Genomic DNA, 72,089 nt, shown 5'->3' on the forward strand with positions numbered 1-72,089 from the left:
TTTGCTTCTTTGTCTCTGTTGGTGACTGCTCTCAGCCTCATGGCTTTGCAAACCATGTATGGCGCTTACAATGCTTACATTTATTTCTTCAATCTAGTCTTCTGTGCTGCACTACAGACATACATATCAGTTAGCTCATCAGTATCGCCACATGGATATCTAATGGGAGTCTCAAATTTATCATGTTCAAGACTGAGCTCCTCATCCTTTCCTGAAAACTGTTTCTCCTCTCAGCTCCCCATCTCATTCAGTGGCAGCCTCATCCTTCCAAGTGCACACACCCAAAATTTTGGAGTCATCTTTGACTTCTCTCTTTATCCTACATCTGCTTGTCAGAAAATACTGATGACTTTCCTTTAAGAACATATCAAGAATCCAGCCACTTCTCACCTCCTCCACTGCTACCACCATGATCCAAGCTGCCATCATCTTTCACTTTGTTTATTAGATTAACCTCTACACTGGTCTTCCTGCTTTCACTGTTGCCACCCCTACCAACTCTCACAATTTATTCTTAACACAGAAGCTAGAGTGATCCTCTTAAAACATAAGTCAGATGTCTTTCCTTTGCTCAAAAACCTTCGTGCTCTTTGACCCACTTCTTCCCAGGGCCAGTCCTTGCCATACCTGCCTTCTTGTGAATTAGAAAAAAGGGTCTCCTTTTGCCAGAAGGATACAACTTGGACCAGGTGTATGGCTTGGCAAGCAGACATGGGCTTGATTTTAGCACCTGCTTACCTTCTTGGCTTGGTACATTTGTACAGTGAACAACTTGTACAGCCATATCTAGTGGTCATGCTAGAATGATACAGGCAGAGCTATAGCTTAAATGGAGGTATAAGTGGTTAGAGAAGACAGATTCATTGGATAAGCTTAGAGACCTGGGCAAAGATACCAAGACTGACATTCCTGGATCTAAACAAGGGTGGATCCTGGAGCTATTGTATGCACTTGTTTTCTCTTATGTATATTTCATTTCTGGGGTTGTAAGTTTCTGAGCCAGACTTAATGTAGCTTTGGATCATGAATGGTAGTGAGAGTGTGGGTTATCCCAGCCATTCTGATTTATGCTCCATGTCCTAGATAGGGCAACAGGAAGTCTCCCAGATCCCAGGTGACATTGAACATCATGTGGCAAGTGCCCTTGCTGAGGTGGTTTCAGTTTGGAAGAATGCACTAAATCAACCTCTTTCTTTCTCTATTTATTTATATGTAGTATATATATATATAATTATAAATTATATGATATATAATTATAAATATATGTGTATATATAATATAAGTGGTAAGATTTATATTTTTATAAGATCACATGAAAAGCTGTAGGATGGGACTGTGCAGTGAAAGTTGTGCCTCCACCTGAAATAAACAGCATGTTAGGTCTTCACACCTGTTCACTGTCTCTACAGATGTTCTGGGTGGCAGAGCCATGAACCAGCCCCCAGAGGGTAGTTCTGAGCATGTAGATCCTGGTAAGCTGGCCGCACAGGACATGGGGAGTTGGAAAAACTGGCAAAAGCCTTCGTATGTGTAAATTTTTTTATCTTTTATCAGAGAATGTAGGTTTTTCTAATTCTTTCTGAACACTAATATTATTATAAATTTCTAACATCAAGAACGAGGATTTTTAACTTGAAAGACAAGAAAGGGATCTGGGGTGGCGTTAAAGTGATGAGGGTGGCGTTTTCTCTGAGGGCAGCTGTGGGGCTCTCTCTCAGTCACCTGGGGAGTTGTTAGTCCTATGGGAGGGAAAGAAGGGACTTTAGAACAAGGACAAAGTCAGCAGACTTGCAGCTCTGAGACTTACTAGCTCTGGGGCCTGGGCTTTGAGGTCCAGCTTCACCACTGACAAACTGGGTGACCTTGCGCAAGTTACTGACCTTCTTTACGTTTCAGTTTTTCTTGCCCATGGAATGTTAGTATTAATATTTACCTCCTAGAGTGCTGAAAGGATTAATAAAGTAACACATGAGAAATGCGTAGCATGGTGCTGGACTTTAGAATGAACACTCAGGAAGCATCATCATTATCATTGTTGGAGCCTGTATTGTCTTCGGCTTCCTCTTATGGGCTCCCATTCTCAGAGGTGTAACACTAAGAAGAATGAGTTGCTAAAGTGGCTTATGTGTGTAAAAATTATTTTCCAGTTATGTTTCTACACCTATAATGAAGATAAAATATTAACAGTAAAGGTAAAATTGATAAAAACAAGCAAGTTGGGTTGGGTTGATCACTGAGTTTCCGGGAATATTGTCCCTTCTGAGTGATTCAGGTGGTCAGACACTAGCGAGGTTGCCTAAACTGGGTTATCAGGCCATTCTCGTGAGGCCTGCTGTGCAGCTGACTTGCTTTCTCTTCAGGAGAAAATGAGTTCATTATAAACAGAACAGTTTGTATATTTCCTTCCAGGAATCTCAAGCGTTTGGCTTAGAATTTTTTTAAAAAATAAATTAACGCAAGTATTTGGAAGTCAGGCTCTGGGAGGCTTCTCTTGAAAATAATTACAAGGCTACATGAATTAAGATTCTTTGGTTCATAAGTAACAGAAATAGACTCTGGCTAGCTTAAGTAAAAAAGAAGTGTATTGGATGGGCACAGGATTATCTTATTCATTCAAGAAATCACTGACCAGCCAAATCTTGGAAAGCACAGGAACTGAGGGTTCAGAGCAGGAAGTTTGTAAAACTCTGCTATCAGTGTCTCTACTCCAGCAAACCCTAGTCTTAGTTTAATTTCCAGAGAATTGGATAGGACTGGCTTGAGCCCTTGTTTGAATTTATCCTTGGACCAATCAGCTATGGCCAGTGGTAGGGTCTTCTAGTTCAAACAATGCAGCTGAACACCCAACACAACGACCCTGGCAGCTCCTAGAGAGGTGAGGCAGGGGGTATCTGCCATAGAGTATTTTACCTTTCAGCTACTTTCTTTTTTCTCCTGCCCTTAAAGACCTTGGTGAGTTTTTATTCTACTTTTTGTTCAGGGAAGTTAAATGAATTCCTGCGCCTGTCCCTGGACACTTGATCAATGATTTTTGAGAAGTTCTGTGAGTGCCAGCAATTCTATTTAGTCAATCCAACAAGAGCAGTCTTTGGGTAATTCCTCTGGTGATAACTGTTCTTCACCATTTCTTTGCTTACATTTCATTTTTCCTTTCTTGTTTTTTTTTGAAAAAAACGTATTTATGTATACGTTCTACATTGATTGCCATCTGATTACTACACATCTTTGAAGGGGCTGGCCATCAGGTGAAGGGAGTGGGTGGGGTACTGAACTGTGGCAATCTGAATCCTGACTTGGGTTTATTGTCTCAAACATCTTCTCATCAGATCTGTTATTGCCTTTGTCATGGGAGAACATTTCCTTTCAGTTGTCTTCTCTCCCCTTGATCTTTTTTTTTTGAGAAGGACTGTTCAATAAGAAGGTGTTATTTCCTCTTAAAAATTATGAACTGTATAATTCATACCGAAGAATAAATATGTCTTATTAGACTTTAAAGGCTAAGCATAACAAGAACGTTCATATGTAAATAGAACATTCCAGTGTCTTAGAAATCCTCTGTGTGCCCTGCCCTGATTACACCATTCCTCCCCTGGTGGTAACCATTTGCTGACTTTTGTGTTCATAATTTCCTCACTTAAAATCAATTTTTAAAATCACCTGTGTATATATGTATGCCTAAGCATACATAAAAACATGATTAGTCAGTACAAACCTGGCTAAGCAGGGAAAGAGCTATACTGACTGTGTTAGAAGGAATCTCCCAGGAGAAAATAAGCCGAACAGTCTCTTGGAAGTGATTTACAAGAGACTCCTCTGCAGAAGTCCTTGGGCAAAGGCTTGAATGAGTCCTGGGAAAATCAAAACATTTGGCAGGCCAGGAATGTGGGCCAACGATATCCAGAGGAAAGATGGGTGAAAGGAGTAGGATTCTCTGTTTGTTACTTCCCAGCTCACCGTGACCAGTGGTTCTCAAGGTTTGGTTCCTAGGCCAGCAGCATCAGTATCATCTGGGAACTTGTTAGAAATTCCTAGTTCCCAGTCCAGACCTACTAAATAGGCTTCTCTGGGGTTGGGGCCCAATAATCTGTGTTTTAAGAGGTTTACCAGTGATTTTGATGCATGCTAAAGACTGAGATACACTGGATAAGGCATATATTCTATATACCCTCTTGATCCCAGTTGTAGCATGGAGGGGAAAGCATGCATTCAATTAACTAGCATTTGGTCAAGATGGGCTGAATATAGGTGGTAATATGAATCAGGCTCACTAGGTGTTCATTCCTCCGCTAAAAAGGCAGTACAAGGGAGCAAGTATCTGAGGGATGACAGCTCTCAACATGGCTGTCTTTTGGTGACACTGCACCAACCTGGTTTGTTGTCCTCTGAACCTGGTGCACAGTCATTAACCCAGGACCTTCCTTTATCATCCCACCTTGAGATTACCTTCAGTTCTCTCCTCTTTCCTCTACTCCATGTCTTTCTTTTCTTGGTTTACTCTCTTGCTTTGGTAAAGAAATATTCAATAGTTTCTTCCAAAAGGGTGAATGGGATGTAAATTTTTGGAGTCCTGGAGTTTCTAAAACTATCTTCATTTTTTTCATGCTTGATTAATTATTTGGCTGAATTTAGAGGAATGCTGGAGACATTGTTCCATTGCTTCTTATTCTTTAGTCATCTTCTAGTATTGCTGCTGAGGAGTCTAAAGCCATCTGACTCTTGTTTCTTTACTTTTTTTTTTTTTTTTGTATGTGACTTGGTTTTTCCTCTATAAAGCATGCAGAATCTTCTATTTGTCCCCAGAGCTCTGAAATTTCCCAAACATATGCCTTAGTGTGTGTTTTTTTGTTGTTGATGTGGGGCATTTTTAAAATTAATTGTGCTATAACCCTTTCACAGATTGAAAATGTAGATCTTTTCATCCTGGGAAATGTTCTTGAATTATCTTGTTGATTTCCATCTCTTCATCTTCTCTGTCCTCTCTTTCTGTAATTCCTGTTTATTGTTTGTTTTGGATGTTGTAACTCTTAGGCTTGTTGCCATTTTAAATTTTTCATGTTTTAGCTCCTTAGTTTTCTTGGACTGTCCCCTGTTTGAGAGCCTCCAATTCTTTTTTTTTTTTTTTAATTTTATTTATTTTTGGCTGCGTTGGGTCTTCGTTGCTGTGTGCAGGCTTTCTCTAGCTGCGGCGAGCGGGGGCTACTCTTCGTTGTGGTGCATGGGCTTCTCCTTGTGGTGGCTTCTCTTGTTGCAAAGCACGGGCTCTAGATGCGTAGGCCTCAGTAGTTGTGGCACGTGGGCTTCAGTAGTTGTGGCTCGTGGGCTCTAGAGCGCAGTCTCAGTAGTTGTGGTGCACGTACTTAGTTGCTCCGCGGCATGTGGTATCTTCCCAAACCAGGGATCGAACCGTTGTCTCCTGCATTGGCAGGTGGTTCTTAACCACTCTGCTACCAGGGAAGTCCGATAGCCTCCAATTCTTGTTTCATGAATGAAATGTCCTCTCTTGTCTCTCTGAGGATATTGATGATATTTTCAAAGTTTTCTTCACTATAAAGTATGTTTCGTGGAAATCGCTTTTTTCGTGGGGACGGGGGTCTCTGTCTTTTATATTAGAGATTAAAAAAATTAACAGAAACCTCAATCAAATAGAGTCAGGAGACCAGAAGAGGGAGCTCTTATGCCCTGCAATGATAGTGGAGCCCAAAAGGAAGAAGAAAGTCTCCTCTTCTTTCCTGAAAAGGACTCAGCCAATGAAAAGCCATAGACTCTTTGTTTACTAAAGTCCTCTCAACTACCTTTCCCCCCTCTATGAAAGTGTTCTCTTTCCCTTCCCTTGCGGGGACCTGCATGTGGCTCACGTTAGTTGCAGACCCCAAGTTGCAATTCTCGGCTGATTCCGAAGAAACCCATCTTTGTTGGAGGAATATCTGGCTGTCTATCTAAGGTCAACAGAAGTTTCCTTAGATATCTGACTTAGCTGTTTGCTCATATTAAAGAGTTAAGAACGAAAAAGCTAACTGGAAGCTCTAAGCATGTGCCTGTAGGGCTTTTCATTCTTGAGTTTCACAAAATAATGGCGGTGGGGTGGGGGGGACTTCCCTGGTGGCGCAGTGGTTAAGAATCCGCCTGCCAACTCAGGGGACACAGGTTTGAGACCTGGTCCAGGAAGATCCCACATGCCGCAGAGCAACGAAGCCCATGCACCACAACTACTGAGCCTGGGCTCTAGAGCCTGCGAGCCACAATTACCGAAGCCCACCCACCTAGAGCCTGTTCTCCGCAACAAGAGAAGCCACTGCAAGGAGAAGCCCGCTCACTGCAACGAAGAGTAGCCCCGCTCATCGCAACTAGAGAAAGCCCGCGTGCAGCAACGAAGACCCAACACAGCCAAAAAGAAACAAAACAAAATAATGGGGGGACCATTTGTTGGAGAGCTCCTGATATTAGTATTTTCACATTTTACTCTTTTATCAAATTCTGCAGAGAAGATTCTTCCAATATCCTGCCTGGCTCCCAGTCTTCTGTAACATGAGTGGGGGATGAGGGACTTAACACTTCAGCTTCTCAGACCTTGTTCATCCACTCTGCCTTATTTGGAGATTCCCCACCCCCACTTCCCTTGTCTGCGATGCATAGGGTTAACAATGCACATGATTTCTCCTTTAGCCCTTTCTTATCTGCCATTCAGTGGATTTGAATTGGGACTCTCCATAGGCCTAAAGGAGGTATTCCTTAGGTATTTCTGCTATAACACTGTTTATACATTACTGAAAAACCTTGTGTTCTGTAAAAGTCATGCTCTGAAAATAAGGCCTCTGGGAAAATAGGGTTAGGAGAACACTACTCAAAATTTTGTACTTTTTGTAATCAGTACAATGCCAAACCAATAATAATTCTAGTAAGAAAGACAGTAACACAATTAAATCTCCATGTGCATTTGTTCCAGAATAATTCAGTAGCTCCTTTGCAGCCTTAAACTGAGGTATAAGTCCTGGAGAGCATTTGCTTCTAACAGAGATTTGTACCAAAATAAAAAATGCCTTTGCAGTTCCAACACCTGAACTCTCAGTTCCCTCAAATGGTTAACATAGTAGAAAATGCAGAGGTTCTTGAAGTCACTTCTGGCCTTTTTTTTTTTTTAAGGATTTCATGTCCTGTTAAGGCTTTATCTTTAATTGTGAGAAATCTTGCCCCTGGTAGCTTCAAAATGACTGAGAAAGGTCATTTATGAACCTATACAATTTCTGAATTGTACCGTATCATCCCCCTAATTACAATTGTGTTTGAATCAGTCCTCATTTAAAAAGTGTGTTATACCTGAAAGACTGTATACCTCATTTCTGTGGGCATTTCTGCCTCCAGGACTTGTTTCTCTAACGTAAAGTTCCTTGCATAGGCCTCCCCACACACTGACAATTCCTCTAGGGGAAGTATGTATGTACTTGTGCATTCCTCCCACATTTCCATCCAGACTCCCCAGAGTTGGGGCGGTGTACCTGTGGACTGGAGTTATGTCTGTTTCCTTGTTTCACTGATGGTATTACTGCTTTTCTTTTTCCCCTCAGATTTTCATGTTCAGGAAAATATTTTCAGGAAACTTTGAGAGAGGGTAGTAGAGTTGAATATATTACTCCACCTTCTTTACCCAGAAGTCTCCCAGGCACAGAGGTCTTTGAGGAAGGTGAACTCAAAGTTAGCTGGAATTTTACAGGTTGAGAAGTCTGCTTTGGCCCCAGAGGCTTCTGTGGAAAGAAAGGCTTTGAGGCTGGGGTGAGTTAGAGAGAGGGAGAGGTGAAGGAAGCATTCTGGAAACTGGGTCTGTCTCTATTGATCTAATTCAACTGAGCCTGATTCAGGGTCTGTTTAGAGTACTCTCTTGTTTTCTATGTTCTGAATCTCAGAATTGCCTAGGAACTTAAGAAAAAGCAGATTCCTGGGCACCTTTCATGAGGACCCACTCTGGGATATGCTGGCTGGTGAAAGAAGGGGAAGGAAAGCCAGTGTGTGGCTGTGATGTGGCATTTCACATATAAAGGTGCATATAGTTCCATTTCTAGTTCTGCTGAATTTCAAAGAGATGTAACCCTGTGACCTGTAACCCTGTGATCACTTTATCTGCAGTGGCCCAGTCTAATTAAATTGAATCAATGACTTTAAGCACAAAAATGAATTGTGTCTTGGGCCCTTAACAATTATTACTGCTTTCTGAACAGAATATTTGACTCTTACAGGAAACTCTCAATTTTCATTTTCCGTCGTGGCTCTTTTTCAAAGGGTGGAGATTTCTAAAATCTGAATTGTCTGCCACCTACAGAACTACCTATTATAGCTCTTAGTCTTTATGGCATTCCATAGTTAATTATTATTGTACTAGAATAGAACTTCATTTAAACATTTAAAAGTTTGTGGCTATGTTAAGCAAAAGTTTAATTAACTTATTTGTCAAAGTGTACTTAGTCTACCAACTCTACTGGAAAACCAAGCTCTCTTATTTGAATATCTCTGGTCATTTGCCAACATTTCTTTATTATTTCATTATTTCTGTAGTGGCATGAAACTTAGGCTTTCAACAGAGGTATGTAAAACATGTCTATTTATTTTTAAAAATTGAACATAAGTTCTTTGTCAAGCCCTCATTTTATAGATGTTTAACCTCAGCCAAATCAGGGATCATTTCAGGCTCTTGTCTTCCCCTACCGTCCACACACCTTCAGGATTGAGAGTCAGTCCCAGGAGACTTCCTAAGTGTGGACTTGGGTGGGTGGGTGGGGGATCAGCTGACTGCCCTCAAGTGGTTGTCATCTGTTTGCAAAGTATGGAATGTAAATCAGGTCTCCATTCATCAGATACAATGTTGCTCTTGTGTCTGCCCTGTCCTGTCCTAAGGCCTCTCCAGGCTATTCTTACTTGTAACTTTCAGACACTCATACAACATTTGGATGCTTTTCTCAGAGCTATTTGATAACAAGTAATTCTTACCAGTTTTTCCAATTTATGACGACCTATCTTCCACAGCTAAGGGAATCTGTATTTCCTCTAGGATAGGAAAAACTAGATTCTATATAATCATGCATTCTTTCCAGTCTATTTGGTAATATATACTTTTTGCTAAATTATTTACAGTTAAATCCCCTACATACGAACAAGTTCCGTTCCAAGAGCATGTTAATAAGTCAAATTTGTTTGTAAGTCCAACAAAGTTAGCCTGGGTACCCAACTAACACAATTGGCTATACAGTACTGTACTGTAATGGGTTTATAATACTCTTCTCACAAATAATACATAAAAAACAAACAAACAAAAAATAAAACATTTTAAATCTTACAGCACGGTACCTTGAAAAGTCCAGTAGTACCAGCTATATCACCGCTGCTTTTATGCTTGTTTCTGGACATCCTGGGTTTGAAATAAAGATATGGTAGTGCTATACTCTATACAGTATTTACAGTAAATTACACAAAAGCACAACCACTTGTAGAGGACGCACACATGTGACAATGTATGACAGACATGTAAATAACTTAGTTGATTGGACATGCGAATGCACATTCGCATATTTGAAAGTTTGCAACTTCGTATGTAGGGGACTTACTGTACTCCAAAGATCAGGCTATTACAACTGAAAAAATGGTCTGCTTTTTGACAGAAGCATCCCTGTTTGGAGGTAGCAGATGCCTTAATGTTCCATTTGAGTGGGGGAAGGGTTATGGGGCAAAAAGTAATTACTAGAAATGAAAAGAACACCAGTTTAATATATGAAAATATTACCCACAAAATTACATTGGAACTCGGAATATATGATTAATATCCATTGTGCATTCTAGAGTCTTAATTTTAGTTTGGTATTCTATTTTTCATTTATGAACATTATTTCTTCATGTCTCTGTGGGGAAATGGAAAGCTGGTGGCAGTGAGAGATGGCTCACTGGCATGGACTCTGCATGATGAAGATGTGGCCTTGCAAATTGAATTTGGGGTCAAGAACTGGGAGTACGTGATATTAGTATACATATTCTGCTTCCAGGAAGATGGAATAGACATACTTTCCCCATCCCTTCTACTAAATACAGTTAAGACCCTGCATGTTATGTATAAAACAAACATAAGAAGACTCTGTAAAGTAGAGAGAAGAGGCAGACCAACCATGGACCTGAGGATGTGAGGAATGACACAGTGGTGAGTTCCCTGGGTTTTCTTTTTGCCTCATATATTTCAGACTCAATACTGGGGAAGACAGCAGCCCAGAAAATGCCAATGGGTGCAAATAAGAAAAGTCCCAAGAAAAGCTTGAGTTTTCTAACCAAAGGACTAGGGAAGAGACTGTCTTGTAAGGCAGAAAACTTTTAGATAATAACCACTAGACTCCAGTCAAATGTCACAGAGAAAAAAAAATCCTACTACCCCTCCTCCACCTGCGACCAAGTGAGGGAACTAGACTTCCACCCTCATGAGGCTTGAGCGAGCCCCCCAACAACCCTAGTGGAGTGGTATCAAACAAGCTAAGTGGGGATCTGGGACTTCCATCTCTGCCAGGCAGTAATGAACCGCCTGCCCCCCTCCCATCACCCCAGCCCTTGGGGTGTCACTGGACCACATGGGGAGCCTGGACTGCAACTCCCACCTGATGTAAGGAAATGGCTCTTCCTCTACCCGCTAGGATGATGTCAGAGGGGGCCTAATGGAGAGTCAGAACTTTCACCAACACTCAGTGATAATCAGCTCACCTCCATTCCTCACCATGTCAGTGTTGTCCAGATGGGGAGCAGTAACGAGGCACCCCTCTCTAGCCAGCATGGTACCGCTGGAGGCCTACTGGGGAGCCTGAAGTCCCACTCCTGCCTAGTAGTAATGAGGCGTCTCCCACCCTGGGTGTCAACCAAGGACAAATGGAAGACCTAGACTTCTTTCCCCACTTGAAAACTAAAAGACAAAGAAAAACTCTTAAAAACAGCTAGAGAGAAATGACATATTACCTATGGGAAAAAACCCAATTTGAATGACAAGCAGATTTCTCTTCAGAAACCATAGACAATAGAAGGGAGTGACACAACATGTTTCAAGTGCTGAAAGAAAAGAACTGCCAACCCAGAATGTACATCCAGTGAAAATATCCTTCAGGAATGAAGAGGGAATCAAGACATTCCCAGATGATGAAAAACTAAGAAAATTTGTTGCCAATATACCTATCCTAAAAGAATGGCTAAAGGGAGTTCTTTAAACAAAACCAAAATGATAAAAGAAGGAATCTTGGAACATCAGGAAGGAAGAAAGAACATGGCAAGAGCAAAAAAAAAGATGAATACAAATAAATTTTCCTTTTTCTCTTGAGTTTTCTAAATTATATTTGACTGTTGAAGCAAAAATTATAACTCTTTAATGTGGTTCTGAATGTATGGAGAGGAAATTATTAAGATAATTATATTATGAATGGGGGAGAGTAAAGGGATGTAAAGAGAGATAAAGTTTCTGTACTTCACTTGAACTGGTAAAATGCTGACACCAGTGGACTCTGATAAGTTATGTATATGTAACATGATGAATGCCTGGAGGAAACACTAAAAGAACTGTCAAAGTGTTTCAAAGAGAAACACTCGGGCTTCCCTGGTGGTGCAGTGATTGAGAGTCCGCCTGCCGATGCAGGGGACACGGGTTCATGCCCCGGTCCGGGGGGATCCCACATGCCACGGAGTGGCTGGGCCCGTGAGCCATGGCCGCTGAGCCTGTGCGTCCGGAGCCTGTGCTCTGCAACGGGAGAGGCCACAACAGTGAGTGCGAGGCCTGCGTACAGCAAAAAAAAAAAAAAAAAAAAAAGAGAAACACTCAAAAATTCTATAGGTAAATCAAAATGGAGTTTGAGGAAATGTTCACATAACCTACCAGAAGGCAGGAAAAGGAAAACAGAGAAACAAAACTACAGAGAGAGTAAACATAAAGTAAAATAATAAAATGGCAGATTTAAGGCTTGACATATCAACAATCATATTAAACGTAAATGATTTAAACATACCAATTAAAAGATGGACATTTGCACAGTGGATTTTAAAAAGTTATATATGTTGTATAAGAAACTCAATTTAAATTGTTCAAATGATATATGTAGGTTAAAAATAAAAGGATGGAAAAAGATAAGCCTTCAAACCTTAAACAAAAGAAAACAAACTGGCTGTATTAATATCAGATAAAGTAGACTTAAAACAAAAAAAAATGTACCAAGGACAGAGAGGGACATTATATAATGTTAAAAGGGTCAATCCACCAAGAAAACATAGTTATCCCAAGTGTGTGTTCATTGTGTAACAGAACTGCAAAGTACATGAAGCAAAAACTGATGGAACTGAAAAGAGAAATAGATAAATTTATAATTCTACTGGGCAACTTCAACATCCCTCTCTCAACAACCAATAGAACAACGAGAGAAAAAAATCATCAAGGATATAGAAAAGCCCAGTCACACCTGCTGATTGGATCTAATTCGCATATAAAACATTTTACCTGACAACAACAGAAAACACATTCTTTTCAAGAACTCATGGAACATATACCAAAATAGACTGTATTCTGGGTCATAAAACAAATCTCAACAAATTTCGAAGAATTGAATCATATGTTCTCTGGCCACAATAGTATCAAACTAGAAATGGATATCAGAAAGATAACAGATACACCTCTAAACACTAGGAAACCAAACAAGATACTTCTCAATAATCCATGGGTCAAAGAAGTCTCAAGAGAAATTAAAAAATACATTGCGCTGAATGAAAATGAAAATGCAGCATATGAAACTTTGTGGGACAAAGCTAAAGCAGTACTGAGAGGGAAATTTATAGCATTAATGGTTACATTAAAAAGAAGTATATAGATTGTTTGTGGAAGTTCTTCATGAATGGTGATACAAAAGGGCAATGGTAGAGTGAGAACTGAGCTTTTAAGATCCTGGGAGACCCTACACCATATGGACAATGTCACCAACTGACATGAACTCTGATTAAAGACCTGGGCATCACGGGTTCGTGCCCTGGTCTGGGAAGATCCCACATGCCCCGGAGCGGCTGGGCCCGTGAGCCATGGCCGCTGGGCCTGTGTGTCCGGAGCCTGTGCTCCGCAACGGGAGAGGCCACAACAGTGAGAGGCCCACATACTGCAAAAAAAAAAAAAAAAAAAAAAAAAGACCTGGACATCAAGAGTAACTGTGCTCCTTATATATTCTGAATCTGCTCCTATCCTGCATGATTACATTGCTTTCTGCATTTTTTTTACTTTTAAATTTAATTTTATTTTTTATACAGCAGGTTCTTATTAGTTATCTATTTTATACATATTAGTGTATATATGTCAATCCCAGTCTCCCAATTCATCACACCACCACCACCACCACGCCCCCACTGACCACTTTCCCCCCCTTGGTGTCCATACGTTTGTTCTCTACATCTGTGTCTCTATTTCTGCCCTGCAAACTGGTTCATCTGTACCATTTTTCTAGGTTCCACATATATGCGTTAATATACGATATTTGATTTTCTCTTTCTGACTTACTTCACTTTGTATGACAGCCTCTAGGTCCATCCACATCTCTACAAATGACCCAATTTCGTTCCTTTTTACGGCTGAGTAATATTCCATTGTATATATGTACCACATCTTCTTTATCCATTTGTCTGTCAATGGACATTTAGGTTGCTTCCATGACCTGGCTATTGTAAATAGTGCTGCAGTGAACACTGGGGTGCATGTGTCTTTTTGAATTATGGTTTTTTTCTGGGTATATGCCCAGTAGTGGGATTGCTGGGTCATATGGTAATTCTATTTTTAGTTTTTTAAGGAACCTCCGTACTGTTCTCCATAGTGGCTGTATCAATTTACATTCCCACCAACAGTGCAAGAGGGTTCCCTTTTCTCCACACCCTCTCCATCTGCATGTTTTTTTTAATCCTTGGTTAAGAATAAATTGGGAGTCATGTTATTTAGAGTATAGGGTAAGCTGCTGTAACAAAGATATCCTCAAATATGGTTGAATAAGGTAGAATTATATTTCTTTATCATCTAATGATACATTGATTATTGATGGTCCAGGATGGTGAGTCTATTCATCTCCATGAGGTCATTTAGTAATCAAGGTTCCATTCATCTCTGCTCCACTAACCTCTGGGGCTGGCTGTTCAGCAGAAATTTCTGCAATGGCTGCATAGCACAGGGAGATCAGCCCAGTGCTTTATGACCACCTAGAGGGGTGGGATAGGGAGGGAGGGAGGGAGATGCAAGAGGGAGGAGATATGGGGATATATGTATATGTATAGCTGATTCACTTTGTTATATAGCAGAAACTAACACACCATTGTAAAGCAGTTATACTGCAATAAAGATATTAAATTAAAAAAAAAGAAATTTCTGCAATGCTGCAAATACATTGTATCTGCACCGCCCAATATGATAGCCACTAGCATGAATGAAATTGGGGGCCTTCCATTTTAGTGTTATATAATTCTAACGAAATTAAATTTAAAATTAAATGCACACAAGTAACTACTGTGTACCATATTGGACATTGCAGCTATGGATATTGCTATGTTCTGCATGATCAAAGCTGATTCACCACAGTATTTTTTTTCTAATCCACAGAAAGGTGGAAGACAATGGAAGGCAAGTAATATCTTTTTAGGTAAGTGAAAGTAAAATTACAACATCAATTTTACTCACGTTTCATTGGCAAAAACTCAGCCATTGTGTCAGGGGTTCCCAACACCATCCTGAGGTTCAGTGATTTCCTAGGAGGGCTTCCAGGACTCAGTATATATGAGTCACAGGACTCATACTCATGGCTATGATTTATTACAGCAAGAGGATAGAAAACAAACTCAGCAAAGGTCAAAGACACATGGGGTGGATTTTGAAGAAATTAAGCACGAGCTTCCAGTAGTCCTCTCCCAGCAGAGTCACACAGAATGTGCTCAGTTCTTCCAGCAGTGAGTTGTGACAGTATGTGTCTACCAGGGAAATTCATTAGCAACTCAGTGCACGAAGTTTTTAGTGGGGTCCCCTCTGCTTAGCACGTGTTGAAATGTCAGATTCTCAAAAGGAAAGCAGGTGGTTTGTATAAACCATATGGTTTGTACAGGTTAGGCACTCTAATCATTTGGGGAAAGTTTTATATCAGTGTAGGGAACTTTTACCAGTTAAGTTCCCAGATGCCAGCCAAGGGCCATGCCTGTAAGCAGGCTTTTTAAAAGCCTTTTCTAAAGTCTTGGGCCTGCCATCTTCTTTTTTTAGCACAGCCATACCTACCTGCAAAGGAGAATGGGAAATATAGCCTCTAGATAGGTAGCCGCATGGCTAATTCAAACGCTTTTACTGTGGACGAAGTGGAAAATGGATTTGAAAGGATAACTAGAAGTCTCGGATGGAATTTACACACTTTATGACTTTGCACAAGTTGTTTAGACTCTCTGCTCCTTTGGTTAATACATGTGCCTCTGAAATAATACATACATTGAACTGTGCTTGGTGCACAGTAAGTGCTCAATAACAGATTATTATTATCATCGTTATTATTAGTCTAGTCTTAGTCTTTTTTTTTTTTTTTGGCTGTGCTGCGTGGCTTGCGGGAGCCTGTTTCCCAGACCAGGGATCGAACCCAGGCCCCCGCAGTGAAAGTGCTGAGTCCTAACCACTGGACCGCCAGGGAATTCCCAGTCTATACTTAGTCTTATTATTAGTCTATTTATATGGGTTCATTTATCTCTTCCTCTCTATTCTTAACCCAAATAGAAACTCAGAATTTCATCAGGAGTGGAATCTGGACTGCTGCCTTCCTACCAGCTTTCTCTCTTGCAGATTTGGGGTTATTTTCATAGTATAACCTACGTGTCTCAAGCCCCTAGCCTTTGGAGATCATCCTTTCCTTTAGCATCCAAATATTATAACCAGTATCCCCATCCCAAGCCAACTACAGGGAATTCAAACTTCTCCCAAATCTTCCTAAGTGTTCTTGATTTTCTTTTTAAAAATTATTATTTTTTATTCTTGATTTTCTTGGTGGGGTCTTACATGTCCTGATTGCTGCCTGTCACTTCTTGCTTTGAACTCTTTGGTTTCTCCTTGATCACTTCTCTGAATCTCCCTGTGTTTTCAACCTGCCATTGTCCATTTTACTCCCTAAGGTGGACAGGAGCCTCCCTTCATTCTTCAGAGCTGGGCTAGCACAAGGCTGCCATATATTTGCTTTATGTTGGTGAATAAAGCTCATGGAAAGTTTATGAGTAAAGGAGAAGATAAATGAAAATTTGATATTAGATATCACAGTGTCTGAAGTTCTTAAGTCATACCTTGGGGTGCTCCTTCTCACCTTCTCTCTTTCTTGCCTCTCACCTCTCTAGTACTGTTTGCCGTGTTGCTGGAACCCACTACAGAAAACTAGATCTCTTTTGGATATCCTCTATACTACCTCTGGATCAAAGCCTCCTTACCCCATGCCACCAGAAGATGATGAAAAGTCCCTCAACATTTAAAAAACAAAAGCAGGGACTTCCCTGGAGGTCCAGTGGTTAAGACTCCTTGCTCCCAATGCAGGGGGCCTGGGTTCGATCCCTGGTCAGGGAACTAGATCCTGCATGCTACAACTGAAAAGATCCCACATGCCGAAATGAAGATCCTGCACAGCCAAATAAATAAATAAATAAATATTAAAAATCAATAAATAAAAACCCAAAGCAAACAAACCAAAAAAAACCCAAATCAAAAACTCTTTCTAAGAAAATTGCTCTTTATCTTTCTGTTATGTTAACATTTTAATTTAATCCATCCTTCATGCTCTTTCATAATTTAGACCCTATTGCTTCTGCTTCATTTCTACTACTTCTCTACTGCTTCAGCTATTTACAAGTCCTTCAGTTCTTCTAACATGTTCTCTCCAACCTCTGAGCCTTTGCACATGCTGTGCTCACTGCTTGAAACACCTTTCCTTCCTGTCCAAGTGGCTGAATCCTATACATTCTTTTAGTATAAGCTTAATTGTCTTTTATTCTGGGAAGCTTTTCCTGAACCCTCTATTTTAGATTAGACTCTCCTGTTGTGTGCTGTCTAGGAGCTGTTATTAGTTTCCTAGTGCTTCTATAACAAATTACCACAAACTGTGTGGCTTAAAACAATAGGAATTTATTCCCCCACAGTTTTGGAGGATAGATGTCTGCAGTCAAGGTGTAAGCAGGACCATGCTTTCTGAAGGCTCTAGGAGAGGATCATTTCTTGCCTCTTCTGGTGGTTGTCAATAGTCCTCGGTGATCCTTGGTTTATAGATGCACCTCTCCAATGTCTGCCTCCCTCTTCAAATAGACTTCTCCTCTGTGTGTCTCTCTGTGTCTCTTTCATTCTTATAAGGCCCACCCAAATGACTTCATCTTATCTTGATTACATCTGCAAAGATCTTATCTATAAATCTTTTGAGGCGGGGGGCTACGTACTTAGGATGGTAGCACACATACTTAGCATACAGTATAGGAGTTATTTCTTTAAATTGTTTTCCCTAGACTGTAAGTTCCCTGAGAGCAGAGACCTAGTCTGTTTTATTAACCATTATATCCCCAGGGCCTGGCAGAGAATTCTGGCCCATTGCAGAATCTCAGAGAATATTTGAATAAATGAATAAATGAAAACTCTCAAATCCAAAATTCTCTGGATTCTCCATTTAACTCCTACCTCTTCCCTCTCTCAAAGCTTCAGCATCCTCTAGAATTCCTGAATCTTAGTGAACAATCACCAGATCCTACTGAACTAGCTCCTAGCTACCTTTTGCCAATGACTGCCATTGCCTTCTCTCCTCTAGGCATTATCACCATCCTGATTCATCTCCTCCCTGGACTACAATGAAGGCCTCTGGTATGTTCCTCCAACATTTTCTTCCAGCCTCTTTCCCATCCATTCCCCACACTGCAACTTGAGTGATCATGTCAAAATGTAAATCCCAGATGTCAATCTACTCCTTAAAATCTGTCAATGCCTTCTCACCACAAATGGGATAAATTCCAAATTTATATGGCTTTTATAAATTATATTTTGATATTAATATGGCTTTATATTAATATGGCTTCTGATGCTGTCAATATTCTGGTCCCAGGCTCCCTCTCCATCCACTCTCAACTACCCTGCTTCTCATTCTTTATGCCCTGGACATAATGTACTTTTCATGGTCTCAACCATGGTGTGCTCTTTGTTGGTTCAAACCATTGCACATGCTGTTCCCTCGGACTGGAATTCTCTTCCCACCCATCTTGGCCTGGCTAACCCCACATATCTTTCACATCTCAGCCCAAACTTCTCCTCCTCAATTAACCCTCCATGACTGCCCTCCCCAGGCTTAGTTAGGTCCCTCTGCTATTGGGGCCCCTAGTATAGGTTCTCTGTGTGCCTCACATTTCTCTTTTGTAAACTTCATCACGTTTACATCCTTTATTCAACATCTGTCTTCCTGCCATGGCGTAAACAACACGAACAAACATGTTTACTTGTTCACCCACGCATCCCCAGCATCACCTGACTTATATATGGTGCTCCAAACATTCTCGTTTGAGAATGGATGTGTTGGCTGACTGCTATTTCTCTTTGTTCTTTGATTTGGCTCTAATTTTGGGATGCCCGCTTGTGATGAATGGTTTCTAGAAAACAGAGTATGTGGTTCTTCTCTTGCTTGACGCCTCTCAGTTTTTGACCCCTGTGGACTTTCCCTTGCTCAGCAGAACTCCTCCCCTGGAGGAAGACATCCGTGGTGGTTAGGGTGGGGAAAGCTTTATTAGAAGACAGAACTTTTATATGGCTGGGGCTTAAAAGGGGAAATCTTTGCCAAATTCCCAACATAGCGTTGACGTGGGACGGAGGGCCATGTGCACTTACCCAGATTGTCTCTCTCACCACCACTCTCAGCGGGCGTGAGAGGAGAAGGCAGACAGGGAATGTTGCTGGTGGGAAAGAAAATGGAGGGAAGTACACAGGCACCGACTAGTCACTGCCTCCTCTGGAAGGTCTTAGAATATTTCTTCCCAAGTCTTGCTAGTTTTTCCTTAAGATAAAGATTCATAAGTGCACAGTACTTGTAATTTCCCCACTCATTGACCAACAGCATGTATCCTTAAGAACGGACGTGTCTTAGATTTGATTATTTATGTGTGGTTTCTTCATTCAGCAAGGGTTTATTGGGGCCTCCTATGTTCGGGTTCTGGGCCGTGGGCTCCGGATGCAAAGATGAATACAATAGAGTCTGCCTTCTTGAGGAACCCCATGCTGGCTGGAAAGAAAAATCAACCCATTTTAAGATGTGATACAATGTGGTCAGTGCTGTGATGGACAGGTCTGTGCAGTGTTTGAGGAACCCAGAGGAGAGAGGCAGAAATTCTAGTTATTATTTGGAAACTTGCACATTGCTGTGTCTTCTGCAAGTGGTTGCACCATGTTAAAGGCTTTTGATTGCATCTTTAAATGTATTCCGCGTATCCTCTTGGGATTTTCTACATCATCTGTCAGTTCCCTGGGGGGTAGTGTGACCTAAAGGTTAAGAGTAGGGAGCCTGGAGGCAGGTAGACCTGGATTTCAAATCTGTGGTTTACCTTACAGCTGGTGACTGAGGGAATCACTCTCCCACATCCAGAAAAAAAAGTATGCAAATGCAAGGATTAAATATGATGCATGCAACACATTTAGCTTGGTACCTGACATTCAGTAGGTGTTCAGTCATATCTTTCTCCAGGTGACTGCACCTTTTTTTTTTAGTGGTGGTGGAAGCGATGGAAACTAGTTTATACTAAGCTTCACAGGACACACAAAGGTTTAGTTGCTAATTTTTTTTAAAAAGGCCTTTATTGGTATAAAAACAATTTAAACATTATATAAATACAATATAAATATTTCTTTTAAAAATATGTATAAGTTAGCATTTTTTTGAGGTAAGCCTACACATTCCAATAAATGATCTGGCTCTGAAACAACAAGGATATTCAAGCCGCATAGCCATTTTTACGATACTTTTTCAAAACAAGTATATAAAATATTTCAAGAGGCATTTCATAAAAATATAAATATCTATCACTTACATAAATTAACTCGATATCACATATTTAAATATCAATAAATTAAAAATAATTAAAATAGTGTCCTAACGCTCATACTTTTAGTTCTTCATAGAGAACAACGTAAGTTATGTGCCCAGTGGACAGGTTTCTGACAAGAGGAGGGAATGCCCATGAACTACAGCAATCTTAGGTGCCCCAGCTACTTTATCCGAATAGCCCTCAGGCTGAACTGCAGGAAATTCTCAAGGCTTCGCAGGATGAGGATAATCTTTGTGTTCTTCATCCAGTCATCGTTCTGTGACTGCAGATTATTCATCAGGCTGGCATTTGTAGTTGGGTCAGGGGTGGTTACTTCATCTGGATTCTTTACCTGAAGAGAACAGGAAACAAAAGGAATTGTTTAAATACTGAACAAATCTTTTGCAGTGGAGAGATACTGTGGCCTGTGGGAAGATGTTCAAATTGGGGTGAAGGAGCGGATTGGGGCCACCTGCCTTGACTTGCCCAGATAGGGGGAGGTGCCTCTCCTCTGAGCCCACAGAGCTTAGGACCCGCTCACAGCAGCTGAGCTCTAATCTTTTTGCTGCTCTGTCTCCGTTAGACCCTAAGCATTCCATGGGTAGCCATAGTATCTTACTTGTCTTCTGTTATCCTAAACAGTGCCTGGCGCATAGTCGGAATTCAATAGATAAATGAAGAACTTTTAGTTAAAGGCATTTTAATAGGTTCTTCAGGGAACTCTAATACTTTTCTCTGGTTTTGCTCTCACCCATTCATCCCGCATCTGTTAAGAGTCCACTGCTCTGAGGGCTTGAAGAGGACTGGGCAACACCTTTCAATGGACCCACTCACATGGAGCTAAGTAATTGTGGAAGGCCTTGCACCTCCAAGTGTGATCCTGGGGCACTGCAGCCTCAGCATCACCAGAAGCTTGTTAGAAATGTGAGTCTCAGGTCTCAACCCAGACCTGCTGAATCAGACTCCGCATTGTAACAGGATCCTCCAGGAAACTCGTGTGCACCTTAAAGTGGGAGAAGCCCTGGTTTAGGGCAACCTGGTTTAGCCCTGGTTTAGAAAAGGCAGAGGCAGGATTAGCACCCATGTGCCTGCTTCTCAGTCCAGGGCCCTTCTCTTCATGCTTTGGCTCATCCACAAATTGTGCCATCAGGCCTCCACCATGTGGCATTTGAATGGCTAGCTGGTAGTGACCAAAGCTCTTGGTACCTGCTCTTTCAGCCTCTCGCCATTTCTCTGCATTAACTCTTTGGCAAAAGAGTAAGGGAAAGGAGTTGAAACTACCATAATAACACGAATGTCAATTGGCAATATTAAAATAATTTTTAATTGCTCTTTGCTCTGTTTTGTGGATCACTATGTGAAGTTGAATGTGCTTTCTTCTGCCTCTACAGGTATTTTTTTCTTATTTCTTAAGCTCTTAGAAGTTGATGTTAAAACCCTCCCCATTTAACAGAGTTTTAAATACAGTTATTGATGTCTTTTGCAGAAGAGAGCAAAAAGAAAAAGTTTTAACTATCAGGAAATATTTCTCAGATCCTTTCCTTCACACATGGCCATCTCTTTTGAATTGGCTCTGCACTGCCGAGTTGTCTAGGCTGCTTTCTTTGAGCCAAGTGAGGGGATGAGAAGACACCCACCTTTTGCCTCAGGATCTGGACCAGTGCTTTGATACTAATCTGCACAGCCTCGATGCTTCCCTTATCACCCTCATACTCGTTCTGGAGGTAGTCCAGGTATATCTGATACTCCAGAAGACCAGTGGTGATTCTCATCAAGCAAGTCTCCTAAGAGGAAAGATGGTGGGAAAACTGGTTATTGCTAGGAAGACATAATCGATTTTAAAAGTTAAAATTGCTCTAATTCAATAACTTCTCCATCTGCCCCTCCAGGGAACTTCAAGTACTTCTTAAGCATCATGTTTTGAGACATGATGCTGAAGCTGCAGTGCTCCAGGATCACACTTGGATGCTCAAAGAATCATGTCTCATGTTTTGAGACCTGTTGTTTAAGGACAGCATCAGCTGCCCCATTTAAAATGTCTGGACAGTGAGAGGCACCGCTTCATTTCCCCAAAGCCCAGTAGATGCTAGATTGTGGCAAGGGGCCTTCCTCTGATTCTCTCCATAATGCTCTTCCCTCTGGCTGCACTCCTGCCCTTGTCAACATCGGGTGGAAAGCTTCTTTTATGAAATAAAAGGGCTGAAACCTCCTTTTATGAAATAATCAGAAGTCAGTGGAGGTTATGTCACTGTCTAGCAGGAGAAGGGTATAGAGAATGACCTCAGCAGGGAGGGCAGGCCTGGATCCTGCCAAGGGCAGCCAAAGAGGAGAAAGGTCCCTGGACCAACTTACCCAGGATGAACTAGCTAAACCTCTGGGGTTTCCTAACATTTGACTGTTGTGAAAATTCCAGCACAGAGGGGCTATCTCTGACCAAGTCGTTCAAAACTAAGTTGGCTTTAATAGCGTTTAAGTTGGCCTCCTCATGGAATTTACATGATGCTCTTCACATTTATCCCCTTCTTGATTGCCTGCCTGGCCTATATGTATACAGACACTGCATGCAAGAGGGAGAACTTTTTACTAAGGAGTAGCTAAAAGTGAACGTATTGCATTCGTACCTGATTGAACCCAGATTGGAAGCATCCATCTTTTTCTGCCATTTTTGGAAGGTTCAGGTTGTTTTCTGCCAGTGCCTCCTTGCTGTTTTCACACTTGTCATACTTCTCACACATCTGAGAAAGAATATCAGAACCGTTATCGTATAAGTGCCCCTAAAGCAAACACCACTAGAGGGCTGATGCCCTCTGGCCCTCATGGCCAGAAAGTTCTCTAAGAAAAGTGAAATCACAATCCATTAGCCTTCAGGCAAGCAAGGTCTACAGGAGATGAGCACACTTGGGTTCAATTCTAGCCTCACCTGTGACTTCACGTTTATGACCTATTCCAAGTATCAGTGTCCCTATCTCTCCAAGTTGGGGATAATGAAATACCTCCCCTGTAAGTTTATTGTGAGGATAAGACACAATATTTATATAAAGTGCCTGGCACATAGTAGGTACTTAATAAATAACAGTAATTTTGATGATAATTGGGTGAATATAATTTGAGCCATAGAATGTCCCAGCTGGAAGGACCCTTCAGATCATCTAGTCCAATTCCATAATTTTACAGATGGGGCCCAGAGGTGGTAGAGAATTTGCCCAAGATCACAAAGCTTGTTCAGCAGAACCAGAACTAGATTTGGGGCTCCCAATCCCCTCTCCAGTATTCTTTCCTTTCTACCAAAGCAGAGCCAAAGTACCTTACATTTAAAGCTTGGGAGCTGCTTTAACCTACCTACGATTTTGCCGCTTCAGTGGGCTATTAGGTATGCATCTTATATGCCAGAATAACTTTGGGGAATCCCTAACCACTGAGCTGGTGTCACCTAAAAGAACTGTGACTGTCCTGAGAAGCTGTACAGTCATTTCAGGTGGTGATTTTTAATCCTCCCAAAGTCCGAAACACGAAAAAGATTGACAGACCTTATTTTTTGGTAATGAAAAAGGAAGTCCTGAGAGGCAGTGTGACCTTCCGCTCACACCAAGTGTGGAGCTGAGAATGGGCCAGGGAGCATGGATCCCAGCCCCACTGTAGATTCTCCAAGAGGAAAAGGAACTACCTGGGACCAGCAGCAGAGGAGAAATTACAGGACACAGTCTGCCCCTTAGGCTTCAAATCTAAATTGCCTCCCAACCCAGCAAAGACCTCCCAGTGCAGGATCCCCCATCCACATCCAAGGGCAAGGAAATAGGTGCCCACACAGGCCCTGCATCACCCTCAGGCGAGCCTACCTACCTCCTTTCTCATTGCAGAGATTTTGCCGAGGATGTACTTAATGAGAGCTTCAGTTTTGTCTGGAGAGGTGAGGAGAATTCTGTCTGAAGTGGTATCATCTTTGAAATCTTCTCCCATGGGTCCCGGGGTAGGGAAAGCAGTAGCCGTCACCAGGAGCAGCCCCAGGGAGAAGGCGACTGTGCCGGAGGGAAGGGAGAGCAGCCAGTGAGCAGACCGCACCGCTGGGGGAGCTGTGCTTCTGGCTGCTGGCCGCCCGCCAGCCCTCAGGGCAGCGGATACACACCGCCTCCCTGGCCCAGCACGGCTGCCAGCCAGTTCCAGGGCGAGGGATTTCCTTCACTTACTTGTGGAGAGGGAGTTCATAGCTGGGTTCCTGGAGGGCAAATGGAGCTCTCTTTCTCGTTGCTGGTGGGCTCGAGGGCAGACTGAACCTCAGATATCCCCGGTCTCATATTTATTGGGGGTTGAAACTCTAATATTGAGACTCATGGGAAAATCCCACATTTGATAAATCTTTGTTGGAGGATGGGGGTGGGACCAGAGCGGGTGGGGCTGATTGGAAACCTTATTAAGATTGTGCAATGTGACGTCCTTTAGCATCACAGGAATCACAACTAGGGGAAAAAAGTCATTACCAAGGCTAGTCCTCAGAAGCTGGATCACTCTTCCTTTACTTTCTGTTTTTTTTTTTTCTTTTAGTGACTCAGCACATTGGCATGTCTTGAGAAGGAAAGTAAAGCTGAAATCATGCACGAAGTTTTACGGCGGGGTGGCGGGGGGCGGGGAAGCTAAGGCTGACTATGGTTAAAAAATACTTTAATTACCAGATTAACTGGCTGGGATTTAGTATTCCAGTTTATTGGTATTTGTGAAAAACCTGAGATGAGTTTCCTCAGACCACCCCACAGCCCACCGGCCTGGGTTACAAATAAGATACTGCGAGCCCTCTGCAGTACTTTTTTTCCGGGCTCTCGCCGTGACCAGCTGTTGCAGAACCGCCTGACTGCCCCCGAATCTCGTGCACTAGTCGCTAGGAGTCTCCAGGTGCAGTGTGGGTGCATACGTAAATGACTCCTTTTTGCCACCACGTGGCATCTGCCGTCTTCCTCCTCACCTGCTCCAGCTCACTTTGGCCAGGTCAGTGGTAGCCCTGCTCACTCCCCAGTGGCCTTTTGGGGATCCTCCCCATGAAGACTTTGATCTCTGTGCCATGGGGGTTGTCTTGTAGTGCTGGTGCTGTCCCCTCCACTGGCCACAGGGTGACCCTGCTCCCATGGGGAGCCCCGAGGACCCTGGGCGGGTTCTGGGTCTGTTGGAGTCCTCAATTTACTGACACACACACTGGGTTCAGGGCAGAAGTGGGGAGAATACTACTCACCTCTTTGATGGGATGTCAAAGGAGGACCTTGTGGCATTTTCTGGATCTTGTGTTCATAGCACCCCCCTGCTGTATGACTTGATTTGAATCCAGAAGCGGCTGAGGAGAATCTACTTGTAGAACAGGGTTCTAGGTTCGGAATCAGGCTTCCCCTCCAATGCCTCAGCCTTCCAATTTGGGTTGAACTTGTACGGGCTTCCTCAGTCCTCACAAGAGGGTCCTTGGTTTCATGCAAATGGAGTCTATACCAGGGTGCCCCACCAGTCTCCAGAACACCCAGACAGCTCAGAAGATTGGTTCCAGGCTGAGACTAGGACCCTTGTATGGCACCAAAAAAAAGAAAAAAAAAATTTTTTTTTGTTTACAAAACACAGTGTTAACATCACAATCAGCTTCTTTGCTTTGCAAAGAGGATCTTGTCAGGATTGCTAAAACAAGGACCTCAGCCAGGGTATTTAAAATATGAATCGATTTACTCAAGTTTTGTTTTGCGCACAACATGTTGGGACCTGCCTGTTGGGGAAAGTGAGGTCATTCATTCTTTCACTGATTTTCTAAACAGAGGCAGGTCCTGCGGTGGTGGTAGCAGGGTTTTGAGTTTGAAAATGAAAATGGGAGAGGTTGGCCGAATGGTTTCGCTTTTAGTGCTCTTGGGTCTTGAGCAACTCAGACACCCGCAGCCAAGCCTCCTGCACTGAACGAAGCCACCTCTCTGGCTCCCCTGCGATGCATGTGCTAGGCCTCTGTAGTGTGGGACTGCTTCTTCTCACTTTTCTATTTTTTAGAAAATACGACTCAGTAAATTTCAAAGACTTAGAGACTCAACAACATACAGAGTTTTCTTTTCAATTAAAAGTTTTAAAAATAGGAAGTACATGTGCTTGATAAAATGTTTGAACAGAACATACAGGGAAAAGTAAGTCTCCTTCCTTTCCAGCTCCTCTCCCCAGAGGTAGCACCTGACCCACGGTGTTTTCAGCTAAATCCTCTGTTACCCTAATCTGGGTAAGGTTTTCTTGGCTACCTAGGTACTCACCTCTGTATTTACATTATTGGTTTATATATTGTGTAGACATACACACACTTGTGCACAAAGATATACGCACTGTAATTTCCCATTGTCTAGTTGCCACCTAGGCGATTCCCTACGGGCAGGCACATGGCAGAGCATGGGCTCTTGAGTTCACACAGCTTGGGTTTAAAGCCCAGCTCTGCCACTTGCTGTTTGACACTGGCTAAGAAACCCCAAGGATCTGTGCCCTTGGTTGCTCATCTATAAAACTGGGATAATAACAGTTCTTCCCACATTGCTGTGGTGAAGACTGAGAGAGATGAAGTGTGAAAAATCCCTGGAGCATAGTAATCCTGCAATTAACACTTGCTCTTTGTAACATTCCTAGGCTTGGGGTCTCTGCCGTGGAGAAAACTCTTCCAGCTCAGCTCTGTCAGGCAGTCCACGTGGAGTCTTGCTTATGAATGAGCCAGACTACTATGGCAGTGGTCAGCTGGTCTCCCAGTCTTTTTTCCTCTGAAGAAAGGAGACTCCGTGTTTTGTTGAAAGTTAAGTGGAAGATGAAGAAAAAAGAAGTGATTTCCTCTCTCTCTCTCTATTTTTTTTAAGAACATTAAGATCCCCAAACCTGGTCTCTCAGTTTAGATAATGAGCCCAGCTTGTGTCTTGCTGCTACACTGTTTTCAAGGCTTTCTGCTAAGTGTTTTTATGACAGAAGCTCCCAGCCTTCCCTGTCCATGGTCATCATCATTATTCAAAATTTTCAACGTGGCCCTCGAGTGTGAGGGGGCCTGACTTAATCCCAGATCTTGTGCTCTGGCAATCAGGAAAGGGCAAATAGTGTGAGGGTAGGAATGCATGTGTGTGGGGAGATTGGAGGATACTGCCACCACCTTGCACATTGCTAGCATCTAGGGTCTTTATTAGTATCCTGGCCTTGGGCTGGCATTTGCTTATGGGAGAAAAGGGCTCTCCTTTGCTCCAGAGCATAAATGCAGCATCTGTAGCTCCACCATGATAGCTTCCTTCCTTTGGATCTCAGTGGATTTTCCTCTTGAGCTCATCCCTCATATTTTAATATGTACATATGGCCAGGAAAGGCCATGCTGTCAGTTTGATTAACTAATAACCTCAGCTACTGGATTGCACCATCAGTAATTTGAAGTGACTACCAGCTGAGACCAAGAGAGGTCTGACAAATGGGAGTATCTGGGGAGGAAGAAGGAAAACCAAGGTAGCTTTGCTTCCTCTACCCTTATCTAAGGCTGGCTGGTCCTGTCTGTGCCCCTTAGAATTACTGCCCATGACTGCCCTCTTACATGTTGTGGAGTCCAGTTCAGAGAGTCCATCACTGCATTCGAGGTGAAGGGGAAAAAGTAACTTCCAATTAGTGTTAAGCTCTCAGAAGAAGAGGTGATGTCCACATCTCATAGGTTAAAATGTAGGGTTGCACTCCTCTATCTTTATTCCGGTGGGTAGGGGGTGGGTTGGTTCTGCGATTTAGCAGGAGGGAGTATCCCAAGAAAAAAGAGAAGTCACCGGGTGCTAGGGAACTTGCAGTTGCTGTCAGAGTGTTGTTTCACTTGTCACTAAGTCATAAGAAGTCTATAAACTGAAACAGTGGGTTATTTAACAGCTCCTTCCGGGACTGAGTCCTACTCAGCAGATATCAGCCAGGCCTGTAAGGCTGTGGGAAATGTCTTTGCTTTGAGAAAAGTGGTTGTATTACTTGGAGAGAGAATATTAGGGACATGTGGTATGTCTACTTGGAAAGGGCTGGCTGCTCTGGGAGGGCAGCCAGGCCTGGAGACCAAAGCTCTGGGCAGTTCCCAGGCTGGCCCAGTCTCAGTCCTGGCCCTCACAACCTCAGCTCTGATGTCCTTTTGTAGTTCCCAGAGACTTCTTGGTCTGGCCTCAGCTTTTTGGAGGGCAAAGGTGTGCTGTGGTTGGGTGTAGCTCTTCCTCTGTTAGGAAGGGGCACGACTGCTGTGCTGGGATTCTGATCCACAACTGTGCAGGGAGGTCATCTGTCCTGTGCCCTCGTTGTTTTGCTATGTGCTGAGTTACCGTCCCCTGCTGAAGTGGAAAATCCCATGCATTTTAGGAGGGAAGTGGCTTCTCCTGGGACAACTTCCCTTCCTTGGGGAAGACTCCCCTTCCTTGGGGACCAGCCCTCTCCCCACGTCCCCTTTCCAGTGGTCTCCAGGCCTGGAAGAGAGTGCCCGAGAAGCCGGGTTGGTGATGCCATCTTACTTGGCTGATCCCGAAGGAGCCCCACCACCCTGTGTGGCAGGGCTGGGGAGGTTCCCACTGGCAGAGTTTCAGTGCTTTATCTCTTTTCTATCTGTGGGTTAGGTCTTCCATGTTGGTGGCTGCTGGTTCTGCTTTACAGTTAGGAAACTTCAACTTATCAGCAAGGAGCACTGAGTTAATTTATTCTGAGTCATTTGAACCATCTTTGGTTTCTCCAAAGGTCTCACTTCTCTTGAGTTCAGTGTCATAGACAGAAACTAAGCATGCAAAACCACTGGCTGGTTCCTTCCACTCTTTTTTCCTCAAAATTAAGGTACTAATAACCCATTTGAAAGCATCACAAGTAATGGTAAGACCAGGGGATTCTGCGGGCCTGGCTCTGACGTATTTTACCTCTCTTCCCTGCCCTTTTGGCTACTTATTTGCAAAAAAAGAGAACGTCTTTGTCTCTCTGAACTACACCTCATGTGTGTTCTCCTCAGCAAACTGAATCCATGAAGGCAGGGAAAGTTTCTTTAGTCTTCATGGTGGAATAATTTCCATGATATGCTTTGGACATGTTGAACACTCTGTAACTGAGCCATTGGGGTTTATTATTCCTGAAGGAAGGTCCACCTGGATTGATTAAAAATATTACAGAAGAAGTCAGATCCAGGTAAGCAGGTCAAAGGATCACAGGTAATTTCTTCAAGCTATTGAGTTCTATGTACCTACGTATAGGTGTGAGTAAATGTAGTGCAGAGTCCTTGACCTGCAGACCATAGCCACAGCTTCAGGGGGTGCTGTCCTCACTGTGGCCTTAGAGAGGCCTTGGGACTCAGGAAGCTGGGCTTGCGGTCTGCTATCACTTTGATCTGCCAGGCCTGTAGCTCCCCCTGTGGTGTGGGGTCTCCACAGTGGTCTGTGTCTGAGCACAAGTATTGTGTCTCTCAAGGGCTCCTTGGGATTATGGCCCACTCTGGAGGTCATGTTTCTTATGTGCTACTTTCCTGGGGGTGAGAGGTGGTGACAGGAGGAAAGGCATGATCTCCTATACTTGTTTGCTTGGCAAGTGATTAGGATGCATGGAAATGGTGTTCTCCACTCTGGCATTTGAAACTGTATTTTGGTGATACTTTTCTTGGGAGGTGATGAACTTTTAGAAAGGAAGACTGCGACCCTAGAGGTTTGTTTGGAGTCTTGGTACTTAAGCAATTGCTGCTAACTGCCTCAGATTCTCTTGTCCAGGGACAATCAGCAAAGAGGCTGTAATATATATTCCTTTCTCTGTGTTAAATTTGTTCACTGTGGCCCCAGTTAGGTGTCAGAAGAGATTTAGGTTCTGGGCTTTTTCCATCTGATACTGCATGGCCACTCTGTTGGCCAGGTGTGTAAAGATCTCTCTGGCCTTCCTGGCTTGTCTTAGACTGCAAGTTTCAAAAGGAACTTGGGGCTTTTTGCTACCAGCAAAATCCTTTGGCCAACTGGAGGATCTGGGGCAAAGTACTCTCCCATCTCAGGGCTCCATTAGAGAGATTTCTGTAAATTCCCTCCTCGCTCCAGCATTCTGTGATTCCGTGGATGTACATTAGCTATACTTAATAATCCAGAGCCTACTCTTAATGGAACTATAGGAGTGGGAGACTCTAAATAAGAAATAGTTCTTGAAAGTCCAAAAGTCTGATTCTGTCTTCTAGTTCACACCCAAAGACCTGCTGTGGCTGGTTGGGGTGCCACCCATTTTGACATGCCCTGGATCTTTGTGGCCTCAGGCAGACTGAACTGATTTGGAAGACGCCAAAGCCCAGACATATCAATGCAAGGAGGTAGCAGATTTCTTAGTTATCATATAAGCAGGAACAGATCAATATTTTAAAATTCAACTTAACTTAAAAATTTTTTATTTATTTCGTTGTGCCAGGTCTTAGTTGCAACAGGCAGGCTCCTTAGTTGTGGCTCCAGGGCTTCTTAGTTGTGGCATGCAAACTCTTAGTTGTGGCATGCATGTGGGATCCAGTTCCCTGACCAGGGGTCGAACCCTGGCCCCCTGCATTGGGAGCGTGGAGTCTTATCCACTACGCCACCATGGAAATCCCAATTTTTTTTTTTTTTACATCTTTATTGGAGTATAATTGCATTACAATGGTGTGTTAGTTTCTGCTTTATAACAAAGTGAATCAGTTATACATATACATATGTTCCCATATCTCTTCCCTCTTGCATTTCCCTCCCTCCCACCCTCCCTATCCCACCCCTCTAGGTGGTCTCAAAGCACCGAGCTGATCTCCCTGTGCTATGCGGTTGCTTCCCACTAACTATCTATTTTACGTTTGGTAGTGTATATATGTCCATGCCACTCTCTCGCTTTGTCACAGCTTACCCTTCCCCCACCCCATATCCTCAAGTCCATTCTCTAGTAGGTCTGTGTCTTTATTCCTGTCTTACCTCTAGGTTCTTCATGACATTTTTTTTTCTTAAATTCCATATATATATGTTAGCACACGGTATTTGTCTTTCTCTTTCTGACTTACTTCACTCTGTATGACAGACTCTAGGTCCATCCACCTCATTACAAATAGCTCAATTTCGTTTCTTTTTATGGCTGAGTAATATTCCATTGTATATATGTGCCACATCTTCTTTATCCATTCATCCGATGATGGACACTTAGGTTGTTTCCATCTCCGGGCTATTGTGAATAGAGCTGCAATGAACATTTTGGTGCATGACTCTTTTTGAATTATGGTTTTCTCAGGGTATAGGCCCAGTAGTGGGATTGCTGGGTAATATGGTAGTTCTATGTGTAGTTTTTTAAGGAACCTCCATACTGTTTTCCATAGTGGCTGTACCAATTCACATTCCCACCAGCTGTGCAACCCAATTTGTTTTTAACTTAAAAAAATTACCCTAGATAATACATGTTCAATGTAGAAAATTGAGAAAATAGAGATAGGCCAAAAAAAATTGCACAATAATCCTATCACCGAGGGGTAATCATTGATTATGCTGTAATCACTCTTGTCATTTACACATTGATAGTTATACATCTATCAGTGTATGGGAAATAGAAAAATACCATACATAGTGTTTTATAACCTGCTTTTTTTTTTTTTTTTTTGGCGTTACGCGGGCCTCTCACTGTTGTGGCCTCTCCCATTGTGGAGCACAGGCTCCAGACGTGCAGGCTCAGCGGCCATGGCTCACGGGCCCAGCCGCTCCGCGGCATGTGGGATCTTTCTGGACAGGGGCACGAACCCATGTCCCCTGCATCGGCAGGTGGACTCTCAACTACTGTGCCACCAGGGAAGCCCCGCTGCTTTTCTTTTTTTTTAATACTGCTTTGAATGCATAACATTCTGGGTTATTCTCTGAGTAGAGATGATGTAAACCATGGCTACAGCTAAACCAGTCAGAACTGTGAAGGGAAACATCAAGTGAGGTTTATTGATGACTGCTGCAGATGCACACTGTTCCCTGGAAAAAGAGTTCATATCTTAATGGGGATAAGATGTATTTAAAACATTCACTGAGTTTCCCAGGGGGTTAACTTATCAATTGTTTGTGGAGTAGCATAATCTGTAAATCAGTAAGTCGTGCTGATTATTTGGCATCATGAAAGTGAAATTTGCAGTTTGACTGATGCTTGCTTTTCATCTGGTTCTGGTAATTTAACATAGCCAAGCTGTGGTTGGCCCTTGTGCAAGGCATTGATCAGTAGCTCATTGCTCTTGGTTTTAGGATACCTGGGGAGTCGTCAAAGGTGATGGTGTCATCATCTCTTGTCATCTTGTGTGGCTCATTTCCCCTAGTACCTTGAGATTCCTTACAAGGGTCTGTTCTACAGAGAAAGAAAAATGTACATCTTGATAAGGAGTTTATAGTCTTGCAACATTTCTCCCCTTTCCAACTCCAGTTCTAGTTGTGTTTCCACCTATTGGGATTGTGTTGCTTGTGCAAGGAAACTGCATTTCCTGTGGGAGCTGAAAGTTAGACCTACCGCAAAGAAGATGCCCTCCCTTGATGATGGTTGGGGGATGTGTTTGGATAAGAGGTAGACAACCCTGGTCTCTCCTGCGGACTCTGAGATGCTGGAATTGGCTGCTACTGGGTATTTCAGCATGCCCTTACCCCAACCTCTGCTGCTGATTTCTTTAAAAATACAATCAGAAGCACCTATTTGGGAGAGTTTGGACATACAGGGCGATGTCCTAGGAGGACTCCTGGCCCTTGGATTCCATAACCACAGTATAGTTTTCCTTCTAAGGTATTTCAAGTAATTGAGGATTGACATGGTGTGGGGGGGATCAATCAGATATTTGTTGAATGCTAAGTACTGGCCTAGATGCTTTACACACATTAGTTCATTTAAATTCCACTCCAAAGAATTGGCAACTATTAGCTTCATTTTATGGATGAGGAAACTGAAACTCAGAGACATTAAATGACATACCTGAGATCATGCAGGTTCCTGGAACTGTGAAGAAGCTTCCTGGTGTTTGGGAGGAGAAGTAAGATGTGGTGGTTAGGTTAGGTGTAGTGTTGCCAGGTAAAATACAGGATGCCCAGATAAATTTCAGATATACGACAGATTATTTTTAAGTATGAATATATTCCACATATTGCATGGAGCATACTTATGCTATAAATGTATTCCTTGTTCATTTGAAATTCAGATTTAATTGGGCATCTTGTATTTTTATTGGTTAAACCTAACAATCCTTGTTTGTAGACAAGATTATGGAAGGTGGTTCTGAAAGCTAGGGGGAAGTGAAGGGAATAGGGAGCCAGGAAGATAGTTTGAGGAGGGCAGTGACATGATGAAAGTGTTTAATCTTAATGAACAGGAAGAAGTCCCCAGGGGATTGGAGAGGGGAGGTAGGTTTGAAGGCTGCTGAGGAACCTTCTCAGCACAAGAACAGCATGGAGCCCAGGCAGAGGTGTGATGGTTCAGCCTCAAAGGAGCCAACTGTGTTCCTCTCCTCCTCACTCTGCCTTCAGTGATTCCTGTTGGGAGCTTTATATTAGACAGGGCAGTAGTGGTTACACTATGGAAATTGGAAAATGCTAGAAACCAGGGCCCCCAGAAAACTAGTTATTAAATATCTTCCAGTCTGTCTGTGGGCCTAAGAGGATAGAATGATATTTTAAAGGCCAAAATCAATGCAATCTAGAGACTGGTTATTATATGGATACTATGTAGGGAGTATAGGGAAAGCATACATCAAAGGTTATTTAAGCTTACATTTCAAAGGCAATTGGCCATAAAGCTTTTTTTTTTTTTCTTGCGGTACGCGGGCCTCTCACTGCTGTGGCCTCTCCCGTTGCGGAGCACAGGCTCTGGACGCGCAGGCTCAGCGGCCATGGCTCACGGGCCTAGCCGCTCCGCGGCATGTGGGATCCTCCCGGACTAGGGCACCAACCCGCGTCCCCTGCGGCGGCAGGCGGACTCTCAACCACTGCACCACCAGGGAAGCCCCATAAAGCTTTTTAAGGAAAGAAATTGTTCTGGTCAAAGCATGCTGCTCCTATGTCCCCAAATGAAGGCTGCTGTATCTATAAACAAGTTGACACAGACTACAAGCTGAGTTTGGGAGAGTAAAGATGTGCACAGGGCAGAATGTTTGTTCTACAATGTTAGATACCCTTGTGTTTCCCCAGCCAGGTACTGGCTCATGCCTTAATGGATCAAGGCAGACCCTGAGCCAGGCTCTTGAGCCATGGCCAAGTTAGGGACTGAAGACTGGTCACTTTGAGAGAATTAAATACAGCAAGGCAGCAGCCATGGGCTTAGGGGTCTCTGCTTTGTCACTGTTCCATCTCAACCAAAGCAGATGAATCAAGATTCTTGCTCTGGGGCATTTAGTGGACAGGATGAAGAAAGCCCTGAAGCATTCTTAGGGTCCCCAAAGATTGCTGCTTATGTCATAGGTTTTGCTCTTAACTACCAGAATCACAAGGAATCACTTCTACTGTTATTCTTGGCATTGCATCTTATTGTACTGCATCCTTCTTTTGATTCATCTCCGCTACAGTTCTGTTGCATATTTCTAGGACATTGGGTTAGGAAAACAAACAGTGCCATTAAATCCAACCCCTACTGCCTTCTAACAGAACCCGCCTGATGACTGGAACGTGTTGCTACTTGACTGTGTCATAGCCAAACTTCAGAATATTGAGTAAAACATAAAATTCCCTGACAGAAACTTGGTTTCACTACATGGCACAGCTCCCAGGCAGGTCACATTAGGCTCTAGGCTACAATTTTCCCCTTCTCTCCAAAGGATGTAGTCTTTTCATAACAGTTTCAGTGTAGGGTAGAATGACATCTTGCGGATGCCATGACGTCTCTCTGTTCTGAACTTCCACTAAGACTCAGACCATGGCTTGATCCTCCGGGAAGCCTTTGCTGACCCATTTCCAGGAATAGTGAGGGTTCTTCTCTGGGTTCTCCTGCAATGTCATTTACTGTACTGATCAGTTTCCAGGCAGTGTCGTGATGGCACAGGCTCTGGAGCCAAACTGCCTGGGTTCAAATTACTGTTCTGTACTCTGCAAACTGTGGTCAGCTGGGAAGTTATTGACCATCCAGGCTTCATTTTTCTTATTTACAAAATGGGGGGTAGAAATTGTACCTTCTGTTATACAGTTGTTGGAACCTATGTAAAGTGCTTAGCATGCTGCCTGGCGCATTAGAGGGGCCAGATAAACATTACTATTGCTTTCTCTGCAATTGACTGAGAATTTCTTCCTTCCTTCCTTTCTTCCTTTCTTTCTTTTCATCTGCACCACGCGGTTTGCAGGATCTTAGTTCCCCGACCAGGAATGACTGAGAATTTCTTGAGGGCTTCATCTTTCAATGCCAATCAATAGCACAGTTTTAAGCACTAGGTGCTCAGGGCTGATAAGTGAGTGAGAGGTGAGTTTTCCTTTCAAATGACTTGTCAAAAATAATCATCAAGTGTTTAGAAATAAAAAACAGTTTAATTTGTGAAATTTTCTTTGTAGTTGTGCTTTTTAAAAGTCATATAAAATATTATGCTCACTTGATTTTTTAAAAAATATTTATTTATTTTATTTATGTTTGGCTGCGTCGGGTCTTAGTTGCGGCACGCGGGATCTTTGTTGAGACACTGCAGCATGCAGGCTCTTCGTTATGGCGTGTGGGCTTCTCTTTAGTTATGGTGTGTGGGTTTTCTCTTCTCTAGTTGTGGTGCGCAGACCCCAGGGTGCGTGGGCTCTGTGAATGTGTCGTGTGGGTTCCAGAGTGCGTAGGCTCTGTAGTCTGTAGGATGCAGGCTCTCTAGTTGAGGTGCGCGAGCTCAGTAGTTGTGGCGTGCCAGGTTAGTTGCTCCACATCATGTGGGATCTTAGTTTTCTGACCAGGGATCGAACCTGCATCCCCTGCATTGTAAGACAGATTCTTTACCACTGGACCACCAGGGAAGTCCCTCACTTGATTTTTAAATCAAAGACTATAATACTTTATCCAACAATTTAAAAATATATATGGATAGATATTTATTCCATATTGCAGGCAGTACTGTTTACTAAAAGAAGCATAGATTTCACAGACAGACTTGGTTTAAATCCCAGCCCCATCAATTTACTGCTCACATGGCTTTGGGCAAAGCACTTCAGTTCCCTGTCCCTGAGTTTCCTCATTTGTAAACTGCGGCAAAGACAACTTTCCTTCTCACGGTGGTTGTGGGAATTAAATGAAGTCACACCCGTAAAGCAGGGTTGTTGGTATATACTAAATTGTCAGCAGATGTTAATTTTTTTTTTTTTTTAGTTGTTGTATTTAACAGAGGTGTGGCAAGGGAAAGAAGGGAAGAGAAGGGAAACAGAGAAAAAGATCAAGGTAGACAAAGCACAGAGAAGGAAGACAGTGGAAAAAATAGAAATGGCCACCAGAAAATAAAGACAAATAAAGTGGCTTATAGATTTCATTTTGTTTTAAAATATTATATTTTTACTTTTTTCTTTTTGCATGGGTAACACATAGCCATGGCATGAAATTCAAAAGGTTCTAAAGGATACTCAGTGAAAAAGAAGTCACTTCCACATCACTTGATCCAACTAGTTTACCTCTTTAGGGGTAACTATTTCTACTAGTTTTTTTTTTTTTTTTTTTGGTGATTCCTTCCAGAAATACTCCAAACATACACTGATAAACAAAATGTTCTTATTTCCCATGATCTTTTTTTTGGCCCTGCCGTGTGGTATGTGGGATCTTGGTTCCCCGACTAGGGATCAAACCCACGCCCCATGTAGTGGAAGCGTGGAGTCTTAACCACTGGACTGCCAGGGAAGTCCCAATACTTCCCATGATTTAATTTTATTCTTCTATGTAAATGGCGGTGCACGGACGACAATGTTCTGCTCTTTGCTTTCTTTCTTTTTTTGCGGTACGCGGGCCTCTCACTGTTGTGGCCTCTTCCGTTGCAGAGCACAGGCTCCGGACACGCAGGCTCAGCAGCCATGGCTCACAGACCCAGCCGCTCCGCGGCATGTGGGATCTTCCTGGACCAGGGCACGAACCCGTGTCCCCTGCGTCGGCAGGCGGACTCTCAACCACTGCGCCACCAGGGAAGCCCTGCTTTCTTTATCGAAAGTGTTTTAGCAATCATTCCTTTGTGGGAGATACAGGGCTGCCTCCTTCCTCTTAGCCCTCGTATTCTATTTATTAACCAGTTCTCCACTGATGGAATTTTGTTTCCAATCTTTGGTTATTACAGATAAAACTACAGTGAATAATTTTTTCATGTGTGATTTCACACACGTGAGTGTATAATGGGATAGTTTCCTAGAAATAGAGTTGGTTACTCAAAGGATATGGGCAGTTTTGCTAGAGACAGATAGAGGCTGTACCCATTTAGCACTCCCTCCAGCAAGGTGTGAGAACACCTGTTTCTCATACTCTTGTCAGCACGTGGTGCTATGTCTTGATCTTTGCCAGACTGATGAGGGAAAAACATGTCTCAGTGTAGTTTTAATTTGCATCTCTCTTATTATAAGTAAGATGGACCATCTGGAAAGCTATTTGAGAACCATGTTTATGCCATTTTCCACGAACTCTACGTTTATATCCTTTGTTTGATTTTCTGTTGGTTTTTGATCCTTTTCATATTGCTTTGAAGGAGCTCTTACTCCAAAAGGTAAACTTTTGTTCTTCATGTGTATCTTTATTTTATAATTATCTTTATATTAGTTTATAGTGTGTTTTTCTTTTGCCATGCAGAAAATTTAGATTTTTATAGAGCAAAGTTTATATCCTTTCTTTCTGTATTTTGTGACATATATAAAAAGTTTAGTATACTCCAATTTCATAAGAGTATCCTTCTAAATTTTTCTCAAGTATCTTTAAGTAATAGGTTTTCAAAGTATTGAGCCAATACAGACTATGTTTGTCACATGACAAGATGAGCTATTCTTGTCTACACCCTGATGTAAATACAAATACACAGGAAAAATGTAGGTCTCTCTGGAAGGTGGAATAAGTGGTACTTTTTTCCCTCTTTGTACTTTGTCTTCCAGGTTATCTGCATTGGTCATGTACTACTTTGATATTCAGAAAGATATTAGTTAAATGAAATTTACTTTTACCTCCTTTAAACTTCACTTAAGATACCCCTTGGTTCCTGGATCTTTCAGAATGCTAGTAATGCTGCCTACTTTGCTTTGGAGATAGTCTGTCGGCTTCCACCCTGAACAGCTTTAGCCCCTAGTGACTTCCTTCTTGCCAAATCCAGTGAAAGCATTTTAGTCCTAATCTGACTTGCCCACTGGCATATCTGAAGCTCCTGCCATGCCTTCCTGCTTGGCCTTCCTCTCTACGCTCTTGGTTTTTTAAGGCCAACAACTCTTTTGGAAGGTTGGTTGCCTTTTCCCCACAGCCCAAAGTAATTTGCTTATCCTGATGGGAAGCCTCATTCATTTCCTTAAAGTGAACAGGGCTTCCTCTCATGGAGTAATTAGCGTTGAAGGTCTGGATCTGTTTAAATCCCCTGAGAGTCTGGGTCCAATCCATTTGAATTAGTAATCACAGAGAGCTCAAGGTGTGGCATTTAATTTAAAAACAATTACATTCCAGTGGGAAGAGGAAACTTCAACCAGAAGAGGTTGGCTTGGTTTTCTGACTCGAAAATTGGTTTTTCTGCCTTTGCAATTGCTGGCAATCACTAGAGGAAGAGTCCTACCAGTTCCAGTTCTCCAGGATAGTGTCTTTCTTTTCATTTCTCTATTAATTAAAAAATAAATTATGAAACTAACAAACATTAATTGTAACTACAGCAAGACTGCCAGCATACTGAGATGACCACTGTTAATAGCGGTGTTGCCTGCCACGGGCTCACATGAATGGATACAAACAGGCACCCAAATTACACATACAGGGTTGAGTTACCTATTCATTTATTTTTTAAAGTGATGAAATCATACAATGCACATTACCCTGCAACTTGTTTTTCTCACTTAACTCTATGTCATGAATACCCCATCCAGGTCAGTTAACGTAGCTTTTTTTCTTTTTAATAATAGGTACTATAGCATGTTTCATGATTTATTCAACCAATTTCTTTTTCTTTTTTTTTTAATTTTATTGAAGTATAGGTGATTACAATGTGTTAATTTCTTCTTTACAGCAAAGTGACTGTTATACATATATATATTCTTTTTCATACTCTTTTCCATTATGGTTTGTCACAGGATATTGAGTATAGTTCCCTGTGCTGTACAGTAGGACCTTATTGTTTATTCACCCTATACATACATAATAGTTTGCCTCTGCTAATCCCAAACTTCCGTTCCTTCCATCCCCTCCCCTCTCCATGGCAACCATAAGTCTGTTCTCTATATCTGTGAGTCTCTTTTTGTTTTGTAGGTATGTTGATTTGTATCATATTTTAGATTCCACATATAAGTGGTATCATATGGTATTTACCTTTCTCTTTCTAACTTACTTCGCTTAGTATTGATAATCTCTAAGTTCAACCAATTTCTTCTGGATGAACATCTTGATGAACACTCTAATTCTATGGGCAAGATTGCAGGAGACATCCTTATACATACATTCTTACAGAATGAAGCATTTATTTCTTTTTTTTAAAAAAATTATTTATTTATTTATTTATTTATTTTTGGCTGAGTTGGATCTCTGTTGCCGCTCGCGGGCTCCCTCTAGGAGCGGCGAGTGTGGGCCACTCTTCGTCGCGGTACATGGGCCTCTCATTGCGGTGGCTTCTCCCGTTGCGGAGCACAGGCTCTAGGCGCGTGGGCTTCAGTAGTTGTGGCTCCCGGCCTCTAGAGAGCAGGCTCAGTAGTTGTGGCGCCTGGGCTCAGCTGCTCCGCGGCATGCAGGATCCTCCTGGACCAGGGCTCAAACCCGCGTCCCCTGCATCAGGCCGATTCCCAACCACTGTGCCACCAGGGAAGCCCCACATTTATTTCTAAAATGTCCTAAAAGTAAGATTGCTAAGCTACAGGGTTGGCTAGTTTCTAAAACTACATTAATATATGAGCAGGGGAAGGGAAAAGGGAAGTGCCGTACTTCTGTCTGGCAGGTACTACAGTAGGTACTTTCCATAAGTTGTTTGGTTTCATCTTGGTCTCCTGCCTCTAGTCCTGCCCTGATCCCTCCTCTACATAACCACAGACGAGTATGTCACTCCTTTGCTTAGAAGCCCTGCATGGCTCTCACCTCCTCCAGGTTAAGGCCAAGCTATTAACATGGCCCACGAGGCCCTCCACAGTTTGGTCTTGCCTACTTCCTCTGTCTCTCTTATGCCCTCTCCTTCTCACTTTGCATTCTAGCACCGCCGGACTATTTGCTGTTACCCACCTTCCCAGGCCACTGCAACCCTCCAAGCATTTGCTCTGCCTTCCTCTCTGTTGTGCTGATTCTTTCTCAACTCTTCCCCTGGCTCTTCTCTCACTCATCACTTAGCACTCTGTTAGTCTCTGGCTCTTTCAGAATGCCTTTTGCAGGTTGGCTTATCAATGAGTGTGGCTAGATCATGCCATAGTAACTTATAACCCACAGTCTCAGTGGCTTAACACAAGTTTATTGTTTGGTCAGTTAAAGTCTGCTTTAGGTCTGGGTCATTCTCTTGGGAGTTCCCCTCAGTGACTTGTTGATGGAGACTCACCATCCTGTAATTGTATCATCAAGAACACTTGGCTTCTCTAGTTGATGTGGCAGGAGAATACTGAGAGTGTCATGCTGGAAGTTAAATGTATTGACCCAGAGGTAACCATGTTACTCCCTTTCTCAGCCCACTGGCAAGCCCTGTTACATAGCCCTGCCTAGCTGCAAGGGGGCAGAAGTGTAATCCTCTCACGGGGCTGCAAGGAAGGAAAATGGAACATAGGTGAGCACTAGATGCCTCTACTACACGTGAGATGCCACCATTCTCTATACGTCTATGTGAATTATTATATGGTATTAGAATGAGAGTTTATGTGTGTCTCCCCAGTAGAGTGGGCACTTCTGTAGAGTGAAGGACTTTATCTTGTTCATCTTCATGTCTCTGGCACCTGGCACATAGGAGATGGCTAAGAAACATTTGTTGAACAAATCCATTCATACAACTCAATAATCTACATTATATAGATTGGACAGTAAAGTTCAGAGAGGTCAGTTAACTCACCTATGATCACACAACTAGGAGGTAGCAAAGCTAGATTCAAATCTAAGTCTGTCGGACTCCAAAACTCATGCTTTTAGGAAAGGTTCTAAATTCCAATCTGAGGGCAGGAGAAGACCGGTGTTCCAGCTCAAGCATTCAGGCAGGAAGGGAGAGTGAACTCTGCCTTACTCAGCCTTTTTGTTGTATTCCAGCCTTCCATACATTGGATGAGGCCTACCACTTTGGGGAGGACAATCTGCTTCATTAAGTCTACCAATTCAAATGTTAGTCTCATTCAGAAACACTTTCACAGACACACCCAGAATAATGTTTAACCAAATATCTGGGCACCCTGTGGCCCAGTCAAGTTGACACAAAATTAACTATCACACCTAACTTTCCTTGCCCTCCCATAATTTTTACTATTCGTTAATCTTCTACAGGACTCCTTTGCTCACGTTCCTTCTATATTTGGTGTTGTTAAAAAACATTAAAAGGCAAAGTACTTTAATTTTGTGGAAGTAACTTTATCTTCTGAAAACACTTTAAAATAAAAATTGTTTGCTAAGAGTCCAATGAGAATTCAGTTCAAAATAATCCCCACCCCTTTTCCCTGTTTTCCCTTACCTGATTTTTTTTTTTTTTAAAGAACAGACTTCAGTTTTCAGAGCATTTGTAGGTTCACAGCAAAATTTGTGGAATATAATCTCAACCCCCACCCCCACCCCTCAACCTCTCCCATTATCAGCATCCTGCCCCAGAGTGGTAAATTTGCTACAATCAGTGAACTTACAGAGACACATTATTATCACCCCAAATCCATAGTTTACATTAGGGTTCACTCTTGGTATTGTACATTCTATGGTTGACAGATGTATGACACGTACCTGCCATTACAGTATACAGAATAGTTTCACTGCCCTAAACATCCTCTGTATTCCACCTATTCATCCCTTTCTTCTCCCAACCCCTGGCAACCACTGATCCTTTTACTGTTTCCACAGGTTTGTGTTTTCTAGAATGTCATGTTATTGGAATCACACAGTGGGTAGCCTTTTCAGATGATCTCTTTCACTTAGTAACATGCATTTAAGTTTCCTCCATGTCTTTTCATGGCTTGATAGCTCATGCCTGATTTAATTTTATAAAAAATAAATGTATAAATTTAGCATTTAGCACTAGCTGATATAATTTATCTATTTGCATGCATGTTCGTTGACCATCTCTCTCACTAGAATGGAAGCTTCTGGAAGGTGGGGACTTTGTTTCATTTATCACTGTATCGCAGTCCTTGTAAAAGTATTTAGTACATGATCAGCTCTCAGAAAAAAATTTGTTGAATGAAGGAATCAGGTGAATCTTTTATAACTAAAATCTTCTGATTTAGGAAATTGTTTGTGATGTGCAATGTAAGAGTTAATCTGATACTACCATTTCAATGGGATTTAAACTCTTAAAGAGTTTGAATCCTTTCTGATTTGGATATGGGACTGGGGAGCTCATCGGTGATTGATAAAATTGAAGAAATTATTGGTTTCTTCCAACCAAGTATTATTTTAATTTTTCCTGCAGAAACAGAGTATGAATAGAAAGGGAGCTATGTCATTTTCTATCACCTGAAGTGTTTCCGACCATCCCACCATCTGGGATTTTGGCTTGGGAGGCAGGATTTCCATAATACACATGTGTGACCCTCTGCGTCTCCTCTCTGTCTCTCTTCTTCCCACAGCTCACTGAGCCTGAAGGTTGGGCTATTATTTTACGTCTCCTTCCTGTCTGTTGGGGACTTCTCCTATGGCATGTCCTCCTCCATCCCAACTCCCATGCTATGCCTTAGTCTAAATGCTCAGTAAAGAGTTCAGGGAGAGAAACAAGTTTGCCAATGAGGGAACACACATACGTTGGGAAATACTTAAAAATTGATGCCCTGTTATGCATGCATATCTGTTATTTAGTTTAATCAATGTTGAGGTCATAGTATATGTAATGCTGTTTCTTTTGTTTCATTTTAATATTTCTTGAAGTTCTTTCCATATTCACACACACACACCTACCTTATTCTTTTTTAAAAGCTACATAATATTCCATAAAAACTAACATCGTTTATTTAGCCAGTCTCTTACTGAAGGATGTTTAGGTCATTTCCAGTCATTTTCTATATAAATAATGTACTGAACATTACTCTATAGTTTTGGTTTCCTTGCATATTTGTGTGAGTGTATCCTTTGGCTATATCTCTAGCAATGGAATTGCTATACCAACTGGTGTGTGTTTTTAAGATTGTCTAAAAAAGATCTAGCACTTTATAGTCTCATCTACTGATAGGAAAGTCATAGTTTTCCCTTAAGATTATGGCTTTTATAACTATACTGGTGATTAAGAGAGCATGAGATACATTTGGAAGAAAGAGAGGAAGAAACAGGAAGGGAAGAGATGAGTCGTGGGGGATTGGTTCGTGGAGGTGGGGAATCATGTAGCCCTGGATGGGAATTTCAGCTCTGCCATTTCTTAACTGTGTAACCTCAGTTTCCCCATGCATATGGGTTGTTGTGACGATCAAATCAGATAATACATGTGAAGTATTTAGTATTCAATCAATGCTTACTCTTAGTACTATTATCATGTGCTATGGTACACATAATATGGTACAATGGTAATGATGCTAAATGTTTAGCATGTACTAGGCACTGAAGGGAATGCAAAAGGAAGTACTAGACTTTTTGCCAGACTAGCTGGAAAAACACAATAAGCCTGTTGGAAACCATCAGGAAACAATGAAGGCCTTCAAAAGCTCCAAGTGTCCTAGAAACTCAGATCTACTTTAGAGATCATTATTTTTTAAATAAGTTTTTTTAAAAAATAAACTTATTTATTTATTTATTTTTGGCTGCATTGGGTCTGCGTTGCTGCACGTGGGCTTTCTTTAATTGCGGCAAGTGGGGGCTACTCTTCATTGCGGTGTGCGGGCTTCTCACTGCAGTGGCTTCTCTTGTTGAGAAGCACGGGCTCTAGGCACGTGGGCTTCAGGTTGTGGCACGCGGGCTAGTAGTTGTGGCACACGGGCTTAGTTGCTCCACGGCATGTGGGATCTTCCCAGACGAGGGCTCGAACCAGTGTCCCCTGCATCGGCAGGTGGATTCTTAACCACTGTGCCACCAGGGAAGTCCCTAGAAATTATGTACGTGGATAATTTTTAAAAATCAGTTCTAATGAAATAATTTCTTTTTGGGAGTTTCATGCTTTTGAATAATTCTCTTTAGTTTCACATGACTCTCTTGAAAGCATCTTATAAGTCCTATGACAGCTTGCTATGTCAACCTCATTTTTCAAAGGTTCTGTGACATGTTTGTCATGGTTTCTGTAGAGTCAACATTCTGAAATTCCTTAAAAAATGTTACTGGTATCTGGGCTGAATATTTGCTTCAGGGTAGAGCTGAGGTAGATTTGGTTCTTCCAGTGGGTTTCAAAGGGAAATTTGGGGCTTTTTTAAAGCATTATCTTGTAAAATGTCAGAGTCTTGTGTGTGTCTCTGGTTGAGGGTGTGGTGGTGCCTGCCCTGGGTCAATAGGGGGAAATGATGGAAAAATGAAACTTAACTGCAGCACTGTCCCACCAGTGAATGGAAGGACAGTTACAGCTTTCCCCCAGACCTGGCCCTATTACATCATGCCATCTCACTAGTGATACTGTTGTTTGGCACCTTCTCCATTCTCTCCTCCCTTATTCATCTCTTACAGTTTTAGGGTGAGTCAGACCTGATGTGAGCTCTCATTCTGGCTCTTACTACCTGGATGACCTTAGGGCAGTCTTTCACTCTGTGCTTGCTCATAGTCCAATGGAGACAAATGTCTTTAAATGTGCATTTTAATAAGCACTTCCAGAGATTCTGTTATGGGAGGAAGGGGTGAGGACTTTTCAGGGAACTGAAATCTGGAGATGTGTAGTGACTTGCCTAAGAGCATACGACTAATCAGTGGCAAAGTGCAAATTGGATCCAGAGTTTCCTGACTCCTGGTCTAGCATTTTGTCTATAAAAGCAGTGGCCTACTGGGGGTGAGGGCATAGGGGAGGGATCCCCTCCTGTTGTCTCCTACCATAAAGCAGCTTGAATGTTCCTCTTCAGAAAGACAGAGCCACCCATTCAGCTCCAAGGTGTGCCTCCTTACCTGCTTCCCCTTCCTCCCAGCTCTTCCCAATGTTACTCCCTTCTTCAAGCTCCAGGTAAAAACCTAGTGTTCACTGCAGATACCTTTTTTCCCCATCATCCCATATGTGATCTTTTGGAAGTCCTGTCAGTTTTCCTTTCTAGATAACTTTCAGATTTATTTACTACTGTCTCTCTCTCTACCGCTACCACCCCAGTCTAAATTTCCACCATCTTTCACCTGGACCCTAACTTTCGGTCTGTTCTCAGATGGAATTTTTCACAACGTGATTCTGTTCTCTCTCTACCACTTGGTTAAAAACCTTCATTGACTCCCTAGGGCCGTTAGGTTGGAGGTACCACATGACATGACCTCCAGTGCCCTGCAAGTTCTGGCTATTCAGACTTACCTTGTGCCATTCTCCTCTCTGTGCTCCTTCCAGTTTCCTGGAGGTGTCAGCTTCTCCCTACCCTCCCTAGGGCCTTTGCACATGGTGCTCTTTTGCCTGGGATACTTTTTTTTTTTTTTTAATCTCTTCTTCTTTGGCTCAGTCAGTTCCTACTCACCCTTCAGATCTTAGCTCAAGGCTCACTTTCCCCAAAAAACTTTTCCTAACTTCTTCCAGTTATAGGCACTCCTAGAACCACTCCCTGCCCCACCCCCCACCATGTATGTTTATCAGTCTGTAATTCACACATTCATTTGCAGAGTTACTTGATTGATTTCAGTCTTTCCCCCCTTATTGTGTGTTCTATGAGAGCAGATAAAATGACTGTTTTTGTTCACTATTGTTCCCCCAGTGTCTAGCACAGTGCCTAGCACATAGTAGGTCCTCAGTAAAAATTTGTTTAATGAATGAATGAAACTTATGTTTAACTCTTCCTTAAATTTCCTCTTGATGTGTCTCATCTGGCTTCAATTACCCAAGAAGAAATAACATGCACATCTTTCACATACTTACATTTAGTTGGGCACATGTATATACATGTATGTCTTTTATGTTCTCTTTATCATAAGGTAACTTCTACATTCAATCTCAGCCATCTTCATCAATACTTTATAATCTGAGTGTCTCAGATAGGAAGTAGCAGGGGCCTCGTGACTGTAGGGAAGGGAAGTACTTTGTAAATTACCCTTCCTCTCTCTCTTTTACTGAGCTGCTGGGGAAGTCCCTTTGACCATGAAAGCCAGGGACAGAGTCAGACTGGAGGCCACAGACTATCATGGTTTTCATTAAGACTTGAACCCTAGATTACTCAGAAAAATAAGATGGAGATCTATAGCTATTCATAGTCCACTGAATTCCTTTACCTGTGGGATTAATAGTATTAAGCTGCTCTCTGAGACTTTTTAGTTGATAATCTCAAGGGTTTTATACTATTATAAATCATGATCACAAATTGCTTTACACTATAAGTTACACACAGAGAAGATCTAAGATTGGTAGATGGTTGGGTTCTGCGGTGTAGGGCACCTCATCAAGTATATGTTCAATAGGCCAAACAAAGTATTGGCCTGAGGCAGAGATGGGGTGGGAGGTTCTGAGATCCTCCCTGGGGCATCTGGGAGTGTCCCCAAGAACAAGAAAGTTGACATTGTGAAGCTAGGGATGATCTGAGGTAAGGCATGCGGTGCCTTTGCACTTAGTTCTTAGAAAGTGTTAGCCAATCTTTTATTCCTGTAGAGAACAAACAGGCACTTGTGCTTTAGTTGGGGGGAAGAAATAACACGCACAGATCTTCTTTTCTCCAAGGCACAGGCACGTTGGAGTCTGTCTACTTGTTTGTTAAGAAACTCCAATGGTCTGTCACACTTTTATAAAATGAGACTTTTCTTTTAAAAATGCAATCCTAAATAGAAGAGTCTGTAACATGCTTCAAGTGTTGGCAAAAAGGAAGCTTTTTTTGAGTACCTTTTGTTGTGTAACCACTGAAATCAGGCCTGAGCTTTGAGAATTAGTCGTAAAACAGGTCCCCTATTGTAACTTTTACCACACTTTTACTCTTTGTTTATGGACCCTATCACACGTGTTATTGTTATTTGTGTCTTTTTTTAAAAAACTGAATTGTGTCATTCCTACTAGGCCTCTGTGGGAGCAAGAATCTCTATTTTGATGACCTCTGTCTGTGTCCAGAGGACCTAGAACCACCTCTGGTGTAGGGTAGGTGCTCAATAAGCATTTACAAGTATCAGTTCACTTCATCCTCCCAAGAGCCTGGAAGGCAGATATCACTATTATCCCCATTTTATACATCGGGAAGTTGTGACACAGAGCAGTTGAGTAGTTTGCTAGTTGATAGCAGAGTCCAAATAGTAGCTAGATAGTAGAACCAAATCAGTCTAGATAGGTTAATCATTATATCTTCTGCCACAAATACATGTTTGTTAAAAGAATTAAGGCTCCATGGGAATAGAGTTGGAGCAGCTTTTTGGCTATGTGATACATTAATCATTCAGACAGACATATTCAGGTTTCAGTTAGTTGGGAAGACCTAGCTAGTGTGTCCCTGAGCTAGGGGGAAGGGGTGGAGGAGGGGGCCTGGTGAGGAGGTATTAAGTGGAGTAGGCAAGTCTGGGCAAAAGTACTCCAGGAGCCAATGTGGTCTGGCCTGACCTGTTTTACAATACTCCTCTTATTCTGGATTAGAAGTCAAGGTCCCAGTTGTTTCTGTACTTGGAAGCAGAGTGGCCTAAGTGGGAAGAGTATTTTCCAAGATTCCTGAAACCAAACATAGAGCTTGTGTGCATTCTAGTTGTACAATTTTTTCTAACCGTCTCTGATACTAGTGACAAGCTAGAGCAGGTAACAAGTTCAGGGAGGTTTGTGCTTGTCTGTGACATGCTCTCCTTCTTAAAGACGGCCTTATTTTTTTCAGGTCCTTAAAATGTAATTTTAAACAAGTTCTTTACAAATTATTTATGCTTATGGTTTTAAAAATGAAATCAACCAGCACAGAAGGCCACAAAGTGTAAAGTAACAGTACCGTCATCCAGAAATCTTTTGTGTATCTATCAGCTTGCATATAGTTTCATCTTTTTTTTATCTCTCTCACATAAATGAGAACATACTATATTGTGTGTTTTGAATTCTTTTCTTTTTAAAAGTAGATTTATTTTGGAGACATCTGGATTAGTATGGTAGATTGAACACATAATTTTTCTGCCTTCCAAAACTCCACTAAAACTATGGAAAGGGATTTCCTTTTAAGGCAAAAAGTTATAAAGATGGAGCAAATAAAAGAGGAATCAAAAGCTCTTAACGTTTCGGAGGGAGAAATGCAGGTGAAAGAGTGACAACTGATGTAGTAGACCCAGGAAAGCTGAACCCTAAACTAACCATGGAGAAAGCTGAGAGTCACCTGTTCTAACCCGGGATGCCCAAAGGCTCAGCATCTGACAACTGGAAACATGAGTATTAGGGTGGTGAGGAGAGGGCAGTAAGAGATGTGAGAATCAGTGTATCTGGTCTGGGAATGCAAGACACAGGTGAAGGCACGGATTCTGTACTGAAAATAGTAATTATACACATAATAATGCATATGCATGCTAAAGATTTTTTTCCATTTGGTTCCCTGAGCTCAGCAGTCAGGCCTTCATCCTCCAGGTAGGGGTAGAGTATACTGAAGGGAATCATATCTGTGTAAGCAGAAAGACATAAAGATACACCATATTGCCCAGATCACTCTGCAATGAAGCTCAAAGTCAGTAAGCCCCATCCTCAAGCTTAAAGCTTCCAATCATCCCTTTCTTTCCCTGCTTTTAAACATGAGCAGACAGCAGCTATGTGAGGACAGCAGCTAACATGAGAATGTCCAAAATAAACAGAAAAGCAACTTATAAGAAAGACTGTGCAGTTAGAAGAAAACCTGACATTAATATCCTCAGGGAAAATATTCCTTCCATGAAAGAAGAACAGGATGCTATAAAAAGTAATGTTTGGAAACAAAAATAATCCTTGGATATTGGAAACATATCAGAAATGAAAAACTCAAAAGAAGGGTTGGATAAAAAGTTGAGGAAACTCCTAGAAAGTAGAGCAAAAAGGAAAGAGTTGAAAATAAAACAAAAAGAAGAAAACTAGAGGATGAGTCCAGGAGATCCAACAACCCAACAATAAAATTTCCAGAAAGAAAGAGAGAGCAGAGAACATGAAGGGGGGAACATTTTTCCAAACTAAAGGACATGAATTTTGAGATTAAAGGGGCCCAATCATTCCCCAGTGCAATGAGTGAAAAAATACCTCCAGCATAATTGTGAAATTTCATTACCTTGGGAATGTAGAAGATTCTACAAGCTCCCAGAGAGAAAAAAACAGGTCACATACAAGTGATCAGCAATCAAAATGGCTTTGAACTTCTCAATAGCAGCACTGGAAGCTAGAAGGCCATGGGCAATACTTTCAAAAATATGAAGGACATTTATTTCCCACCTAGATTTCTATAGAAGCCAAACTATGAGTCAAGTGAAAAGGTGAAAATGAGAGGCAAATGTTAAAAAATTGCAAAAAGTCCCCCTTCTCAGGAAGCTCCTCGAGGATCACTCCATATCGATGAGTAAATAAGCCAAGAAAGAGGAAGACATGGAATACAGAAGATCCATCACTGCGGAGAAAGGAAGGAAATCTCCTGCAGAGTGGTGAAGGGAGATCCCAGGATGACAATTATGCATCAGATACAGAGGGCAATCAGTACAGATTGGAACAGCTTGACTCAGGAGGTGGGTTGAGAGCTGTCATCACCAAGTCTTCTGTTATTGTACCAGTCCTTTTAAAAAAAATATTATTGTGGTAAAAAACATGTAACAAAAATTTACCATCTTGGCCATTTTATTTTTTAATTTTTTAATAAATTTATTTATTTAATTTATTTTTGGCTGCGTTGGGTCTTCACTGTTGCACACAGGCTTTCTCTAGTTGCAGCAAGTGTGGGTCACTCCCTGCCGTGGTGCATGGGCTTCTCATTGGGGTGGCCTCTCCCATTGCAGAGCACAGGCTCTAGATGTGCATGGGCTTCAATAGTTGTGGTGCACGGGCTTAGTCGCTCCACGGCATGTGGGATCCTCCTGGACCAGGGCTCGAACCTGCGTCCCCTGCATTGCCAGGCAGATTCCCAACCACTGCACCACCAGGGAAGCCCTTGGCCACTTTAAAGTATACAGTTCAGTAATGTTAAATATTTTACACTGTTGTAAAATAGAGCTCCATAATGTTTTCATCTTACAATACTGAGAGTCCATACCCGTTAAAGAACAACTCCCCTTCCCTCCTTCCTCCACCACGCTACTTTCTGTTTCTACGAATTCAACTACTTTAGAGACCTCATATAAGTGGAATCATACAGTATTTGTTTTTTTTGCAACTGACTTTGGTTACTTAGCTTAATATCCTCAAGGTTCATCCATGTTGTAGCATGTGACAAGATTTCCTTCCTGAAGACTGAATAATATTCTATCACATGTTTATACCACATTTGGTTTATTCATTCATTCATTGATGGACATTTGGGTTGCTTCCATTTCTTGACTATTATGAATAATGTTGCTATAAACACTAAAATACAAATATCTCTTTGAGACTCTTCTTTCAATTCTTTGTGATATATGCTCAGAAGTGAGATTGCAGGATCATATGGTAGTTCTAGATTTTTAATTTTTTGAGGAAGTGCCATATTATTTTCCATCGCATTTTATAATCTCAAATAGTTCGCAAGTGTTTTAGTTTCTCTGTATCTTTGCTAACACTTATTTCCTTCCTTCTTCCTTCCTTCTTCCTTCCTTCCTTTCTCCCTCCCTCCCTCCCTTTCTTTCTTTCTTCCTTCCTTCCTTCTTTTCTTCATTTCTTTCTTTCTTTCTTCCTTCATTTCTTCCTTCCTTCCTTCTTTCTTTCTTTCTTTCTCTCTCTCTCTCTTTCTAGTAGCCATCCTAATGGGTATGAAGTGGTATCTCATTGTGGTTTTGATTTGCATTTCTCTGGTGATTAGTGATGGTGAGCATCTTTTCATCTTGGCCATTTGTATTATCTTTGGAAAATGTCTATTCATGTCCTTTGCCACATGGTGTATATATAAGGATCCAACTTCACTCTTTTGAATGTGGATATCCAGTTTTCCCAGCACTGTTTGTAAAAGAGACTGTCCTTTCCTCATTGAGTGGTCTTGGTATATTGTAAAAGGTCATTTGAAGTTTGTTTCTGGGCTCTCTATTCTATTTCATTGATTTGTATGTCTATGTCAGCACCATATTGTTTTGATTACTGTAGCTTTATAATATGTTTTGAAATCAGAACATGTGAGTCCTCCAAATTTGTTCTTTTTTTTTTTTTTTTAATTTTGGCCATTGAGGGTCCCTTGAGATTCCATATGAATTTTAGGACAAATTTTTCTATTTTTGCAAAAAATGCTATTGGGATTTGATAGGGATTGCACTGAATCTGTAGATTGCTTTGGGTGGTCTGAACATTGTACTAGGTTTTTTTTTTTTTTAACTGTGTAAAACTGCTGGAAGATGAGTTATTGACCAAAATGAAGTATAAAGTAAGAAAGTGGAAGATGGGAGACCAGTGTGAACTGAAAGATTGCCTGATGGGGTTGACCAGTAGAATATTGTACTGATAGGCCATTGGACAGTGTGGAACAGTTCGTATAATAGTTATAAAGATAGGCAAGCTAATAAAAAACAAGGTGATTATTAAATTAAGAGAAAAAGAAAAAAAAGAAGGGAAGCATTATCCCAGCACATTATAGTGCTTGGCTGTGATTAATATTTGCATGGGTATATAATGTAAATATTGACTATTTAGCTAATCAAAAAGTATGATGTAAATGAAGCTATGAGAGAGAAAGTACAGTTTCAGGAGACCTGGACCTTCATCTGCCCATAATAGGAAGTTAATAATGGATCAAAATACACAAGTATCTTTGATTGTATAGAGCCATGCTATCCGACACTATGGTCACTGGCCACATGTGGCTACTGAGCATTGGAAATGTGACTGATTCAAATTGAGATATGCTGTTAGTGTGAGCTACAGGCTGAATTCTGAAGACTTAGTACAAAAAAAGAATGCAAAATATCTCATTACGAATTTTTATATTGATTACATGTTGCAATGATAATATTTTGAATATATTGAGTTAAAAGATATTATTAAAATTCATTTCACTTTTTTTAACCTTTTTAAAAATGTGGCTACAGGGAATTTAAAATTACATATGTGGCTTGCATTATATTTCTGGTGGGCAGCACTGATTTAGAAATAAGGTGATATGTAAATGTTACAAGAAACATCTAAGATAGTGAGAAGTGATTGTCTCTGGGGAAGGAACTGGGGGGACTGGGGAGGTGTGGAAGAGGGAATTACTGTTTTTTGTTGTAAGCCTTTTATTATAATTTGGTTTTTATAATGAGAGCATATCTGACTGTTAAAGACAATTTAATTAAAACATTCATTTGTCCAGTTTCCCTGTTCGATATGGGTTTATCTGATCTTTTAGGAATTGCATAATAGTCCACTATAAGAAGTTACTGTAATTGCTATAATTAGTCTTTTTTGTGGATACTTAAGTTGTTATTAGATTTTTTTTTTTTTTGCTATTTCAAACATCACTTTAATGAATATTTCTGAACATAGACCTTTGCCATATTATATCTACAAGATGAATATCCAGAAGTGGGCTTCTGGGGCAAAGGGTATGTGCACTTAAAGTTTTGATAGACCTATCAAATTTCTCTTCTGAGAAATTATACTAGTTTACACCCCCATTAACAATACCAGCTTCTCCACACTTTGATCAAAATGGAAATTATCAAATTTTCTTAGCCCTTATTCTTTTGTTATTATTTGTGATGTTGGGCATTGTGTGTATGTTTTATTGACCAGTGTTTTCACTCTGTTACCTCCTTTGCTCATTTTTGTTTGGGGTTGCTGTCTTTTTCTACATGACTTATAAGAGTGGATAGATCCTTGCTAGATTGATTCCGAGGGCTATTGTAGATGGGAAAGTTGTTTGTCCCCCTAAAAGAAGACCAATCCAGAAGTATCTGATGAGGGAACAGGTGAGAATGTCTCTGTTGGTGGCATTTCATATTTGGCAAAAAGGTCATTTAAATAAATAGAACCACATGTGTCCCAGAAACAAAAACAGCCAACCAACCCTGCTAAAATTGTGGCTGGTTATTAGGGTAATAAAAGATTGTTTTGAGGAGGAAAGTAATTTTGTGGCGAGAATAAGATTGGCTTTTTTTTTTTTTAGATCTGTGCTCTTTCCTGACTCCTTTATTTAACTTCATTCTGTTTCCATAATTTGTCTTCAACCCTAACCGTATGAAAATACTGTATCATTCAGTCTATTCAGTCAGAATATTGACGCACACACCCTGCTTTAAAAAAGATACAAACTATGAAATGGTTTTCCCCTTCCACATTCTTCTATCCCTTTACTCTCCAGAAGACAGGACTCAGGAGCAGAGGCTGCTGCGAAGACGGGGCCCACCCCTTGGATACACATGGTCTCTTGAGTTCAATTAGAAGGATGCACACAGGTGTTTATAGTCATCATTATTCTGCCAGAGGAAAGAGTCATTTCTGATATAGCAGCAGCTAGTGGTAATTTAACTTCTCTTTCCCCCAATTTAGTAGTAAAATGTTTGCATAAAAATGAAGAACAAAAATGTGTTGAGGATGGAGAGGTATATGATGGAGGTATGTAAGGTTCAAATCAACACAGGGAGGTAATAGCTTAAAATCTAAACATAAGTATCTCTCCATTTATTTTTCTTATTTTTGGTTCTCTTCACACAGAACCAAAAGCCCCAGATAATGTCAGTAAGTACATGTCTTTATCACTATGGAGGTTTCTCCTCAGCCACCCCAGACTGTAGGTTTGTATCCTCCTGCTCTTAAACATCTCTCAGGGAGGAAGGGCTCCATGACCATCCTCAGAAAACCATTTGAGTGTCAAACCCTCTTATAAGTCAGAGGGGTCTTGCTTGACTTAGCTGGGATCATTTCCTCTTCTATCCCTTATGGATATGCAAAGAGACGAAACCACTATTCATAACCTAACAACCTTCCACAGGCTTCTTATATCATTTTTCTATCCTGGCTTCTTCAAATTACAAGAATGCTCCTCTGTGATACATTTTTTTTTCTCTACATGCTTGAACCCTTGAATAATTTCACAGCTCCTTTCTGACTTCTCTCTCCATGTGACACCAAAATTATTCTCTTTTACCGTTGATATTTGCAACTGAGCATTTAGTTATTTTAATGTAACTCGTGGTAGAAATTGAAAGTGATGGTGTTGTTTTGCCTTTGCTCAAAGACTTCATCTTTTTCTCTCCTGCTTCCAGCCTCCAAACTTCAGCTCCAGCCACCAGTAATAACAACCTGTTCTTAGGGCTTACAATATAAATTCAACAAAATTTATGAGTTCCAGCATTGTGCCAGAAGACTTTTTCTTAGGAAACACTCCCAACTAGAATAATTCATTGTTACAACAGCATTCTCCAAAGGTCTGCCAAAATTCTAGGCACCAGAGTTTTGGAGGGAAGTCTGGTAGAGCCCACCACGTGGGCACATGGAGGAACCTCTATCTCTAACCTCTGAAGACAGATGAAAGGTCTATTGAGATTGAAGGAGCAAATACCATGGGATTAGAGCTTGATATAATTTACTATGCAGTTAACTCCAGCATAATAATATACAACACACTGTCAAAGGTTTCCAGTAGGGTACTGATCCCCACTTCCCCTTCTCCTGCCTTAAGACATTGGTGAACCTAGTTCTTATCTGAGCATGGATAAGGGAGGTTCCTTCCTTCCATTCTGGCTTAGATCTCTGTGTTCTTGTGCTATGCTAGTCAGGGTAGGGGTGGCCAAGATCGTGAATGAAGAATCTTATTCTCATCCTCTGTTTTTGTGCCCTTTCAAAGTTCTATCTACAGTTCTTGCCAATCATCGAAAGAGTGTGTGGTAAGCCTATTGGTTGCTTTTGATCACAGAGTAACTTTGGACAAGTTACTTAAATTTTCGAAGCCTGAGTTTTTTCACCTTTACCACAGAGATGATAATACTGTACTGGATATTATAGTTATTGCTGCAAATTCTAGGCAGCTCCTCCTGCATTGTGTAGCAATATCTTTTTAAAAAGAGAGGCAGAGTAATTCTCATCCTTGGGTAGTTATTCCCCAGAGGTGTTTAAAAATGTGTGGGGACATTCTTGATTGTCACAATGCAGGAGACACTACTGACATTTAGTGAGATAGACCCACACCTGACCATAGACTGGTCCTGGTGGCTCCAAGTCCGTCAGGATAAGCTTTCCCCTTTGCCACAGTGAGGGATGGTTATACTCATTTCCCTTAAGGGACTGCCTTCCAAGATGGGAAACTGTGAGGGAGCCTTATAGGAACAGTTGCAAAGGAACATTAACAAGTGGTATCACTGGTAGCAGAAGTTTGGCCCTTAATCATACCCTGACTTGTATTGTTTCCTCCTGTTTCTGGGGGGGGTCCATCCTATCCACTCCCACTGTACTGGGAACTCTCTGAGGGCAGAGACCATCAGATCTTCTGATGCTCTTTTATTCCCCACAGCATCAAATCCAATGCTTTGTGCATAAAGTATTCTCAGTAAAGTGTAGCTGAGTTCAATTAAATAGATTTGGGCCGTAAGATCTAGCCTAGAAGTGTGGGTTTAGGAGAAAGGTTCTAGTTCCTATAGGCAGTACTGGACTGAGATCAGCCAAGGTATGGTTTGGCTGGTCAGTGATTTCTTAGAATCTCAGAGTTAGAAAGGCTCTTAAAGGTTATGGGACACCCCACCTTTCCACCTGTACAGCAGTTCTGGGTACCACCCTTTTGAAGGGTCATGATGATTTTCAACAGTAAACTTCTGCATTTCCCCTATAGGTGTTTGGAAATGTGGTGGGGGGCATTGGGGCGTTTTGGGTTGTCATATGAATTGGGGGCATCTGTGGCACTTAGTAGGCAGGGGCCATGGATTCTAAATGATCTCAAAGCACGGGAAAATCCTATACAGTGAATAATCATCCTGTTTCAAATGCCAGTGGTTGTCCCTTTGACAAACACTTCAAAAACTGGAGCTCCTTCAAGGAAGAGTAACCAACTGATGATCACCAATGGATAGTTTTTATATGTGACATATTTCAATTCAATATAGAGAAGCTCTTTCTTTTCTTCTTGTAGTCTTATTTTACCCCCATAAATATTAACAGTTAACAATTTCTCTGTGTATGTAAGAATATATACATTTGTATGTTTTAAAATTTTAAACAAAAGAGATCATATTGTCTATTGTTCTGCAAATTGCTTTTTTGCTTTACAATATTCTTTGGATATATTTTCATTTCATCATGTATAGTAATAATAATAATTAATAATAATAATTGTTAATATTTATTTAAAGCTAACTATAAACCAAACACTGCCAAATTGTTTTATATATTGTAACTCATTTAATACAAGTACCCTTTGAGATGGGTACCGCTATTAACCCCTGTGGCAGACTGACCCCTGAGTGCTCCCCTGCCACCATGATCTCTGCCTCTTGGTGTTCTCACTCTTGTATAATCCCCTCCCCTTGAGTGTGGGTGGGATCTGTGATTTGCTTCTAACCTACAGAACATAGTGAAGGTGATAGATGCCACTCTCATGATTGTAGGACGTTATATAAGGCTCCATCTTGCTTTGGAGACACTTTGGGGACTTGATGAAGTAAACAGCTATGTTGCGTGGAACTGAAACTGCTTTCTATAAGCTGAGAATAACATCTAGGATCTGAGGGTGGCCTCTAGCTGACAACCAGTAAGAAGCAAGGGTCCTCAGTTCTACAGATGTAAGGAAATGAATTCTGAAAACAACTTGAGTGAGCTTGAAATCAGATCCTTCCCCAGTTAAGCTTCCAGATGAGAACACACCCCAGCTGACACCTTGATTGCAATTGTAGGGGGCCCTGAACAGAAGGCCCAGCTAAGTTGTGCCTGGACCACTGACCCCTGGAAAGTATGTGATAACAAATGTGTATTGTTTTAAGCCTCCATTTGGTTATTTTTTATAGAGCATAAGAAGCTAATCCAACCCCATTTTACAGATGAGGAAGCAGAGGCACAGAGGAGCTAAATAACTTGCCTGGGGTCATGCAGTGGCAAAGCTGGTATATGAACCCTGGCTTCAGGGTTCATGCTCTTAGTTACTTTGCTTGTCTGCCCCTATACAGACCTACCTCATTCTTTTTTTTATTATTATTTATTTATTTATTTATTTATTTATTTGGCTTGTTGGGTCTTCGTTTCTGTCGTGGGCTTTCTCTTGTTGCGGCGAGCGGGGGCCACTCTTCATCGCAGTACACGGGCCTCTCACTGTCACGGCCTCTCTTGTTGTGGAGCACAGGCTCCAGATGTGCAGGCTCAGTAGTTGTGGTGCATGGGCTTAGCTGCTCCACGGCATGTGGGATCTTCCCGGCCAGGGCTCGAACCCATGTCCCCTGCATTGACGGGCAGATTCTTAACCACTGTGCCACCAGGGAAGCTCTACCTCATTCTTTTAAACAGCTGGAAGGTCTCACATTATATGGATAAACTGTCATTTATTTCTCCATATTCCTACCAATAGATTGTTTCCTGTTTGTTCATTTATTTACGTATTTGAATGAAAGATATGCTGTAAAAGATATCTAAATTTCTTTGCTCACTTTTACGAATATATCTTTTAAATAACTCTTAGCAATAGAGTTGCTGGACTAAGGGTTATTTGCATTTAAAATTTGGATAGAGATCATACCAATAGGGAGGAACTTTCTGTCAGAACTGCCCAAAAATGGAATGGGAAGATCTCTGGGCAAAGATGGCATTGAACACACGTTTCCAGTTCTTTCTTCCTCCCCAAACCACTAAAACTAAAATAAAGATATATATTTTTTAAAGGCACAAACCCACAAGCATGGGAGAACTAGAGAGGAGGCCAAACAAAACATTTTAAAGGTGGAAAGCATACGGACAAGTGGTAACCAACTTAGCAGACCTGGAGAAGGTGAATCCTAGGCTGGTAATGGGGAAAGTTGAGAATTCCCTGATCTAAATTTCAGAATCCCCCAAAGACTTTGGATCTGGCAGTACCAGGCATTTATGGAACTGGAGTGAAGGGGGAAGCCTAAAATTAGCTGACTGATGTTGAGAAGTAGTTAAGAATCCTGGACCCTTCCAACAATTCATTGATGCTAGATCCCATCCCTGCTCCAACCTTAACAGGAGCCTGGAGTTTTTTTCCTCTGGAGATGATAAAACTCCAGTCCAGAATCTTTGGACTGAGGACTCAAGCATAGTTGAGGGGAATGGCAGAGATATTGTCCAAAAACACCGCTGGGCTCTTAGAATTCTGTTAGCCAGGACTCTAACTTTCAAACAGAAGAATAGAAAAGTATACTCTGGCATATCTGGTCAACCCACGAAGAAATACCTGATGTTTCTGATGTTGGCTTTTCCCTAACAAACAACCCAGCTAGATTACACTAAAGTGAGACCAAAATTGGACAAACTTCATTCAAAGACCAGAGCTTCCAGTCAGTTTTTAAATTCCTATTTAATTTGAGCAGACAACCAAGATTAATACCAGACCTCTGAGAACAACCTCAAATGAAAGACAGAGACCAAAAACTCAAACAAACAACTGGAAAAAGCTAACTCAAAGGGGAAAAAAGAGATTATGCAAGAAGAAAACTTCAAGGAAAAAATTATTATTAATATTTTTAGAAAGAGAAAGAATTAACCATAAAATCAAAATAGGATGCTAGAAAAAGCAAATAATAGAACACAAAAAGCTCTTAGAAATTGAAAAAATGACATCAAAAATGAATATTTCAGTAGAAGGGTTGGAGGAAAATGTTGAGAAAACATCTCAGGAATGAGAATACAAAGAAATGAGATAGAAAATAGGGGAGAAAAGTAAAGATAAAATAATTAGAGGATCAGTCCAGGAAGTGCAGTTTCTGAATAAGACTGTCCAAAAGAGGGAACAGAACAAACTAAGGGGAGGAAATCAAGCACATTTCCCAGAACTGAAAGACATGAGTTTCCTGACTGAAATTGTCTACTGAGTGCTGAAGAAAATAGACCCACACCCAAGGCACAGCATTGTGAAACTTCTCAATGTCCATCACTCAAGATAAGGAGATGATCTTAAAAGTCTCAAGGGAGACAAAACAGGTCACATACAAAGAACAGCTATCAGAATGACTCTAGACTTCTCTACAGCAACACTAGAATCCAATTTAGAATCAAGTGTGAGGTAGAATAAAGATATATTTAGTCTTGAAAACGTTCAAAAAATTTTATCTCCCATACAGCCTTTCTCAAGAAGCTACTGTGGAATGAGCACCATTAAAACAATGGAGAAAATCAGACAAGAGAGAGACAGGAGATACAGGAAATAGGAGAAAGGTGAAGAGACTCTCCAGGTGATGGGAAAGGAAGTCCCTAGATGCCAAAGGTGCAGCTGTGCATGTGTTGAGTGTCTTGAGAGGAAATTCAGACATTTGACAGAGAATTGAGGGTTTGAGCTACAGATAAGTACATAAGAGATTAATCAAAGGCAAAAAGTGAGACTTTTTATTCATTCCAGAGGAAGTGCAAAGATGTGTAGGAAAGGAAAAATAATCATGGTTTACATCATGCCTCAACTCTGAATAGCCCTTGCTTATAGTAATGTAAACACTAAATGCTGATCTAACCACAATCATTACATAAAGTATATCAGAATAATAAGGAGAAGAAAAGGGTATGTGTGTATACTTGGGGTGAGGAATGAAAGAGAGCAGAGTCATCTAATATTGTGGGAAGTTAATGGAGAATACCTACTATTGAACAATCAAGATATAGCAATGTAAGGAGGTTATTTAGAGATACAGACATAAAATTTTCTAAAAAAATTACCTTAAAAAATTGAAAATGGTTACCTCCAGTGAGGAGCTTCTATTTTCCTTAGTGAATCTTGTAGAACTCCTTAAATTGTGTGCATGTATAACTTCGATTAAAAAATATATATTTTTTAAGATGTGCTGCCTCTGGTGTGTTCTTTATCTCTGAAATGTTTGAGAATACCTTTTAGGAGGGTGATGTAAAGGTGATCCAAGCATCCTGAGGTTGACTGGATGAAGCTCCTTTAGATTTTCTTCCAAACCTGGAGTTTGATGTGCTAATGATTTTCAATAATGGGACCATCTATTTTCCAAAGTAGTTGATTTTCCATTGAACTGTGGAAAAGTTCTTCCTTAAACTGAAATACAGCTTTGGATAATCTCTACTGTTGGATCTAGTTTTACTACTTGGGGCCAGTCCCCTTTTCTTTATCAACCCCCTTGAAACATGATTAGACTGTCATCATTGACAAACTATCCCTATTTCCCACACCCTCTTGCACGGTCTTCTCACATCCTGTTCAACTTCCTGTGATTACATTCCACCTCTAAAGACTGTGTGTGTGTGTGTGTGTGTGTGTGTGTGTGTGTATGTGTGTGTGTGTTCATAACAGAACAGAACATTCCAACTGTGGCCTGACCACACAATACCTCCTCCTTGGATATAAAGCTTAGTGGTTAAGAGCAGAGACAACAAAGCCTGCCACTCTGGGTTTAGATCCAGCTTTGACATCTCCTAGCTGTGTGACTTGAAGGGTTATATAACCTCCTCTGTCCTTCAGTTTCCTTGTCTATAAAATGGGGACAATGTCAGCATCTTTCTCATGGGTTGCGAAAATTAAACAATGTGATATATGTCCAGAACTTAGAACAAAGCGTGACACAAAGTAGGTGTTCAATGAATGTTACCTATTAACTTTCTCCCGAGAACTATTCTATTAATGTAGCCCAAGACACCCCTTAATAGAGCAATCAATCAAACGACAAATATTTATTGAGTTACTACTTGTGCTAGTTGCTGGGAATGAGGAGAATAAGACTAGCCCCTTATCTGGAGGCGTCAATAGTCCCTCACCATGTTTTTTTTTTTCCAAAGATAATTTTTTAATTAGTTTCTGCTTTATAACAAAGTGAATCAGTTATACATATACATCTGTTCCCACATCCCTTCCCTCATGCATCTCCCTCCCTCCCACCCTCCCCATCCCACCCCTCCAGGCGGTCACAAAGCACCGAGCTGATCTCCCTGTGCTATGCGGCTGCTTCCCACTATCTATCTACCTTATGTTTGGTAGTGTATATATGTCCATGCCTCTCTTTCGCTTTGTCACAGCTAACCCTTCCCCCTCCCCATATCCTCAAGTCCATTCTCAAGTAAGTCTGTGTCTTTATTCCCGTTTTACCCGTAGGTTCTTCATGACATTTTTTTTTAAATTCCATATATATGTGTTAGCATACGGTATTTGTCTTTCTCTTTCTGACTTACTTCACTCTGTATGACAGACTCTAGGTCTATCCACCTCATTACAAATAGCTCAGTTTCGTTTCTTTTTATGGCTGAGTAATATTCCATTGTATATATGTGCCACATCTTCTTTATCCATTCATCCGATGATGGACACTTAGGTTGTTTCCATCTCCAGGCTATTGTGAATAGAGCTGCAATGAACATTTTGGTACATGTCTCTTTTTGAATTATGGTTTTCTCAGGGTATATGCCTAGTAGTGGGATTGCTGGGTCATATGGTAGTTCTATTTGTAGTTTTTTAAGGAACCTCCATACTGTTCTCCATAGTGGCTGTACCAATTCACATTCCCACCAGCAGTGCAAGAGTGTTCCCTTTTCTCCACACCCTCTCCAGCATTTATTGTTTCTAGATTTCTTGATGATGGCCATTCTGACTGGTGTGAGATGATATCTCATTGTAGTTTTGATTTGCATTTCTCTAACGATTAATGATGTTGAGCATTCTTTCATGTGTTTGTTGGCAGTCTGTACCTCACCATGTTGATTTATTATTTTAATTAAGAACTAAAGTCCAGGGGCTTCCCTGGTGGTGCAGTGGTTAAGAATCCACCTGCCAATGCAGGGGACACGGGTTCGAGCCCTGGTCCGGGAAGATCCCACATGCCACGGAGCAACTAAGCCCATGTGCCACAACTACTGAGCCCACGTGCCACAGCTACTGAAGCTCTCACCTAGAGCCCATGCTCCACAACAAGAGAAGCCACCGCAATGAGAAGCCCTGGCACCACAACGAAGAGTAGCCTCCGCTCGCCGCAACTAGAGAAAGCCCGCACATAGCAACAAAGACCCAATGCAACCAAAAATATATAAAATAAATAAATTTATTAAAAAAAAAAAAGAAGAACTAAAGTCCAGGACTTCCTTGGTGGTCCAGTCGTTAAGACTCCATGCTTCCACTGCAGGGGGCGCAGGTGCGATCTCTGGTAGGGAAAGTTCCGCATGCCAGCTGGTGCAAGGAAGAAAAAATACTGAAGTCCTTTGTGTTTGTTTTATTTTTTCATTTTGAAAAAAGCATAACATATTTTTTAAAAATTATTTTATCAAAGGTATATACGTCCATCATTTAGAAAGTTAAATAATATTGACAAATTTATAACAAAACAGTGATTCCCTGCATCATTCCTCACACTCCTCCAGTGCCCCTTTCCAGAGGCAACCACTTTTCATTTTTTGGGCCATTTCTTCTGGAGTTTACATGTTGGTGCTTCCAAATAATGTACCTAGATTATACTGTTTTAAGTTGTGACTTTTAGAGATTTTCTATCACTTATTATGGTAGATAAGCATCCATCTCTCTTACACCCCGTTCCCCTCTGTTCCTGTGCCCCATGCTCTGAGGATAATACACTTTGCTTAAATCAACTTCTGTGCTTATGTAACTTGTCTATGAAAATATTCACAGTTGAGCACCCTGGACTATGGTTGTTTCTTCTTATTTTTCCTGAAATTAACTGTTGCCTTTCCTCCCATTTGTGTATTTTTCTTTGTACTGACCTTCTAGCAGACCCACCTTCTGACGGACACTCAGCCATCATTAGGTAACCTACCAGTGTCTGTCTTTCTCTTGCATAGAGTCCCCACTCCTCCAACCTTGTCCTGTCTGGGTTGAGTGCTCTCCACACTGTTGCAGAGCTGTCATCCTGGGACTTCCCTTCACTATCAACCTTGGAATTTCCTATGTTTTTCTCCTGAGTTGGATTTCTTATCTCTTCCTCTTTCTTGGCTTACTCTTTTGTTTTGGTGGAGAACATCCTCTAGGAGTCAAGGCAAAGAAGGATTGTCCCTTTGTTGCAGTGTTATGAAATTTCACAATAATGTTCTTGGGCATGAGCCGATTTTCATCCATTATACTGGGCCCTCCGGGGTCCTTTCAGGAAATCAGATCTTTCCCTTCTGAGAAATTTTCTTGAATTTTATTGAAGATTTCCTCCCCTGTGTTTTCTGTTCCCTCTTTCTGAAACACTTGTTAATCAGATTTCCTTCTTTTGAGTTTTTCTTTATTACCATCATGTTTATTAGTTTCTGATGCCTCTTTTTTTGGTAAAGTGAGTGTTCCTTTTTAAGATTCCTATTCTTGTTTTAAGGGTATAACATTGTCTCATATTTCCTTGAGAGTATTACTAATACTTTTAAATTTGTTTTAATTCCTGTGTATTTTTTTTCTTCCAGGTTGCTTTTCTCTATTTGTTTTGTTCTCTAGTTTTCTTGTTCTAGGCCTTCCTTGGATATCTGGTAACCCTTGGATGTCTGCTCAGGATTAGAGTAAAGGACTAAAAAGCTAATTGGAGGCTCTGAGTTTATAGTTGGGGCTTGTCGACTTTGAGATTGCTACTGTAGTGTGATCTGGAATCACTATTTTAGGAAACCTCTGATTCCGTTTTTTCTGGACTTTTTTGGGTGGGAGGGTGGTACTGGTCATATTTTCCAGAAAGAAACTTTTCTTATCTCCTGTCAAGCTTACATGTATGCTGCCAGTGTTTTGGTACCCAACTGGGGAAACAGGGCTGGGGAAGAAAAGCTGGGAGTTTCAGCATTTTAGGATCACTAAATGCCCTAGTTTGTTGTACTGTTCCCAAACCTACAAGCGGGCCAGTTGGCCTCCAATCCAGAGTTTCTTCGAAGAATAAACCTGCTGTCTTCCAGGGCTGTGAAGAAGAGCAAGGTGTAGACCCAGTGGTGTAGAGCAGGGAGGGGATAGAAAGCTCTGATTGCTTGTCAGATGGCCTTCACTCAGCCCTTCTTAGGTTTGATTGCTTCACCTTAACCCCCAGTTTCTGAAGTCTCTGGGATTGCCAGTTGCTGAGTCTTCTGAGGACTCTGCACTGTACATTCCATTGGTTTTCACGTTTTGCCATTGTTGATTTAGAACTCAACATTCTATGATGTGCTATATTACTTCAGCCCTAACTACATAAGAGCTGCCTTGCTTGCCAGGATGATATTTCTTTATTCCTCCCTCCTTCCCTTTAGCCCTCCCTCCCCACTTACCTCTCTTTCTCTATTTTCTTTATTCTCCCTTTCTGGATATTGGCCCTTTTGGACTGATCCTCTATTTTTTAAAGAAAACCTCTTTTTTCCTCCTGTCAATCTCTTTCTCTTTTTCCTATTCGTTCTGGGAGATTTACTCAGCTTTATTATTTAATGCTTCCATGGAGCTTTTCATCTCTGCTATCATATTTAGAATTCGCAAGAACTCTCTTTCTAAAACATAGCATCTTGTTGCATGAATATGATATTTTCTTTTATCTCTCTGAGGAAATTAATATTAGCTTAAAACCTTTTATTTTTCCACTACTTGTATTTTTATTTCTCCTCAATTTCTTCTTCCAGTTAGTTTGTTTTGGTCTGTTTCTTTCAAGAGTGTGAGTTTTCTCAAATGTCTTATTTACTTAATTTTTAAGGTTACTTATTTTTAAGGGAGAGGCACTGAAATGCTGACTGGAAGTTTTACGTAGGTGGGGCTTATCAGCTGGTGGGCTTTTCTGAAGAGAAAACTGGCAGGGCTCTCAATTTTTCCATTGGAGGATCTTTAAATGTCACTATATGCAGGGAGTGGGGACAGGTTTCTCTTGGGCTATTCAGTTTCCCCAGAGAGGAGTTGTCCAAACTGTTGCCTGGAGAACATAAACCTGCCTTGCAAGTATTCTGATAGCTGAGTCATGAAAAGGTTGGCAAAAGGGGCGATGTCAGGGAGTGCGTGCGTGTGTACCTGCATGAGTGCCTCATCATCCAGTGTAAACTTTTCACTTAATCTCCCCGTTCTGTTGGCATTTCATTCTGCCCACATCTGTGGCTGAAGTCCCATAGGCAGATTCCCTTGGCTGCTTAGGGGTTTTTTCCTTAACAATTTTTTTTTGTAAGCATTTTAATGGGTTTTGGGATAAAAAACACAAATATTTAATTCTCTAACTGGAACTGGAAATTCCACCTTTATATTTATTCTCACTTGCTCTGGCTAAGTCATGTCTTCTCCCTGAACTTGTTTACATAATTGTTTACATGGAACCCTACTCCCTTGAATCTTGTTTAATCTGAAAGGGCATATTGGAATTTTGATTCTATAAGAATCATTTACTGTAAGAGTGAGAGTATTTGGGTGTTGGGCTAGGCTCCCTCAGGATTCTGGAATATGGGTCAATATACCACCTTCTGCAGGATAGCTATGGGCAAGAGAAAGGAGACTGCTATGAGGAACAACATGCATGCTACATGTGCATGTAGGCACATGGATGTGGTGGGACCCAAACTGATGTGTATGTTGAACTCACACAGCACATGCTCATCTTTCGCATGGGGCTCCCGGCACTGTCTGTACAGCTCTGGGAAGCTGTGTTGAGGCCCTTGTCTTATGCTTCACTCTGCAGTTGCTCCTGCAGATTGCCAGTTGCTCCCTCGTCTTGGAGCAGGGTTTCTTAAGAAAGCTTGGGTGGTGCAGCTTTTCCTTTTTTTAAAAATCTTGCATGCACCAAGCAAGAGATACCCATAAAACAGTTCTTTGTTAGCCTACCTTAGAGTTACACCATAATTTTGAAAGTAATGAAACTACTTTAAAAAGATTGTCCTATAGATCACATTAAAGCATAAAGGAGGTTTTCACTATTCAGACTGGCCATCATTTTGTGAGTTTAAAATGATCCATATTATCAAGCAGATTCTAAGGTTTTCTTTGGAATAACACGTGGACGCTTTAATGGAGCATGAGGAATTTGTTTCCTGTTATCATCCAGAGCCCAGGTTTGACGTCAGGGCCAAGCTGGGGTATTGTGGAGTGGGGTGGGACTAGGGCTCTGGTCACAGTGGGCATCGAGTCCGTGTCCACAGCTCTCCGCCCCATCTCCTTCATGTGTCTACCAGTCTCCATCTACAGGGCAGGAGGAGGTGGAACACCAGCTTGTCATGACCGTGGGTGTGCTTAAAAACACCTTCTGAGAGAATGGTTTTCAACTGGGAGTAGAATGCTTGTGACCCAGAAGTTGTGTAGGTGGAATGTGGAGTTTTTATAACAGTTCCTAAGAAGCCAGCATATTTTCACCCGCATGATTATATGCAAGCATGCTAGGCATTATTATTAACTTTGTAAATGTTCAATGGATTTTTTTTTAACTTGTGTCAATGACATTTATAGAATTCATTTTCAGTGTTTTACTTATCTGTGTTGTGCTTTAGCCTTAAGGTAATGTTGTATTGCAAAATTTAACTACTGTGACATCATCATTTGCTAATATGTTTTCTAGACATAGGAATAAAATTTACTCCCAATAATAGTATAGCAATGATTAATGTCCTTAAAACATTTACCTTTTAAGTAAAAGGTAAGAATAACATCAGAATGCCTGTTAATATGTAATTTCCTTCTCAGAAGAAGTGAATCTTTAATTTTAATCACAGTGAGACAGAGTTTCTTTATGGAAGTATTGGTGGAATGTAAGATACAAAAAAATTGACCTCCACTTCTAAGCAACTGAGCAAAAGGGATTCAGGGCTGACCCACACAGCTTGAAGTTCAGCTTTCAGATCTTCCCTAGTTGTGGATGTCTTTGGTGGTGCTGGGGAGGAGAAAGTAAAGCAGCGAGGATCCTATAGCATGCTGTGCTATGGAAATGCTGTGCTTATTTATTTTTCTTTTTGTAACCATTTATCATGGAAAATTTCAAGCATACACAAAAGTAGAGAGACTTATAATGAACCACCTCTGCAAACATTTATTTTTAATCGAATGTCTTTGACCTCATTTGGGAAAAAAGAAAGTGGTGAATATAGGAAGTCCTTACAAATATGCTGGCACCTAAAAACCCTGGCAAGGACATATTTCCTTTGCTGCCCAGGTCTACTCGTGGGCAGTATACCAGCGTATACCAGCATAATATGTCTCCAACGTACACCAGCATAATATGTCATTTTAAACAGCAGAAACACTTTCTGAACTTTTGACAGTGACATCTTTCTTAGGACTCCTGTGGATTTGATAGAGTTCAGGGCAGAACTCTAGAGGTCATGGGAACAGATCTGGGCATCTGTCCTAAGTCAGGTATAAATGGAGTCGATAGTAATAGACACAGCAGGAGAGGCAAGTGCTAAAAAGGCATCATTACAAGTCCACAGTTGCCTGGGGAAAGCTGTCAGATGAGGGACATGCTTGATTTGTGGGCTTTAAAAATGCAGGTGACCTGTGGTACCCAAGGGCAGGTCGGGGTGCAGTTGGCAACTGCACTTGAGCCCCCGATTCCTACTCACCTTTAAGACTTTTAGTTCCAGCTGCTGCAGGTGGGCGCTCCAGGGAGCAGAGGCAGCACATTCCTTTTTCACAGGAATGTCACTGTTCAATGTACCACTTGGAAAGCCCTAACACCCCCCAGGGCCTGCCAAAAATAGATGGGGTTAGTCACTAGTGACATTTACAGGGTTTTTTTTCCCCTCCCTCCTCCTTCTCAGGAATGACAAAAGTGTTTCTTCTGTTTGCTTAGTAAACTTATCTCCCTTGAGGATTTTCACCTTGTGAAGGAAAAACATGGTTAAATTCTGTACTAGAGTTACCGGATCTTATTGCAAAATGAAAAGATCTAAATTGCTATAGCCAGTTTGGGGAGGTGTTTCAACTATGCTGATAATGGAAAGGGCTGAAATGGAAACTATAAATCGGGGAAAACTGGTGAATTAGTGAAGAGTTGAAAGGAGTAAATCCTCTGAAGTAGTAAAACTCTGAAATTTCTCAGCTCTCCATTTGGATAATGACTGCTTTCCCACACAGTAGAAACCGAGGAAATGTTTATCTAAATACTGCAAAATTCTTTTCTAACCACATTGGTAGGTGTCCAGGACTCACACCTGCTTTGTAGACTGATAAAATGTAACCACACGTGTCTGGCAACAGGGATGTGCTAATTGAAAAAGGAACCCAGTGAGAGGTACCAGTTACCAAGGGTAAGGCCTGGCTGCCCATTCATTGGTTTGTTAGTTCATTCATTCATTCCTCCACTCATCTTCCTTCTTTCCCACTGCAGGGCCTTTGGGCTCATGAATGCTCCTAGTAGAGTTACCTCCTACTCTTCCTTCAAATCTCAGCCAAACTTCACTTCCTCGGGGACACCTTCCGAGCCCCCTTACCTACACCTCCACCTAGCAGATGGGTCAGGTTCTTACTGAACTGCTCTCTGTGGTATATAACAGACAGTAAACATTTGTTGAGTGAATGAACAAGCTAATCCTTCATCCAAGCATTCTTTCCTTTGTCTCTTCACTAAGCAAGAATTTACTAAACAACAGCTGTGTGAGAACTCCAGCCGGGTGAGCCAGGCAGGAGAGCAAACTTTCATACCTGAGAACTCAAACAAGTCAGGACCCACCTTTTCAAAACCAGAGGGAGCTGAGAGTGAGGTGGATTTCAGCCTGGGTCTAGGGGTAGAAGTTTATGGAATTAACCAGAATGGACAGAGATAGAAAAAACAGTGAAAACTAAGTTTACACTTGTGCCAAGCTCATGTGACTCTTAGAATTTGAAGTATCATTTTCCTGGTAGGGAAGCGGGACCTGGAGGGATTAACTGACTTATTTTGAACTGGTGAACATCGTTCTCTGAGATTCCTTTGAACTGATTAAAAAAGTCATTGTGTTGGGCTTCCCTGGTGGCGCAGTGGTTGAGAGTCTGCCTCCCGATGCAAGGGGACACGGGTTCGTGCCCCTGTCCGGGAAGATCCCACATGCCGTGGAGCGGCTGGGCCTGTGAGCCATGGCCGCTGAGCCTGCGCGTCCGGAGCCTGTGCTCCGCAACGGGAGAGGCCACAACAGTGAGAGGCCCGCGTACCGCAAAAAAAAAAAGTCACTGTGGATTGAACTATAGGAACCTGCAACTTGTTTTGGTGCCTTGGATTTGAAGAGAACACGTTCTTTCCAGAGAAGTGAAAGGACTCAGAGTGTGGACCCAGAGGAAACATCTGGAAGAGAAAGGGAACATCTCAGAGTCTCAGGGCTCTTCTACCCTGGGAGGGTGGTGACCAAGGGGGTATTAGCAACCTACCAGGAGAGTATTCTGGGATGGGGTTATTTCTTCAGCAGTTGAGTTAACCACTGCAGAGTTTTACCAGAAAGTAAACTTCTCTCGTGGCAGTGTAGAAACTTGTGGGTGGTTCCAGTTCCTGGACATTCGTTCTATTTAACTCAGCTGTTCTACTTAATGGGCCATCACTTGTGTATTTTCTAAATAACTGCACCTCATTTGCAGGGTTTTTGTGGCCACAAAGCCCTTACACATACACTAGATTACTTGGTCCCGTGACACTCCTGTGAAGAAACTAAGACTGGAGACCTTGCCGTTTGCCCAAGAGGCACACGGCAGGTTAGAGGAGGAACAATGGCTTGAACCCAGTCCCTGACTCAGGTCCTATATTGCGTACCACAGGCAGCTCACACCAAAGGAAGTGTTTCTCCAACAGGCTGGAGACACATGGCAAAGTGTGATGGGGGTTTTGAAAGCACTCAGATGTCATTTTAAATAATCTATGTGCCATTCTTCTCAGAGGCATGTTTACCTATTTTTCTTCTTACCATACTCCATAGCAGAAAGTGACAGAAGTGAGCAGCAACTTAGGGTAATGATTGCTAGTGATCGATGATATGGCATTTACTAGCTGGTAGACACCAAATACTTCGTGTATCGATACGTTTGTTCATTTCATCTCACAATAAGTCTGTGAGACAGGTACTATAATGATCCCAAATTTACAAATGTGGTAACCGAGACACAGAGAGGTAAAGAAACTTCATTAAGGCCTCACAGTGGGTTTAGCGTCTGATATTTGTCTTCTTGATCAACATTGTTTTTTTTAACCTACTGACTTTTTACCTATAAGATTATTAAGCCATTTGAGTACAAAAGAAAGGCCTCAGTATTGCTTTCTAGAAAATACTCTGAAAACTCTGGGTTTCAAAAAAATTACTTTTCTTTCTAAAGTAATTTTCTAGAAAATTACACTCCTTGAATAGGCAAACCATCAGCACAGCACAACACTCACAACTACTAAGGAGGGTATAAAAAAGTCAGTCTCCTTCCATCCTGTACCCCATCTGCTCTGTTCCCTGCTCCAGAGGCATCTGCTGTTAACAGTTTCTGGTGTTGAAAATGATGTTTGGAGACTTGCTTTCTCATCTGTGATTAAAGTAGAGAGAAATGATGTAGCAGGGGCTGCAGCTGCGGCCTCAGCCGTGTCCTCGGTCGGGACTGAGGTGTCTCTGGGCCGTCTGGCACACTGGCAGGGCAGCCGGCCAGAAGCTACAGGGCAGGGAAAGTGAGAAACTACCTGGGAAGGATGAGGACCTACAGGGGGAAGGAGCCTGGTCCCACATCGAAGCTCTTAGGCTTAGTGCGGGCAGAGGGGGATTCTGAGGAAGCTGTGGTGAGTTCCTCGGATCCCATGGCAGATCTCCTGATGGGGTCATTTCTGAGTCCTTAGGGTTGGAGGGAACCCATTGGGCTGAGGCTGCAAGGCCTGTGGAAGACACTAAGTGCTGCATGGGGACCCCTCCATCAGAGCAAGCCTCAAGAAGGAGGAGAGCCTTCCTTCCTCAGCTCAGCGTGGATCTCTGGAGAGTGTTGGCACCTCTGAGTTTCCTGGGAGTGGTGATGGAGGGTCACTGAGGCAGTAGGGCCTCGAGGATACAAAGTGGGTGTTAGAGGTAGGCTTTCCAGATCAGCCTCTCCTGGGGGCTCCAGAACAAGAGAGGAACGAAAGGGCAGGCTCAACTCCACAACATGGTAACTGCATATAATAAACACATATGGGATAAAAATGTTTGCTGGTTCTCCTGATTCTTTGTTATTCTCCTTGCCTGAATTGGCCCTTTTTCTTACCTTTTCCTGTCCAGTTCCTGCTTATCCTTTAAGATGTGGTCAGGCAACTTCTTCTCTCTACCCCTACCCCACCCCAGCCCCTGTATATCTGTCATTACCTGACTTGTATTAAAATGATCTGCTAATGAGTCAGTCAGAGACCATGAACTTCTTCTGTTTAGGGGTGGTTTGGATTAGTTTTGTAGTTCTGGTGCCTGGATTTCAATAAATATTTTGAGGAGGTGTAGAGTTCATGCAGGATGCTCTGAACTACACCAGGGGTACCATTCCTCCTTCCAAAAGTTCCCTCAAAGATAGTTTGGGCAAGCTAATGGTCTACTTTTTGCTAGCTTGGCAGACAAGAGAACTTGCCTTTAGGTTGAGAATGGGGCTAAGATGTTTGCTAAACTGTAGGTGATTTTGATTTAAGAATGAGCATATTTGGAACAGACCACACTGGAAAATGGGCCACATTCATACGTCACCATAACCATTTAATTATCTTAGATA

General features: G+C 41.7%; 1 protein-coding gene across 1 annotated transcript; it reads right to left on the reverse strand.

The window, feature by feature from the left end:
* Positions 1-20,248: 20,248 nt before the first annotated feature.
* On the reverse strand, positions 20,249-24,359 carry IL6 (interleukin 6; the record flags this gene model as incomplete). Its single annotated transcript, XM_079710984.1, is given in 6 exon segments — positions 20,249-20,419; positions 21,705-21,851; positions 22,689-22,802; positions 23,908-24,083; positions 24,252-24,306; positions 24,309-24,359. Coding segments are annotated over 6 exon segments (714 nt in total).
* Between the last annotated feature and the right edge of the window lie 47,730 nt (positions 24,360-72,089).

The sequence above is a fragment of the Hyperoodon ampullatus genome (assembly GCF_949752795.1).
Source record: "Hyperoodon ampullatus genome assembly, chromosome: 9".
NCBI classification, from domain to species: domain Eukaryota; kingdom Metazoa; phylum Chordata; class Mammalia; order Artiodactyla; family Ziphiidae; genus Hyperoodon; species Hyperoodon ampullatus.